This window comes from Ursus arctos, unplaced genomic scaffold (genome assembly GCF_023065955.2).
Source record: "Ursus arctos isolate Adak ecotype North America unplaced genomic scaffold, UrsArc2.0 scaffold_1, whole genome shotgun sequence".
Taxonomy (NCBI): Eukaryota; Metazoa; Chordata; class Mammalia; order Carnivora; family Ursidae; genus Ursus; species Ursus arctos.
Window position 1 is genome coordinate 91,732,692 of NW_026622763.1, and position 59,205 is coordinate 91,791,896.

Here is a 59,205-nt window from a genome sequence, read left to right on the forward strand (position 1 = left end):
AACTGGGGCCCCACCCCTGCCTGTGATAACAACCCACGTGCCTGCTTCCCCTGCACAAGCCAGCAGCCACGCCAGGGCTCCCCTGCCCTATCTTGCCGGCCACCCCCTGCTTCTGCTTCTGGGATAGTACTCCCTCCCGTTCAAGCCTGCACATTCTTCCTCCCTCCCAAATCCCCATTTGGGCTCTTCCTCTCCCTTCATTCCACACCCTCTCCCCCAGCCAACACACCTTGCCTCTGCTCCCTGGCCTGTTCACCGCACACCCTCCCCCCACCCCTAGCCCAGCTTGGCAAGGGATTTGGGAAACGTTTGGATTAGCCAAGTGGCCGTAGATGTGCAAGTCAGTCAGGGCGTCCTCTGTCCCAGACCCACGAGTGACTGAGTTTGGGGGGAGGGGAGGGGGCAGCCAGCATCCCAGGGCAGGCAGGGGTATGGTGGGTGTTGAACTTGGGAGCAAAGCTCCAGGGAAGCCAAGAATCTTGGTGGAGTCACCACTGTTCCCTTGTCTGTCTTGCCTGCCCTCCTCTGCCCTCCCTCCCTCATTCAAACAAGTGGCTCTCCCAAGGAGTTTCTGGAAGCAGCTGTGAGTGGGGGAGTGGGGGCAGGTGGTGGCTGGGTGCTGGCGGCAGGAGTCAGGGAGTAGGGGGATGGAGTTGGCTGACCCTTCCTGGGCGTGGTACCGAAAAGTGGCAGAATGAACTGAGGACTCAGGGTGCAGATCCCTTCCCTGGGTGGCCTGGGAGTGGAGCCGTCTGGGGACCCCACGAGTGCCTAGGCTGTAGCCAGAGTTTGGGGGGCAGCGGACGAGGTCTAGGGCAGGGGCCGGGGATCCCTGTCCTGGGCAGGGGGACTGCCCCCGCCCCTGGCCTGGCTCTTGCCGCCAGTGGCGCCGGTGAAACGCTGTTGACATGTCCTGAATTATTAAGCGCGGGGTGGGCTCCGGAGCACATGCTGTGCGGAGCGGCTGGGGCTGCGCGGCGTGGCGGAGCAGCGCTCACTCCCTCGCTCACTCGCTCGCTCGCAGGGACACACGCAGGGGCTGACAGCTGTGCTGGTGCTGATAAGGGAAGCCACAAGGAGACGATCGAGGAGAGAGACAAGCAGCAGCAGCGGCAGCAGCAGAGGCAGCTCCAGGGCTGCGGAGCTGCTGGGAGTGGGAGTGACTCCCCCACCTCGGGCCCCCACCCTGTCCCTGTCCTCCTCCCGCTTGCCCTGAGTTTAGAAGAGCAGCCGCTGCCACCGCCACCACTCCGGAGGGCACCGGGGGCTGCTGACCAGGGAGGGACAGGGGCAGGGAGGCTCCGGCCAGTCCCAGCAGCCGGGGACAGATGCCGATCGAGATTGTGTGCAAAATTAAATTTGCAGAAGAGGATGCGAAACCCAAGGAGAAGGAGGCAGGGGATGAGCAGAGCCTCTTGGGGGCTGCACAGGGGACAGCAGCCCCCCGGGACCTGGCCACCTTTGCCAGCACCAGCACTCTGCACGGGCTGGGCCGGGCCTGTGGCCCAGGCCCCCACGGACTGCGCAGAACCCTGTGGGCACTGGCCCTACTCACCTCGCTGGCCGCCTTCCTGTACCAGGCTGCTGGCCTGGCCCGGGGCTACCTGACCCGGCCTCACCTGGTGGCCATGGACCCTGCTGCCCCAGCCCCAGTGGCGGGCTTCCCAGCTGTCACCCTCTGCAACATCAACCGCTTCCGGCACTCAGCCCTCAGCGACGCTGACATCTTCCACCTGGCCAATCTGACAGGGCTGCCCCCCAAAGACCGGGACGGGCACCGTGCCGCCGGCCTGCGCTACCCAGAGCCCGACATGGTAGACATCCTCAATCGCACTGGCCACCAGCTTGCCGACATGCTCAAGAGCTGCAACTTCAGTGGGCATCACTGCTCCGCCAGCAACTTCTCCGTGGTGAGTCCTGCCCGGCTGGCCCACCTGGTCGGGGCGGCCAGAGGCTGGCGGGGGTGGGGGTGGGGGGCCAGAGGCGGGGGAGGTGGTGCACAGAGGCATCCTCAACCGGGCTTCCCTTCCTTCCGCCACCAGAGGCTGGCCTCGTGTCTCCCCCAAGCCTGGTGTTTCCCTCTGGCTTCCCCGGGCACGGAGCCGGGCCGCTCCTAGGGGCTTACCCTGGTGCTGCTGCCGCTCCTCTTCTTGGCTCTGCTGCTGCAGGGCCCAGGGCCGGGGCCGGGGCCCTGGAGGGGGCCCAGGGGCTGGAAGCCGGGCAGCTTGCGGGAAAGGGATGCACCGTGCCAAGGCCGGACCAACTGACCCCCACTTATCTGTTGTTCCCTTTTCCTTTTGGGGCTACTCGATTCTTCTCACCACTGGATGAGGGTGATGGGAAGAGGGTGTCTGGGGGGCTCCAGCGAGAGAGGGACTCAGGGCTGCCTCCTGGGGAGCTGGCCCGACCGGCAGGCTGGAAGAAACGATCTTGATCTTCGCGTACACTGGGTGCCAGTGTCTCTTCTCTGTCTCTGTGTCTCTCATACACACCCCCTTTCACAGACTCTCTCACACATCCCTCTTTCATGCTGCCCCTCCAGCTTCTCCCGCTTTCCCTCCCTCCGTTTCCTGGGTCTCGCTGTTCCCTTGCCCGATTCTGGCTCTTACAGAGAATCACTCATTCACTCTTCTGTGCATGGCTCACCCTCGCTGCGACCCAGCATACACACACACACACACACACACACACACACACCCCTGCTGCTGGGGACAGTTTCCTGCACTCCCTCTCTCATACTCAATGTCCCTGTCACTACACTCACGTGCACACCTGCACACCCACACACCAAGAGCTCCTCACCTCCATGCCCACATGCCAGCTCTCGCTTAGCTGCCGAGGACAGGGCCACACTGTGGATGCCATCCCCTCTCCTGATGCTCCCCCCCATCCACCTCAATCCCTCTCCCCATGTGGGGACTGCTGGTGCCACGTCTCACACATGTGTGGACAGACACACACACACACACGCACACTCTCATTGGGATTGGAGTGTCCCTCCCCTGCACACCTCCCACAGTCAGGTGTGAGCATGGGGGGCGTGTCTCGTGTACTGTCTGTCTGTCTGTCAGGGCTCCATTCACCCCCTGGTATCTCTTATCCCTGGAACTCGAGCTGCCTGTCCTCAGTCCCCAGTTGACTCCCGGCATTGTGTACATGTGTGTTTGTACCCTTGTCACCACTGCCCAGCGCATATGCAAATATGTGACATCGACATGATGCCCATCCAGCAGCCTCCAGTGGCCTGCCCCAGAGATGGGAGCGGGAGTGGGGGCTTTCCTTCCGCCCACCTAGCTGCCTCCTGCCCAGGTTCCCCTTCACTCACTGCCTCTACTAGGCCTCCTGAGGCTCCTCTCACCATCACCCGTGCCTGCAGCCTCTGGGTCCTCCTGACACTGGATGTGGGGAGAGTTGCGCAGAAACGGAGGAAGGGACAGGAAGGAAGGATGGTGCTGGGTTGGGGGGCGCGGGGCTTTTGTGTGGCTACACACCCCTCCTCTAGGAAAAAATCACTGCTCCCAAATCCAGGACTGCAGGAATCCCCAAGGAGGAGGTGAGGTGTTGAGAGTGCACATGTGGCCTTTTGGGTCCCTGGGGCCCCTCGGATGTCCTCACCCCTCAGAAGTGGGGGGGGGGCCAGGCAGAGCCCAGTCTCAGCAGGTGCTGTGGGGGCAGAAATCAATGGCAGCTCTGTGTCCCTGAGCATAGCTCACATCTCAGGCCTCAGTTGGGGGTAGAAAGGAAAGGGAAGTGTGTTGAAACCTCAGTGGGAAGGAGAGGAGGAGGGAGGAGGGAGAGATGGGGAAGGGGGAAGTAAGGTGAGGGAAGCAGGGGTATCCTGCCTGGCTCTAGGAAAGGAGGAGGTGCCTGGAGGTTATGGGAACAGGGAGTCTCTTGGAATCCTGAGGATGAAGAGGAGGGATGTCCCGCAGGCCTTTTCATACTCTAGGGCTGCAAAGAGGGTGAGGAGGGTAGGTGAAGTTTGTGGGTCTCAGCTTTGGGGTTGCAGCATGCCCTAGAAGAGCGGAGGGGCAAAGCAAGCACTGGGGGACAGGAAATCCCCTTTGGATCCTGCTTTCTGTGTCTCCCACCCAGTCTAGATGCCCTAGCCTTCTGCCCACGCCCCACCCCCTATTTGCTGAGTGTAACTCTCCCTTGGACCTGGCCTTCTGGGGTTGAGTCTGCTGCAAATACAACGGGGTCTGGGATTATTGACTGGGATGGCAGCCCATGATCCATGGCAGTGGGCAAGACGGGGGTATATTGTGGGGGCAAGATTGGAGAAGGGGTATGAGATGAAGACATAGGGTCTCTACTGAGGACATGAGGTCCACACAGACCCCGTAGTAACACGGAGTTCATGCTGGGGATCAGTGGTAGGGAGACGGGTACAGGGACCAGGTGGCGGGGAACCTGCCAGGGCGCGGGTGGTGAGATGGTCAGTGACAGTGACAGGCTTTGGGTAAGGGGCTGTGTTTTCTGTTGCTCTCCCTGTTTCCTCCTTCCCACTCCCCACTCTGCTGTGACCTTTCCTCTGGAATCCAAGTTAATAAATGTCACATTTTCCAGCCTATTTTTACTCCGGGTAATGCGCCCTCCCCCAGTCCCCTAAGCTGCTGCTCCTGCTTCTGTTGCCACTGAAAGCAATTGCTTTCACCCCCCACGCTCCCTGATACCCCCTCACTGACTCCCAGTCACTCACCCAGTCAACATGGAGCTTTGCATGCCTACTCCGTGCCTGCTAGGTGGCGTGGGGGAGAACAAAGAAGGGAAGCCCCAGTCCCCAGTCCCTGTCCTCAAGCAGCCTACACTCTGGCGGTGGAACAGAGACAGGGACACTCAGGAGCTTAACCGACCATGCAAGAGTTAACCAGCCATGCGAGCGCATCACGAGGTGCCAGGATTAATTGCCAAAAGAGGTACCTGAAGAGGCTGGGCTGAAGAGGGCTGCAAAGGTTCAAGGCATGAATCAGGTCTGGGAGGTCTGGAGAGAAGGGGAGAGAGCGGGGAGATGCTCCGGGCTCCACCCAGTGCTCCCCTCCACCTAGCTCACCCGGTCCCTTCTCCTCCTCTGCTCCCCCTCCTCACTGTCTCATCCCCACCCACCCCCTCCCACCTCGCCTCCTGCTCTCACCACCTATATGTTCTCTCCCTTCCTCCCGATTCCCACCACCATCTGCTCCCCCCCACCCTGGTGTTCCAAGCCCCATCCATACTTTCCCCATTGCGGCTTGCTCTCAGCCTGCCCACTTACTAGAAGGCAGAAATCACTCTTTCTCCCTAGGATTCATTTCCTTAGCTGTAAATGCAAGGGCGGCTCTAAAATTCAGCATCTCCTCTCAGCCCGGGAGCGTATGGTGGGGCGGTCAAGGGTGTGGTCCCCCCCACCCCAGCCAGACCGGCTGGATTTGAACCTCGGCTCTCCCCTTTAAGCCGGGTGGCCTTGGAGAAGTCAAAAAGCTTCCACGAGCCGCAGTTTCTCTATTCAGTAAATACAGTAGTAGAACCTAAAAAATCTGGGCTTAGCGCGCTGCCTGGTAGCATGTGTGTCCTCTGCAAGTGTCTACTGTTCCAGGGGCTACTGCCCCAACTCCCCGCTCTCTCGCCCCACTGTCGCCAGCACCACCTGCTGTTTCTGACCCCTGCACTGGCGCCTTTGCTACTGGCCATCACCTGGCCTTCCCCTGGTCTTGACACTCAGGCCCACACCCTCCCCTCCGCTATTACAGCCTTGCCAGCATTACCCTGCGACCCACCCCTCCCAAATATTCATGCACGCGTGCATGTGTGCAAGAGCGTGCACACACACTCTCCAGATCCGTGCTCTCCCGCCAGACACCTCTGGGATGGTGGAAAGGGTCTGCATCTGCCCTGTCCAGCGGGGCAGTCACTGGCCACAATGGCTATCGAGCATCTGACAGGGGATCAGTGTGACAGGGAAAATGAATGTTCAGTTCAAACAGTCGCATGTGACTAGTGGCAACCATACTGGACAGCATAGTTCTTGGCGTCCGAGGAACGAGGCTCAGACTGCCAGAATGGGCAGGGCTCGGAATTCTAACTGGGGTCCAAGGATGTGAGGTGGTGGCTGTGGGCTCTGGTAGGAAGTCTCACCATCGCCAGTCTGGGCTGAGGTCCCAGGTTGAGCTGAGGTTAGGGTCTGTGTCTGGGGACATCGAGGTGTCTGGAAACACCACGTGAGCACATAGACCTTTCTTCCCAGGTGCAGGACATGACCTTGGTCTTTTCTCTTCCATTCTATTATCTGGAAAATTGAGGCATGGGGGAGGTGGAGAATCCTTGAGGAGGTAGGGGGAGGACCTCTCTGTGGGGTCATCCAGGCAGTCCCCAGGGAGGCAGGTGATCAGGGACCCGTGGGCCCTTCACAGCCTCAATCCCCTCTTGGCTCTCAGACTTCCCTCCCCCTTCCAGCCCTCCTTCCCCACTCGCTGGTGACTGCCGTGACTATTAATCACTCGCCCTGTTCTCTTCCTCTCTACTAATCAGGCACAATTAGACAAGGCCTCTTCCAGCTGGGCAGTCCCCCTCTCTGCCCTCCTCCCTCCTCTCCCAGCCCCACCCCAGCTGCCAGCCAGGACAGCTCCGAGGCAGGGGGAGCAGCAAGCCGGGAGGCCCTCTAGCACTCCCTGTCTCCCCCATGCCAGATCCTCGGCAGTCCCCCGCCTTCCACCCCAGCTGCCTCCTGAGCCTGTCCCCCTCCCTGGTGTGGTCAGGCCAGTACCGAGCATCTCTGCCCTGCCTCCTTGGTTGTGGGAGGGCTACCCCCAGAACATGCCAACTCTCCGCCTGTGCTGAGGGCCGTCCCTCATCCCCTTGACTCAAGAAGGGGTGGGCTTCCCATTGAGGCTGGTCCAGGCAGACAAGCTTACCTTTTATCCTCACCCTCTGCCCAGCCCTCTACCCCCTCTGGTCTCATCCTCTCCTGAGGCATGAATCTGGAGAACATTCAGTTCAACAGCTAGTTCAGGGGTGGTCGGCCTTCAGGAGCCCGCAGGTCAGGTCACGGAGGGCACACAGCAGGGAAGGGTGGGGTCTGAGCAAAACTAAAGATAGCTTACCCTGAGCTGCCACTCCTCAGCCCCAGCTAACTAGGACCCTATGGTCAGGGATGCCCAGTGGGGTGTGTGTGTGTTTGGGGGGGGGGGGTCCAGGGAAGCCCAAGTCTTGATTATTTTAGTAAAAATGTTCCTCATTTACAAAATACTCCGAGGGCTACCTACAACTCCCCGATTGCAGAGCCCAGTGTTTGCTCTCCCCACCTCCTGCCCCAGTGCTGGCTGTCGACCCTGTGGCCCTCCTGGAGGGGGTGCTCTCAGTTTGGCTGCTTCCCATTGGCCAGTGGAGTTGGGGTTCGGGGGCTCCGGGTGGTGCGGCCAAGCATCCAAGGGCAGGGGCTGTTATCGTTTCAGAGGACTGGTCTGCAGGGGCAGCGGGGAGGGCCATGAGGGACCTGCCCCACCCGGCCCCACTCAGCAGCCCTGTGGCCTCTTCATTAATCAGGAATCAGCCCCGAGCTGGGCTCATTATCAGCTCAGTTTCTTGTGGCACTGCCGGAAGACGCTGATTAGCATTTGAAGAAATGGCCCCTGTAATCCCCCTCCTGTCCTCCCTCTTTCTCCCCTACCCGCTCTCCTTCCTGGACCCCCACCCCTACTCTTCTGCTTCGCGGGAGGAATCTGCTCCCTCTTGTGGCTGGCAGCAGGGCTGCCTCTGCGGGGCAGGCTTGTGGGGGCAGAAAGGATCAGGGCTGGGAGGCAGGGAGGCAGGAGCATCCCAGGGAGCTCGAGGAGAGCAGAGCTTCAGGGCTGCTCAGGCTGAGGCCCCTGAGTCAGTGGATGCCACTGGGCAGGAGTAAATGCAGGGTGGAGACCGGTGGTCCGGGAGAGATGGACAGGACCCTGGAGGAGGGGATCAGGCAGCCCCAGGCTGGTGAGTTAGTGTTTCCCGGCCCTTCCAGGCTCTCTCGGCAATGCCACCTCCTTATTGTAGCTGGCAGAGGGGGTGGGGACAGCCAGAACCATGGACAGGAGACCTGAGGGTTAGGGTCTTGGAGCCATCCAGAGGAATGGGGGTGGGAAGGTGGGAGGAGGACAGAGACCCTGAGGGTGGAGACAAGAAGGTTCAGAGTGCTGTGTTTCCAGAAAGAGGGTGGGGGGCAGAGAGGGAGTGTCTGCACTTCTCCTGGCTCCCAAGCGGGGGGGCCCGCCGTGCTGGAAACCAACCTACCCCCCAAATGTTCACCATGCCCTTGGGACACCGGTTTGGGATTGGAGGGGGAGCAGTTCCAGAGACAGGCATCGGCTGCAGCAGGCCAGGCAGCGAGAGTTCAGAGAGGAGCCACGGGATGATTAAGGGGAAATGGAGGATTGATTTAGGAGGAAAGATTAAAGGAGCTAAATCCGTGGCGCTTGGCTCAGCGGTGACTAAGCGTGGACAGGATAATAGCTTACAAATGTGTGAAAGGTGTAAATACCAAACGGGGGGAGGGGAAGCGGCTCGGCGGGCCAGGGGAGCGGGGACGCGGGCTGGTCAGGCCCGCAGGGGGGCCTGGGGACCCCTGGGCGACTGCCGTGAGGGCTGGCCCCTCTCCATCCAGTGGCGGTGCGGGGGGCGAGGGAACGGGGTGTTGGGGAGCCCCAGGTTCCAAACAGGGGTTCCGTTTCTGGGGTGCAGCTCCGCGAGCCTGGTGCTGACCTCCACGTCCCACTCCCGCCCCGCAGAGGATCTGAGGTCGCGGGTTCAAATCCCATCGGAGTCAGTCTGCGCCCCTGGGCCCCAAGGCCTTTCCCGCTGCTCCCGAGCCCGCCGGCTGCCCCCGCGGAACCGCCTCCTCGGGCCCCCGCCCCGCCGTCCGGGCTCGCGCCCCTTCGGCCCTCCCCGGGCGCGGCGGGCGGCGGGAGGCGGTGTCTCCCTCCGCGGTGGAAGCCTCTGGCGCTGCTGTGTGCGGAGGTCACTTTGCCGAGGAGCCGGGAGCCGGGGGAATGCAAATGAGGCAAACCCAGGGAGGAGAGCCGAGGCGCCCGGAGGAGACGGGAGGGAGGGCTCTCGGGCGCGGTGATGGATGCCTGCCCCGCGGGAGGGAGGAGGGGGCGGCGGGGAGCGCGCGGCGGTGGGTGCGGCCCCCTGGGTGCGGGTGTGCCGGGCCTGGACGCCGGGGTGCGTGTGCGGGGGTGGGGTGGGGGGCGCACACCCACCCACCGCAGCCACCGCCACCGCCACCGCCACCCTCTCGGTCTTGGTCCCGAACTCCCACCCGGCAGTGGGTGTGTGCTCCACTGTGTCAACACAACTCTACCGAATAACTTTGCATCGAGGGGCGGCAATGTCAGGGAAGGGCTTCGTTACAAATTAAAAATATTCCCGCCTGGAAAAATGACTTTCTAGGGTCTAAGGCCTACGTGGTTGCTACCTGGGAACAGGTTTGCCTGTTTACCTGCGTGCTGGAGGCCCCGAGCTCTCCTCTCCCGTGGAAACGCGGCGCACGCCTGGAATCATCGCATTCTGCTACGGGCCCCAAGCTCTCCGGGCTCCCAGCTCGACCTGAGCCTGGAGTCGCGCGGCCTCGACAGTCCCCTACTTCTCTTCCCTCACAGCTCACACATTTACATTTGAACAAACACCGCTCCGATTTCCTCCTGGGCTGGGAGCCCGAGCGCTTCAACCTTGGGGCGGAAGTCGCTCAGAAAAGCCCCTGGGTGGCTGTGGGGGTGTGGTAGGGGAGGAGGCCAGGCCCGCTTGGGGGATGGGGGGTGCGCGTTCTGCTCAGTCTCCGCTGTGTGGCAAGATCTGAAGCCCTTCCTGTGTGGGTGAGAAGATTTCCTCTCCGACCCAAATCCAACTCTTGTCCCACTGCCCGGGCACTTGGGCGGCTCCCCCCGTCCCAGCAATAATCACAACTAGTAATGATCTGCCTATACCTGTGGTTGTCGGGTGTTGGGTTCCCCACTGCCGTTCACCCGCTTTTAAGTGTAGGCGGCTCAATAAACACGTTTTGAATGAACGAATCCCTCTGCAGTCAGACAGCAAAGGCCCTCAGGGCAGAGACCGTCTGTTTAGTTCTCTGAACCGTCCCCAGCACCAAACACGGTGCCCGACGCATGGCACAGGCTCAGAGAGTAGTGTTGGGCATGTGAGTGTCGTGTGAACACCCGCCGCTCTTGAGGACCTACTATGTTGTTGGTGCTGTGCCGCTGTGTATCCTCATCGCACGGTGGATACGAGCACAGACTTGGGCTCCAGACTGCGGGGCATGTGCTGCGCTGTGTGCTGTGACGCAGGCAGGGCCCTTACCCTCTTGGGGCCTCTATTATCCTGCCTATAAAATGGGCATAAGTGACCTCTGCACATGGAGGATGAAGTATAGGATTAAGGAGTTAATTTATATGAAGCGCTGAGGACCATGCTTGGCATACGGTAAGCACTAAATAAATGTTAGGTGTTGCTGTTCTTTATGTATATTATCTCTTTCCTCATGACACCTCTGAAGGGTGCCTGTTATTATTCCCATTTGACAGGTGAAAAATGGAGGATCAGAGAGGTTAAATGGCCAAACCCAAATCCCACAGACAGTAAAGGCAGGGCCCAGATGTGAAGCAGGGTGGGCTTCAGGCCTGTTGGCCTGGGTGCTGCTTCCCAGCCAGTAGAAGATCCGTATCTCAGAGCTGGGGGGGTTCCGCTCTGACAGATTGCTGAGAGAGCCTTCACCCCTCTACCGAGGTGCATGGGGCCCAGAGAATGGGACACTGGGACTCCAAGATCAAAACGCGGCTCCAATGTCAAGTATACTCTTCAATATGAGAAAGAAAGAGGGAAACAGAAAGAAAAAAGCTAGCATTTGGCAAGAAGCTCCATTCACAAATGTACACCCCATACCACCGCCCGCTGCCTTCCCTGAGCGCCCTTCCCCGCATCACTTTCGGAACGTCTCTCTCACCCTCACGGCTAACTTTAGGAGGAGAAATTACCACTTCCCTTTAACAGATGTGCCATTCTAGGCTCAGAGAGATTAAATCGCGCGCCCGCACCCAAGCTGGTTTGTCCGAGGTTGGTGGCAGAGCCGGGATTTGAACCCTGTTCTGTAGGACTCCAAAATATGTGCCCTTTTCCCCAAGTTAAGAAGCTATGTTCTGTGTATCCATTGCCGGCACCCCCTCCAATGGTCGCTGTCTGCCCCGGATTCTTCTCAGTCTCTACAGCACTCTTCTTGCTAACGTTCAGGCCTCAGGCATGTGATCTCACTTTGCAGATGCCTTTTACCTACGCTCCGTGCAATCACCCCGTGAAATAAGTCAGGCAAGAATTTCTATTCCCACTTGACAGATGAGGAAACAGGTGCAGAGAAGTCAAAAAGTCACTTTATTAGCCAAGGTTACACAGGCTGTCCGTGCTGGAGCTGAGGGGGCATCAGGGTCTGCTGACTCCCCGGGGGGGTTAGAGGAGAGTGTTGGGGCCAGTGGGGGAGAGGGACTGGACTCTAGTTCTGAATTTGCCCTGTCTTCCTCTGTGCCCTTGGATATGTACCTTGCCACCCCCAGGTTTCTGTTTTGGCCTTTATAAGACCAGCATAGGCACTTGAGTTGGTGCTTTGAGTTGGTGCTTGAGTTGGTGCTTTCTTCCTGCCCCAGTGAGGATAGAGAAGGCTTTGAACTTGGACGCCGTGGCCACCCCCGGGTGTTGTTCAAGAGTTGTTCAACCTGCTGTGCTAGTCGGGGTCCAGGACCAGAGAAGACGCACCCCCCTTCCAGAGGCCCCCTGTGGACTCCAGGGCACTGTAAGGTTAAGGGGAATTCATTCCAGGGGCCTGCCAAAGGCCTGGGGTTGGAAGCATCAGGGGAGGGCTAATGGAATGTGGGGGGATGAAGCTACTGTGGAAAAGGGGGGGGGGAGGTGCCAGGGCCTTAGCAGAGGCAGGGTGCCCAGAAGGTGGTTGAGATAAAAGCCCAGGCCGCAGATTAGCTCTGGGATTAGCCCAGCCTCGGCTGCTCTGGGCTGCTTCTTATCTCCTGGAGGCCCAGGGCCCTCTCCCCCACAGCTCTGAGCCCTGGCCCTGCTAATTGCCTGTTAACCCCGTGGGCTCCAGTGGGCTCTGAGACTGCAGGGAGGATGAGGGGTGGGGAGGGCTGGGGGCGCATGCAAACCAGCCAGCCAAGGAGAGCTTTCCAGGGAAATGGGAGCTGTGGATAGATGGAACCCAAGGGACTGTGAGGAGCCACCGCTCAGAGTAGAGAGCTCTGGACAGATTGCTCCCAAGCTCTGACGTTGTCTGGGGCAGACCTGGAGGAGGGGTCAGGGAGAAGGACAGCACACTGGGGAGGGGTTCCTGGCTTGACAGGGGCAGTTTCGGGCCCAGGGAAAAGTCTAGTAGGAAGACAAGAGACAGAGACCAGACACCTAGGCTAAGGATAAACAGGGTGCAGATGCAGAAGTCAAAGGAATAGAGAGGACAGGGGGCAGCCAGGCCAACGGGAGAGGAAGACAGAGGCTAGGGTGACAGGCTGACAGAAGGCAATGGACGGAGAAACAGAGGCTAGATGGATAATTTCTCAGATGTTGAGGACAGCCAGGCCAGGAGAATTAGGGAAGGGCCTTGAGACACAGACCGAGATCAGGGGACAGAGACTAGGGAGGCAAACCCAGGTAGGGTTCAGGCCAAGAAAGGGTAAAGTGCTCTGAGAGGGACAGGCAGAGGGCTGGCCAGAAAAAGGTAAGGGAGGCCTCCAAGGGTCCACACACAGCACGGACAGATTACCATCTAGAAGCTGTTCAGCCTGGGTCCAGAAAGATTCTGGGAGGTCATGAGCTTAGCCTTGGATCAGGAAGGTGGACCTGGGAGTTAAGGCAGAGAGTGGGGGCAGGGGGGCAGACCAAAGGAAGAGGTGGAGGTCTGACATGGGGACAGGGCCCAAAGGCTGATGGTGGGTCATTTGGAGACAGAGCCGCAGCCCATGAAGGCACATCCTGGCCCCGCACCTGCCCCTCTCTGTTGCTGGGCTCCGGACTCTCCTGTACACACACCCTCCTTCTGGGCCAGTCCATGGGGAAGAGAGCAGTGGCCAGCCTGGGGGACCTGGAGGCGGAGCTGCCGTGCCGTCTCCATAGAAGAGGCTGCGGGCTGTGCCGCCACCAGAGTTCTGCCACTTAGGAGCTAGTGGTCCACCTGCCGCTGCCTGCCTGGCCCGGGGACCGTCTCCGGGGCAACGCTCTGCTCTGCCCAGCAGTCGGGCCTGACCTGGGCCGTGCAGGTGGCCCTGCCAATCTGGCCTGTCCGTTCCCTGCAGAGTATATCCATCAGACCCAGAGCTCTTCCCCCTCGCTCGCTCCCGCTCTCGCTGCACCACCAGCTCAAGGGCAGGGGGGCCAGGAACCGCCCCCCCCCCCGCAAAGTCATTGTAGTCAAAACCTTCCCAGTTACCTCTGCCCTGCACAGGGCTGGCCTCCGGGTCACGCAGCGTGTGTCTATACGAACACGTTGGAGGATCAGGAGCCTACCAGGAACACCCAGGATCAGGAGCCTACCAGGGTCATGTGTTCACTGAATCCCTGTCCTCATTTCCTTGCTGTGTGCCCTTAGCCAAGTCACTTTCCCTTTTTGAGCTGCCTCACCATTAAATGGGGGCAACAATACTTTCCTCGTGTGGTTTTCTGGAAGGCTCAAAGGAGAAAACAAGTCAGAAGCACCATAGCTCCGGACCTTTAGAAGGGCTCACCTGACCCTCCTTCCCTCCACCTCAAGCCTCCTTCTACAAGTTGTGCTGGGCTCTTTGCAAGCCAAGATGGTAAACTGGGGCTCTCAGCCACGGGGAGGCCACAGTCCCATGCGCTGGGCTGAGCTGTGGAGAGGCCATGATGATTTCTGGTGGTCAGGGAGAGCCAAGGTACTGCAGCATGGGCGGGGGGGGTGGGCAGCTCACTAACCCAGTCCCCCATGGAGCCCATGCCTTGTTAGCCTCTCAACCAGAGCATACCTTACCACTGGCTGCATCTTTTTGGCCCTAAGTAGGAAGAGGGTGGTGCCTTGAGATTTGAGGCAAATATTTATCTATTCCTCCCATCTGTCTTTCCTACACTCCGGGGGATCCAGGAATCTTGCCCCTAGCCTTTTCCGGGTTCCCCTCCCTCCAGTGACAGGTCAGAGCGCAGGTCAAAGTGGAGCTGTCTTCTTACTGGACTCTCACCCGCTCCTTTCGGGCCTTTCTACTTGAAGTGCTGTGCATGGACCAGCAGGTTGTTAGAAACGCGGCATCTCCCACGTTACTTTTAGCAAGGTCCCCAGGTGCTTTGTGCACACATTAAAGTTTGAGAAGCACTGATCTCAAGACCTTGGTAAATCAGCCCACCTCTTGGAGCCTCCATTTCTTCATCTGTGGGATCTAGGGTGGTTGTGAGAATCCCATTGGAAAGAGAAGGTGAAGCATTTAAGCTTTAGGGCCTGGGCGTGGCAAATGCTCTGGGACTGTCAGCGTGCCTCCTCCTGCCCCAGCATGGAGTGGGCAGGGGTGATCCGGGCAGGGCCAAGGACCAGAGCCCAAAAGCTGGTGAGGGGGCAGAGCAGGAGGGGCGGGACAGGAGAGGAACTGAGAGGCAGCGGATCTGCAGAACAGAGTGAGGAAGGTGTATGGGAGTGGAGCGCAAGGGAAGGAGGAAGAGGGGAAAGGGGGACAGCTGGGCATGGAGTTACACTCCTGCCTCATTTCCGCTGGGCAGGGCCTAGAGGGAGCCGGCGTGGCTTGGTGGGTGGGCAGCTGCCAGAAATGGGTTGTGGGAACAGCTCAAGTCTTGCATTCGGATGAATTCCACTTCTCCCACTGACTAGTTGACTGGATGTGTGACCTTGAGCAAGTCACATCACCTCTCTGAGCGGTCGTTTCCTGGTCTATAAAAACTAGGTTAATTACACCTACCCATACCAGAGTTGCTGAGTGCGTGAAATGGGACAGGGATGGATGTAGCCATAGTTTGTAAATTGGACGATTCTTGTTATGCACCCATTTTTGTTTGAGGACCAAGAGGCAGGGTGTGTGAGAGGAGAGCATCACCAGGGCGACTGATTACCCTAGGGGGCATGGGAGACTTAACTCTGTTCCCCAATAAGGGTGCCCCAGGTCCCCAGTTCTTAGAGATTCTCCCTCCCGCTGCCCCCAACCCAGCCCCTCTCGCCCCTCTCTCTTCTACACCGTCTCTCTGAAGCTAGGCATTTAGGATATCTTTTCCCCAACCTCGCCGGCCGGTGCCTTCTCTCCCAGCTTTTACCAGTGTGAAATGTTCCCAAGGAGAGGGGAGGGAGAGGGGGAGAGTGATTGAGTGCACTGACCCCTTGCCCCCCGGGAAGGTGCTGCCTGTGATGGGTTTGACCCGGGGGCTCGTCTCAGTGGGGTGAGCCTGGCAACGGGGAACTTGCCTCCGCCGCTTCTTTGACCCCGCCTCCGCCCCAGCTGCTCCCCAACGCCCCTTCGCAGCTACGGCCGGCACGACCTCGGCTTCCATCTCCGGGGCGCCAGCGCCATCTGGTGTCGATACTGGGTAACTCTCCGTACGGGAAAAGGGAGCTTCGTCGAGTGCGGTAGTAATGGCTTGTAAGCATCCCTTGTGCTAGGCACTGGGCCAGGGCTGGAGACAGCAGACAAGTTCATTGCTCCTGTGTGTCATAAACCTCAGTGGGCGAGAGGTGGACACCGGACAAGGAGACAAACAGATAAACAAGATCATCTCAGGTCTTGATAAGTACTTAGCAAACCGAGGAACACCTTGATGGATGGAGGGTGACGTTGAATGTGTGTGTGGTATATGTGCAGAGGTGACAGCTAACCTGGCCAAGGGAGGGATGGGGGAAAGCATTCCAGGTGGGGGAACTGAATGAAAAAGGGCCAGAGGAAGGAAGGGGCTCCGTAAGTTTGAATTTGTCGCCGAGATCCGGGGCTGGAGTGCCAGGAGAGGTCACACCGCATGGAGATTTTCAGGCCACGGAAGGAGCTGGGCTTATTTCTCTGGGAAATGTTGGGTTTCAAGCCAGCAAGTGACTTGATCGGATCCATGCACTTTACAACGGGCACTCTGGCTACTGTGTGGGGGCAGGGCCTTGTGAGAGGCAAGGATGGATGAAAGCAGACCAGTTAGGAGCCCACCGCCAGGTGGGAGATGATGGTGAAGGAGATGATGAAGAAGGCATGAGATGGAAGGGAAGTGGTTGGATTCTAAATAGATTTCAGAAGTAGAATTGCCCAGCACACATGCTGGATCCAATGCAGGGGTGAGGGAGAGGGAAGTGTCAAGGATTCTGACTTGAGAAACTGGATAGAGGGTGGGACCCTTTAATTAGAGGGGGGGGGCACAGGCTTTGGGAAGATAGCAAGAGTTCTGCTATTGATATTTTACGCTGGAGATGCCTTTTAATCACCTAAGAGAGGATGTCACTAGAAAAGACACTGCTTGGCGAAGAGGCTGGGCTGCAGACTGCTTACTGTTGGACACTGCTGTGCGGGCAGGTGCAGTGGCCCTCTCACAGGATAAGGAACCTGGAGCTTAAGGAATTGTCCTAGCCCCTCTGTTCATCTCCTCTCCTCCTCTCTCTCACCCCACAGGTCTATACTCGCTATGGGAAGTGTTATACCTTCAACGCAGATCCACAGAGTTCGTTGCCCAGTCGGGCGGGGGGCATGGGCAGTGGCCTGGAGATCATGTTGGATATCCAGCAGGAGGAATACCTGCCCATCTGGAGAGAGACAAGTATGCAGGGAAAGGGATGGGGGCCAATTTGGGGGCTCCAGCCTGGACCCTCTGCCCAGGATGGGTTTCCAAAAGTCCCATCTCCATTGTGCAGACGAGACCTCGTTTGAGGCTGGCATCCGAGTGCAGATCCATAGCCAAGAGGAGCCCCCCTACATCCACCAGTTGGGCTTCGGAGTGTCCCCAGGCTTCCAAACCTTTGTGTCCTGCCAGGAACAGCGGGTGAGCACCTCCAGTCGGGCCCTAGATCGGGCATTGGGCAGGGTCTTTGGGCTCAGAGGGGATGCTGACCGGACCTGCCCTCCAACGCTCACCGCCCGCCACCTCCCCCCATGGACTTTGCTGGAGCTATGGGCAGTGGAGGGCCTGGTGGGACTTTGAGGCATGACCCCATATGCCCCACCTCTGCAGCTGACCTATCTGCCCCAGCCCTGGGGCAACTGCCGGGCGGAGAGCAGGCTCCGGGAGCCTGAGCTTCAGGGCTACTCAGCCTACAGCGTGTCTGCCTGCCGGCTGCGCTGTGAAAAGGAGGCCGTGCTTCAGCGCTGCCACTGCCGGATGGTGCACATGCCAGGTGGGCACCCTCCCCTCCCGCCAGCCCTCCGGGCCGCCCTGCCAGGCTCCAGAACCTCCAGGGGCGGAACGCTGTGCCCGCGCACGAGCAAACGCGTGTGTACCACAGCATGTATGCGTGTCTATAGGCCCGTGAGTGCACGCGTATGTGTTTGGGATTTTTAAAAAAGAGTTATTCATTTATTTCTTTGAGAGAGAGAGAGAGAGAGAGGAGGAGGGGCAGAGGGAGAGAGAGAGAAGCAGACTCCCTGCTGAGCACGGAGCCACACGGGGCTCGATCTCATGACCCTGAGATCATTAACTGAGCTGAAACCAAGAGTCGGACATGTAACAGACTACCCCCCCAGGCGCCCCTGTTTGGGATTTTATGTGTTTTCACGTACGCATCTGGAAATGCACACGTGCATGCTTGTGGCACATTAATATGTACATTTGTGCTTGTACTAGGGGGTCGTGTGCACATGCTTGAACACAGGCATACACGTGTGTGTGTATATGCGTGCGTGCAAGTGTGTACATGTTTGCATGAGTATATGCATGTGGACATTTCAAGCGTGCATGCACGCGCATGTGGAAGCCCCTGCATGTATAGGGATGTGCAAACATGTGTGTGTGTGTGCATGTGTGTGCGTGCACGTGTGTGCCCACATTTGGGAATGTGGTGTGGGAGAGGGGGTGGAATTGTAGACTCCAGGAATAATCTTCTCTCCTTTCAGGCAATGAGACCATCTGCCCGCCAAATATCTACATCGAGTGTGCCGACCACACACTGGGTCCGTGCTGCCTTCTCCCTTCCCCTGCCCCTCCGTCATCCTCCTCTTCATCTCTCTGTCCACCGTTCTCCTCACTGCCTTGGCCCCCCTCCTCCTAGTCTCTCCCTGGATGGTTCCTCCTGGGGTTGAGCCTTATCCCATACTTCCAGGGGTTCTGTGGACTTGGCAGGTGTGGACACTTGGGTAAGTGGAGGCAGCAGGGTGGGGGGTGCAGAAAACCCAGGACTGGGAGTGAAGGGCTGGGCTTCTGTTGTGGCTCAGCAAATGAGCTCACCCTCTCTAGGAAAGTGAAAGGATTTCTCTCTCAGTCTGAGGGGAGATGCGCTGCTGAGTATCAGTGTGGGTAAGGCACACCCCATCTATCCATAGGTCTCACTTGGGCTGCGAGTCACTCATTCTTTCATCCATCCATCCATTCCTTCTTCTGCAGACGTTGCAGCCTGGGCTGGTGCTGGAGGTGAGAGTGGGTACAAGAGGCTGTCCTCGTGGAGCTTCCCAGCCCGAGAGGCTGTGGACGGGCACCGTGATGGCTCAGCACTAGCCCTGGCACGGGGGAAACTCAGGGATGCTACAGGGCCTCAGGGAGGGGCATGCAGCTCGAAGGCGGGAAGACCCTTGGAGGAAGTGATTGGCTGAGACTGGAAGGGTGTGGAAGCGCCAGGCTGGTGAAAAGCAGGGGCATGATCTAGGCAGTGGGAACAGTTCCGTGCTAGACATCTGTGCCCCTCCCCCCCACCAAAGGTCAGCACGGCACGGCCAGAGGGCAGAGAACACAGGAGGAGGTGGTAAGAGCGGCAGAGGCTCTGGGAAGCCCACAGCGGCTCAAGGCAAGGCAAGAACGCCCTCTGATGTTAGATCAGCTGTGGATGACTGGATGGCGGGAGTAAGAGCAGAAGCAGGGCAAGCGGTCAGGAGGGCTTTGCATTCATCCAGATGGCGGGGCCACGCGGAGGGAGAGACAGGATGGGCAGTGGAACCACACTGAGATCTTCTCTGTCCCGCATCCCAACCGCATCAGCCAAAGGCGCAACGGAAGGACGGACGGTTAATGAAGGGGCAGCTGTGCGAGCAGGGACATGGGAACCACCTGGATGGTGAAACTCCACAGAACTAGCAACACCAGGCAGCCTTGACTTGTGCAGGCCTGAGGCGGTAAAGGGAAGGAACACCGCTGGACAGAGATCTGTGGCTGTCCCAGAGGACAGGAGCTATGGCCCCAAGATGGGGAAGCAGCCTCGGCTGAGCCATGGCCTGGTGGAGAGGAAGCCCTGGCATCCGTCTCCTCCTTACCTCTGACCCTCCTGGGGTATCTCCCATGGGCCCACCCCAACCCAAATCCAGAAGACGAGGGAGTCTGGCTGATGCATCCAGCAGAGAGCCCCGCCTCCCGGGCACAGAGAAAAGTAGAGAGTGGAGGATGAATCTGAAGAGGGGAACAGAGAAAATCTAGCATATTTTTTAAAAAGATTTGTTTATTTATTTATTTGAGGGGGAGAAAGAGAGAGAGAGAAAGGGCCCATGTGTGCACACAAGTAGGGGGAGGGGCAGAGGGAAAGAATCTTCAAGCAGACTCCCTGCTGAGCACGGACCCATGAGATCAGGACCTGAGCTGAAACCAAGAGTCGGATGCTTACCTGACTAAGCCACCCAGAGGCCCCGAGAAAATCCAGCATATTAAACATAGCATTTGTCTTTCTGCCCATCTGTCCATCCACCCACCCACTCATGCACTCATCCATCTGCATATGTAAAAACAAGCATATAATCCCATTCATCCAGCATCCTCTCCGAGCCTTGTGTGTGTCTGAGGCCTCGTGTGATTGATTAGCTCTGACGGATGGGCTGTGTCCTCCGTCTGAGCCATGAGGACTTCTCGGCCCGGGGGGGCTGGGCCACAGAAGGATAAGCCTGTAGGAGGGTGCTGGGGGATTCTGTCTTCACCCGCTTTCTTAGGTAGTCTGAAGCTGGTCTAGGAAGGAACCCCCAGCGAGTCTCCCCTAGGCAGTGCCAGGGCGGCCAACAGAGGCCCTCTCTGTGGACGTGCCTGCCTCAGGACAGCCCCTCCGCCTTCTCCCAGCAGCTAGTGGGCCTCTGGGCCACCCGCCCCCTCCCCCCCACTGCAGTTGGTGCCTCTGTGTTGCAGACTCCTTAGGCGGGGGCTCCGAGGGCCCATGTGTCTGCCCTACTCCCTGCAACCTGACTCGCTATGGGAAAGAAATCTCCATGGTCAGGATCCCCAACAGGGGCTCAGCCCGGTACCTGGCAAGGAAGTACAACCGCAATGAGACCTACATCCGGTACGTGTGTGTGTGTGTGTGTGTGTGTGTGTGTGTGTGTGTGTAGTGGAGGCCACCCTCCACAGGCCCGGCGCATGGGGCAGACTGGGGAGTGGGCTGCATCTTTCATACTAACGAGGCTCCTGCCAGGGATGTCTTTCACAATCCTTTTCCTCTAATTAATCCCTACGTGTCCTCCAAGTCACATCCTGTGTCCCCACCTCCAGGGAGGCCCCCCTTTTATTTAAATAAAGATTTTCATTTATTTGAGAGAGAGAGAGAGAGAGAGAATGAACAGGGGGGGGGGCAGAGAAAGAGGGTGAAGCAGACTCTGGGCTGAGCAGAGAGCCTGACATGGGGCTTGATCCCTTGACCCTGAGATCATGACCTGAGCCGAAGGCAGCCCTTAACCAGCGGAGCTGCCCAGGAGCCTCCAGGGAGTCCCTTCTCGATCCAAACACCTTTCCTCTGAGCGCCCACAGCAGCCTGTACCCCTCTCTCTCTCATTGCACCCACCCATTGTTCTGCCCTCTGCTGTTTTTCTCCCCCAGCAACCCGGGGGCCATTAAATGCGCACTGAGGGAATGCTGTGCTGAGGGAGAGAGACAAGGTGGCCAGACGGGAGGAGAGGCCTCACTGAGCCTTGGGTCTGGTTCCCTGCAGCCAGTCTACAAATGCTGAGCCTCTTGTGGGTGCCAGGGTGCCAGGGGTGGGTCCTGTGGGGACAGAGATGATTACACCACAAAGCTCCTGCCACAGTGTGTGGACGAGGCCATATTTGATGGTGTGATCCCGACTGTCAGGCCTCCACTGAGATTACCAAGCAGGGCAGATGAAGCAGGGGAGGCATGAGCCGGGCCTCTGAGGACCCTGGGTGTGGGAGAGGAGGAGACAGGGGAGGCCTCCCAACTAGAGAACTGTGGGATTGTACAGAGACGAGCCTGAGCGGAAGCGAGGCTGTGTGGAGAGAAGCAGATAAGAAAGCAGTCTGGCTCAGAAGGCGCAGATCATGGGCAGTCTTGGAAGTCCGGAAAAAGAATTTGGGGGTGGACTGCTGGGCAATAGGGAGCCACTGAAAGTTCTAGAGAGGTATTATGTGTTGATGCAGAGTGAATGCCATCTGCTGCTTGACAGCAGAAGGCAGGAGGGACTCCTTCAGGCGCGGGAGTCTGAGTTTGCTCTCCCAGACCCTTGGCTAACCCTCAAAATATGAAACAGACACGCCTCTAGGACGGTCTCTCCTCCCAGCCTTTGGGAGTCTGAGCGTGGTGGTCCCTGGCTTCTTGGGGCAGGGGACCTCAGATCATGATGTGCTGGACCTGGGATGTCCCTGCCAGCCACCTCCTCAGGAGGGCAGCCCCACAGGGACACTGCTTCCTGCCTCCACAGGGAGAACTTCCTGGTCCTCGATGTCTTTTTTGAAGCCCTGACCTCCGAGGCCATGGAGCAGCGAGCAGCCTATGGCCTGTCAGCTCTGCTGGGTGAGATGCGGCCCTGACTCGTTTCTGCGGGGGTGGAGCAGCCTAGCCTGTACCTCTGACCTGCTCTCGTGCTCCCCAGGAGACCTCGGGGGACACATGGGCCTATTCATCGGGGCCAGCATCCTCACACTACTGGAGATCCTGGACTACATCTATGAGGCAAGGGACGGGGGCCTGGTGGGGGGGCCCCCAGACGGGGGATGGAGGCTGGGAGGAGGGGCTGTGGGAAAAGTGGCGGGGAGGTGGGGGTGCAGTACAGGCTTCCTGGTGCAGTCGGCCTGGCTGCAAGACCAAGCTTGGGGTTTGGGGCCTGGGTCTCCTGATGGGCTGGAAGGCGTGAGGGTGCTGAGGAGTTAGGAGAAGGGGATGGGTGGGGAAGATGAGGGAGGCCTCCTGGAGGTCTTCTGGGGCAGCAAGTCCTACAAGGTGAGCCCCGGTGAGGCCTGCCCTTCTCCTCTACCAAGTTTCCTGAGCCCACTACTGTCCCCCAACCCTGAACCCCAAGGTGTCCTGGGACCGCCTGAAGCGGGTGTGGCGTCGGCCCAAGACCCCCCTGCGGACCTCCGCCAGCGGCATCTCCACACTGGGGCTGCAGGAGCTGAAGGAGCAGGTGAGGTTGAGCCACCCCCCCCCCCTCCCCCGAGCGCAGCCAGTGCCCCTCCTGGGACTGAGGCCTCAGCAACTTTGAAACTCCGGCCCTTGCCTGTCAGAGATGCCCTGGAGCGCCCTCCCCAGGGCACAAGGAAGGGCTGGCTGTGTGGGGCCTGAGGGTCTGGCTTGCATTCTCCATGTCTCACTCCCTCTTCACCTTGCAGAGTCCATGCCCCAGTCGGGGCCGTGCTGAGGGCGCGGGAGCCAGCGGCCTGCTCCCCAACCACCACCACCCTCCTGGCCCCCGAGGAGGCCTCTTTGAAGACTTTGCTTGCTAGGATGGTGCTGTGTCTAAAAAGACCCAGGAGTCTGGAACCCCTGCCTGGATCTCCAATAGTCTCCTCCTGCTCCTGGGACACAAGGCCTGGGAGCAGCCCAAGGGGAGAGGGAGAGGGCGGTGCTCACTGGGAGGGTAGGGACTCAGCTCAGGCTCTCACCAGTTCTGGTGCCAGTGGCTTCGCACAAGGGTCCTTCTTGTCCAACCCCCCCCCCCCCCACGCCCAGGCTGCTGCCCAGGGAGGGCTGGAGGGGAGGGAAGGAGTGGAGTGAGGGAGGTGGAGGAAGGGGCCCACCCCAGTAGGTGTGGAACCCCCTGTATATTTGTATATATTTAGGGAGGACAGGGTGGGGGTGGGGGTACAGATGTAGAACGTGGGTGGGGCTATGGGGGTGGGTGATTCAGGGAGAGCCAGGGTCCCAGCCCTCGAATGTCAGCAGGAGAAGGAGAACCCCCAGGACTCAGGAGTGCTGGGCTGATCCTACTTCCTGTCCCTCTCCAAGCCCAGCTCCCCTTTTGGCAGGGGGACTGGGTAGCCCAGCAGGCCTGGCCCAGCTCCCAATTCCCCCTGCCCCAACCCCACCTCCAGAGTCCCCTCCACAGGGAGCAGGCTGACCCGTTAGACCTTGGCTGAGCTTGGGGGTGGGGAAGGGAGACTTCTCGATGGGTCTCTCTGCCTCCGGTCTGGTTTTATAAAGCGCTGACGAAACTGAGAATAAAGAGGCATAAAGCATTCTCTGTGTGCCTGTATGACCAAGCTGGGGCAGGGCTGGGCACAGCCATGGCTTGGTCCCAGGAAAAGGAAACCCAGGCTGCAGGCAGCCAGGACAAGGGAACCTCCATTGTCACCGCCAGCCCTCCCCATACCCCTGGCCACCTTTCGAAAACTCAAGAGTCACGAGTCCACACTCAGCCAGTTTATTAAAGGCAGGGAGCTTCATCCAGGTCCAGAAGGGAGAAGCTGGGAGATACCCCACCTTCTTCTCTCAGCTCCCCTCTTCCCCAAACACTCATCTACAGCCCAGCCCCCAGGAGGCCCTAGGAGATGGGGCTGGCGTCAGGCAGACAGCACTGCATAAATACTCAAGAGGCCACAGCCTGAATCAGCAGCGTCAAGGGGGGCAGGGAGACCAGGTGTAGGGCAGGAAGGGGTGGCTCCAGAGGTACCTCCCCCGGGGTCTGTCCTGAGCCCGAGGACCCACAAAGCTGGGGGGGGGGGGCCGCGGGCTGCCCTGGGGTCTGAGGCTGTGGCCAGCCCTATCCAGCGAGGCTGGCAGGTGGCTCTGGGTTGTTGGGGAGGAAAGGCGGGGGTGCTGCCATGCCAGGGTTCTGGGGGGCGGGGCGGGCTCAGGTGCTGTTGCCCTGCTCCTGCTCGAAGAGCAGCATGGCCAGCTGGGTGCGGGAGCCCAGGCCCTCGAGCTCGCTCTGGCGGCAGCGGTGGTACAGGTCCTCGCTGAGCCGCGCGCTGCACGTCTGGGCCCGGTAGCGCTGCAGCAGCGCGGGCTCCACGGCCCGCAGCACGTGGAGGCCGGAGAAGCGCAGGAACAGCTCGTACACATCCATGCTCTCCAGCAGCTCCTCCTCCTGCTCCGAGGCCGCCGCCAGACGCCCGCGGGCCGCCACGTAGTCGGAGTTGTAGAAGCAGGCCTCGCTGGCCGCCTGGCGATCAAAGCGGCCCGTGTCTCGGCCCAGCTCCGGGGGCCCGGGGCCCTGGGGGGGGGCCACGGCTGGGTGGAAGGCCTGGAAGTGCATGGGAAAGAAGGCCTGCCAGCCGGAGATGGCGTGCATGCGGCAGCGGTTCAGGAAGTCGGGCGTGAGTACCGTGTCCGGCCCGGCCAGCAGGAACAGCGTGTCCAGCGGGTGCTTCTTGGAGAGCAGATCCATGAGGCGCAGCGGTGAGGGCGCGGCCGTCTGCACACTGAGCCAGGGCACCCGGGCGCCGGGGAAACGCCGCTCTAGTTCGGCCACGTGGGCCTTGACAGGTGCAAAGACATCCGCGTGGGCCGCCCTCTGGGCCTGTCGGGGCTCGTACAGGAGCAGCAGGGTCAAGGCAGCTGCTGCATCGCCGGGCTCCAGCGCGGCTGTGGCAAAGGCCTCCAGGAAGCCAGGGGCCAGGTCACGCTCGGCCGCAGCCAGGGGCAGTAACACGGTGAGACGCGAGGCCTCCGTGACATAGGGCACAGGCAAGATCTCCACGCGGCTCAGGGGCCGCAGCAGCTGCACCCGGCGGGTGAGGGGCCGGCGGCCGCCCTGGGGGGTCAGCACCTCCAGCTGCAAGTCCAGTGTGTACTCCATGCCCCGGGCAGGATCAAAGCGTCGGTAGCCGTTAACTAGCTGCTGCTTCTGGAGCTGCAGTGCTGGATGGTAGCGACGATTGAGCTCTTCCAGCGCTGCCCCCAGAACGTCAGCCACATCAGCCCGGTCGGCCCCTCGCAGCGGGCACCGGGGTGAACCATCAGCACAGGAGAAAGCATGCTGCTCTGTGAAATAGTCCCAGCGCAGCACCTCAAAGCGGGAGGCCGGGCGGGATGGTGCTGGAATCCCCACGGGCCAGGCGGCTGCCCGCTCCCCATCGGCGGCCAGATGGCTGGTGTTCTGGATCTCCCACTAGGTTGGAGAAAGAGACCATGAGCGAGGCAAAGACCATGAGGGCCAGCACACAGCTGCAGGACTAAGCAGTCAGCAGGTGCTACTTGGGATGGCTCCCCAGTCCCCTGCCAACCTCAGCTATCCCCAGACCCCCACCTATCCTTTCCCCAGACTGGGGCCAGCCTAAGAGTTAAAGGGAAGTTTCTAGAGGACCTTCTTACAAAAGGCAGAAACAAACAGGGATGGGGAAGCTGGTTTGTACTTGGACTCTAGTGCTAGTTTTCTGTTTTGTTTTTTAAAAGATTTTATTTATTTATTTAACAGAGAGAGAGCATAAGCACAAGCATAATCAGAGGGAGCGGAAGGCAGAGGCAGAGTGACAGGGAGAAGCAGACTCCCCACTGAGCAAGGAGCCTGATGTGGGGCTCGATCCCAGGACCCCGGGATCATGACCCAAGCCGAAGGCAGACACCCAACTGACTGAGCCACTCAGGCGCCCCTCTAGTGCTAGTTTTTATTTCCCTGGGATCTCTTGAGATGTCTCAGGACCTGTCCCCTCTATTCCCCAGGCCCAGACCATACCTGCAGCTCCTGGATCTCCTGGTATGTGCGTTCCAGTTCAGCTCGGGCAAAAGCTTTGTGCAGCTGGTACATATGTACGGGGTCACGCACAGGGTGGGCTGTCAGGGCGCTGCGGAAACGGGGGTCTCCTTCCTGCACATGCTCCCCAGGGCTCAGCTCCAGGTAGCTATAGTGGGCTCCCTGAAGAGAGGAAGGGAAGGGGTCCATAATGGGAGGAGTAATGGGACAGCCTCCCCCCAGTATGTGCCTCATCTTCCCATCCTATGACCTGTTGTGGACTTGGGAGTCGGAATTACTGGGTTTAAGTCTACCTTGACCAGTTGTGAGCCTGTGGGACTTTGCGCAAGCCTCTATTAGCTCATCTGTGAAATGGGCATATGTATCCTATCTCAGAGCTGTCCAGGGGCTCAAATAAAAAAATAGCCAACACTGAACACCCACTACGTGCAAGGCTCCCTTATTTTCTCTAATCCTGGTAACAACCCTGAGCAATAGTTATTTTCATTGGTCCGAAGGAGGGTACCAAAGTTCAGGAGATGCAGTGATTTACCCCAGGTTACAGGGAGAGAGAGTGACAGCACTGTCATGGAAAACCCAGGGCTATTATTTCCAACTATCCCCTCGCCTCTGAGGGCCAAGGGCACAAGCTCAGACAGGGGGTGCCGGTGGGGCGGCTTATCTGCCCACCTCGTGGTCGCCGGTACAGCCCACCCCGGTGGCATCGAGGATGCAGCGCCCCAGCCACTCATCCGGGCGCGCACTGACGATGTCGTTGCGGCAGCTTTCCAGGTGGGGGCGCAGCTGCTGCAGCAGTGTGCGAGACAGCAGCACCCCAAAGCCGCCGTGGCAGTAGCGGCCTGGGGCGGGCTCTCCCCCGATGAAGTCCTGCGGCCGGCCCAGATAGAGGTGGGCGGCGGCTGCCAGGCTGAGACGGCCGGCTAGGCGAGCCAGTCCATGTGCCTCAGTGTAGGTGGCATCAGGCACTATGAAGAACCAGTCAAAGTCATCACCGTGTTGCTCCAGTAGGTGGCGCAGCGCCAGGTGCAGGTGCCCGATGGGCCGCTCCTCGCCCAGTGTCACCACTGCCATGCCCGGTGGTACCCGGCGGCCCCGAGAGCCGGTCAGGAACACCACACGCTCTAATCGGTGCCCCAGTGTGCGGTTCACAGCCACACCCAGTGTGGGCAACGTGGCTTGTGAGGTCAGCACAGCCACAAGCAGCTTCTGCCTGATGCCCAGCTCTGTGCTGATGTATCGGGTCCTGGGGGAGAAGAGGGCACAAGGTTATCAAAAAGACAATAGGGCAGGCAGGGGAGAGCACACATAGGCCCTGGCAGGTCACATCCTTTCTGGGCCTGTTTCTTCCCCTATGCATAGGATAAGAATAACAACCCTCTCCCAGGGGTCATGAGGATTTACCTGAAATATTGGCCTTACCTACACAGTGCTTTGGGGAGATGGCAATATCCACGCAGATAAGAGATACATTGTGGGTCTGATTCTGTTTCACCACTTAGCAGTTGTGTCCTTGAGCAAGTAATTTACCCTACCTGAGCTTCACTCAGTAGCCCGCTCTGTAAAAAGGGGTTGATTGTATCTAATCAAAGCACTTGGCCAAGTGCTCAGCACAGCGGTATTCCACACACCGCACATATACTGATTTCTATATAAATACGCCATTATACCACAAATACATCACACAAATGATGTAAAGGAATATTTGGCATAGGAATGTATTGAGTGTGTTTGGGACAAGGGCAAACTAGCTCAGGGGTTCCAGTAACTTATCTTCCATAATGCAGAAGGTAAGTTGCAAAACTGAAATTTGAACTCAGTGTTACTTAGAAGAAAATTATTTCGACTCATGGGCAGAGGCATTAATGCGATGGGTACCTCACCCCTCCCCTACAAATCTCATCCTGAGGTGTCCCACCCAGGGACAAGAGAAACAGGTAAATCCTAGTTTTCTCTTTTCCTCTCTTTATGCACCCACCCTATACACTAGTCATTTCTCAGGGAGCTAATAGGATCTATGAGGGACCATGGCGTGGGGTCGAGCCAGTTTACGACAGAGGAGGGCAAGTTCAGCCCAGGCCTGGACGGGGCCCAGTATGGGTTTCCTATGGGTTCCACAGCTCCCGGGGAAGCAGGGCCATCGGAAGTTATCCGGGCCAAAGACTTCCTGGCCGGCCGGCCCCTTCCTTCCGGAGCCTGACCCAGCCTCCGGCGGCCTCCCGGCGCGCCCATCCCGGCCGGTGCCCAGGGGGTGGGGCTGGCGGGGCTGATCCCTACCTGACGGCCTTTTTGGCGGCCTGGCCAGGCTGTGCAGGATGGTAGGGCAAGACACGCGGCTCCCAGTTCTCCGCGGCGCCTGCGCCGGCCCCGGGCCTCTCGCGCTCGGCTCCGGGCTGCACTGAGTTGGGCCGGCGCGCCGCGTTGGTGTTACCGCGCGGTGGCAGCTCAGAATCTCCGGGTTGGGGCGGCCCTGGGCCGCACGGCTCCTCCACCCAAGTGACGCTGAGCAGGCTCAGAGTGAAGCCCAGGGAGATGCCCACGGCCACGGGCCCTGCGGGCCGCAGCACCGACAGCAGCAGCGATGCCCGCATGGCGCCGGGACCGCGGGCCTCCGGCAGCGAAGCAGCCCCACAGCAGCCAGAGGAAGCTCCGAGGGGGCGGGACCGGGGAGGGGGCGGATCCGGAGGGCCCGGGCCAAGCGGGCGGGCCCGCTCCCTCCCCACCGACTTGGCCCTAGTCGAATCCCCTGCGCCGCGCTCGGATCCTCCTCGGTGCGGCGCAGGGTCCCAGCGCTAGCGCGGGAGCCTCGGCCGCGGCAGCCGCTGTCCGACGTGTCACTGCGAGGTCCCCGCCCCGGGGGTGGGGTCTCGGGCTCCAGCTACCGGAGACGGAGCAGAAGGGGGAGGTTAAAGGGGAAGGACCCCCGGAAGTGCCCCCTCCTCAGTGCGGGTGAGGGAAACGCCGGGGGCGGAGTCCCCTGCCTCCCCGGCGTGGTTGGTGCGTCCCGGGTGACGTCAGAAGCAGCCCGCCCCTGCCTGGATGGTGCGCCCTGAGTGACGTCAGGAGCAGAGGCCGGAGCTGTCCATCAGCACCAAAGGCCGCGGGCGGGCTCAGGGCATGGGGCCGCGGCTCTGGGGCAGCCCGAGCCCCTGCTCCTGCTCCTTTCCCTTCCCCAGGCGTAGCCTGAGTCCCCAGACTTCGCGGGACTGGAGTGCCAGCCGGTGTTGGAGGCGGAGCAGCGACACCGCCGCACAGAGACCAGTCCCTCCGGCCCAGCAGCCCCCTTCCCCGCACGGCGGACTTTTCCCGGACCCCGGTCAGCTGGGGCCTCTGGCGCTCCGCCACTTCGGACCCTCCGGCCCCTGCACGGCCTCTTTCGCTCAGAAGCTCAGGTCGCCTCCAGCCCAGGTAGATCTTGGACAATCCCATATTTAGCCGCCCACAGAGGAGTCTCCTGGCTGCCTCCTTCTTACCGGCAGCACACTGCCCTCCTCTTCCCTCCACCCAGTGTCCCTTTTAACTTCTTCATCCCGGCCTCCTTTAGCCAGGCACTTTGTTTCCCTTTGTCTTTTGCTCCACTTCAGAAATGCTTCCAGAGCTGCATGATCTGGGCACCACTCCTTTGTCCACTGGTGTCCTTGCCTGGCTCTCCCATTCCCATTCTTGCCCCCATCCTGGTGGAGACCCAGGACGACTCCTTGACCCCAACTTCCTCTCTGTCAGGCTGACCTGGGAGGGTGACTCCCTTCCATTCCCAGCACTATGCCAGGCACTGTGGCGACACTGCGGTTCCAGCTGCTGCCCCCCGAGCCAGATGATGCCTTCTGGGGTGCACCCTGTGAGCAGCCCATGGAGCGCAGGTACCAGGCACTGCCGGCCCTCGTCTGCATCATGTGCTGTCTGTTTGGAGTCGTCTACTGCTTCTTCGGTGAGACCCCTATCTCATCCCTCATCTGGGCTCCCTACTGTTTCCCCAAATTATTTCTCTAGTCCCCCCAAATCTTCTCCAGAACACCACCACCACCACCACCACCACCACCACCACCATGAATAGCTATCTTTCTTTTCTCTTTCTTTCATCCCACACATGTTCATGGATCATCTAGACTCTAGATCCTAAAAAACACAGGTGTTTTAATTAGGCATGCTTGAATTTGAAACTGGCTCTGCACCTTACTAATTGTTATACCTTAGCACATGACTGTCTGAGGCTCAGTTTTCTCATCTGAACAGTGGGGACAATGATATTTGTCTCACATAGAGTTGTTGTGAAAAGAGTGGATGCTCAATAAATAGCAGCTATTGTGGTGAAGATGTGTTTGGGTCACTGTGCTAGGTAGGTACTGAAAACATTTAGCAGGGTGATTGAACATAGTCCTTTACCACGGGACATATTGTCCGATAGGGGAGAGACTTCTGGAACATTTGCCCCTGTAATACACGTTAGGGTGAGCTAGACGGTAGTCACATACATGGAGCTGGCCTACAAGGTAGGCTCTAGTAATCAGGGCTGCTGTGAACAGTTGTATCGGATGGGCACTGCACAGGGAGTTCAGCTGAATAGGTAACTGGGGGCTGATATCCGGGCAATGCTCCATTGCCAAACTCTGGGCCTTGGCACAGGCCACTTTGCCTAGAGGAAGACACGACTTTTTCTAATTTGCACAAAGGTGCCAGATGGGCTAGTGGAGGAAATGCCCAATGACTACAGCAAGAGTTACAGGATTTCAGAGAGGGGAGCAAGCTCCATGGGCTGGGGGCCTCCAGGGGGAGCATTATAGGCAACTGGAAGAAGTACAAAGGAGGCACGGAGGTCTGGATTCCAGGCTGGGCAGAGGTGCGGTGAGACTGGTGCTCTGCAGCCTTTATACCTCCCCCTACAATGGCTGTGTAGTAGGCACGGATGGGAGCCAGATGGTCCCTCCCATTCCACCCCCAAACTCTAGGCTGAACAACTGCAGAATGAGCAAGACGAAGTGCCCTTCTAAGGGTTCAGGACACATTCTGGGTCTCCAAGGAGCCTGTCACCTCACGCCCTCCACTACCCATATCCACTCCCCTTGCAGTTGCTCAGTGCAGCCTCACATTCCCTCTCCTGGGCTTCCCTGCCATCCTACCCTCCTCGGATGCCCTCATTCCCAGGCTCTTGGACTCTGAGCCCTTGTGAATGCCCTAGTCCTCTTTCTAACCCCAGAACCTCCTGGACTCTGGTGCCTCCCATCATTCCTAAAACTCAATCTCCTCTTTATAAACTTTCTCTTTGGTGCTCCCTGACCCCTTGACCTCCACCTCTGACTTCCATCTTCCCAACTGTTCAGTATCTACAAGTCCCTCACCCTTCCAGGTACTCTTAATGGGTATAACTTGCATTTTGCTGAAACTCTATGACCACTGTTTCCCTCTATAATCCTCTTTGACACCCTATGACCCTAGTGATCCCCAACCACCTCGTTATCTCATTACGTCCCATCTCTCTGTCTCCCTCTATTGCTCCTAACACTTTGATCCCTGTGATGCCATTGTCTGCCACTCCCCCACCATGATCTCCCATTTCTCTGGCCTCAATATTACCCCCTCTCAGAAACCCTTTAATACCCTCAACGATTCCATGTCTGTCAATTCCCCTACTTGCAATGACCTCATCTACTGGAACCCTTCCCCAATAACCCTGCTTCTCCATTCTCTTTGTCGTGTTCTAATAATGTCGTATCTCTGAAGCCCTGTGACCCCTCACAGACCTCATCTTTCTGAACCTGTGTGACCCTCATCTCTCAAGTTCGTTCTGACTTCTAAATCCCTCATCTCTCTGAACAATCCCTCCCAAGGCCAAGATGAGTCTAATTGCTGATCCCTTGTGACTCCAATGACCTATCTCTCTGACCCCTATGATTTCAAAGATCCTAATGACCCTATCACTGATTCACTCTTGACTCCAATGATTTATCTGACTCCTCTGACCCTCAAAGACCCAACGCTCATATCAATAACTCTATCTCTCTGTTTTCCCAGTGACTCCCAGTGACCTATCTCTCTGACCTGCCTTGACCTCAGTGGTCCCATCACTGATGCCCTCAAGACCCCAGTGACCCCCAAGTCTCTGATCTTAGTGTCCTGCTCCAGTTCCCCTGTGATTCCATGTCCATGAACGCTCCAATCTCCTGCCTGGAGCCCGGTGACCTCATTTTGGCCCCTCACAAGCCCTTGTTCCCCTCCAGGTTACCGCTGCTTCAAGGCAGTGCTCTTCCTCACTGGGTTGCTGTTTGGCTCGGTGGTCATCTTCCTGCTGTGCTACCGAGAGCGGGTGCTGGAGACGCAGCTGAGTGCCGGGGCAAGTGCGGGCATCGCACTGGGCATTGGGCTGCTCTGCGGGCTGGTGGCCATGCTGGTGCGCAGCGTGGGCCTTTTCCTGGTTGGGCTGCTGCTCGGTCTGCTGCTCGCTGCTGCCGCCCTGCTGGGCTCCGCGCCCTACTACCAGCCGGGCTCCGTGTGGGGCCCACTAGGGCTGCTGCTGGGGGGCGGCCTACTCTGTGCCCTGCTCACGCTGCGCTGGCCCCGGCCACTCACCACCCTGGCCACCGCCGTGACTGGTGCTGCGCTCATTGCCACTGCCGCCGACTACTTTGCTGAGCTGCTGCTGCTGGGGCGCTATGCGGTGGAGCGACTGCGTGCCGCCCCGGTACCCCCCCTCTGCTGGCGGAGCTGGGCCCTGCTGGCACTTTGGCCCCTGCTCAGCCTGATGGGCGTTCTGGTGCAGTGGCGGGTGACGGCCGAGGGGGACTCCCACACGGAAGGTGAGAGGGCCCAGGCCAGGGTGGGTGAGAGAGAAATGAGTGGCCAGGGATGGGTGGGGGGACGGAGAGAATGGGGTGTGGGGGAAGACGCTGTGCACACCAAAGGCCTCAATAGTGTTGGAGAGGTGACTGGCTCAGGGTCTGGGGTCTGTGGCGAGCCCATTTCAGGCACAGGGGATCCAACAAAAAAGGTCCCTGCCCTCGTGGGATTACATTCAGGTGGAGGGAGACAGACAATAGCATGCAAACACTAGATAATTCCAGCTCTGGAGTTGTATGAAAGAGATATGCAGGGCAGTGTGGACAAGTGACTTAGAGAGGCTATTACAGATAGGCTGGAAAGGGAAGGCCACTGGGAAGAGGTGACATTTAAGGAGAGTGCTGAAGGATAAGAGGCCACATGCAAGGGGCTAGAGGAGAGGGAACAGCAAGGGCAGATCCCCAGTAGGGAAGAGCTTGGCTTGCTGAGGGAGTGGGCTGGGGTGCGGTGGGTGGAGGCATGCTGTTTGTGCAGGTCCTACGGGCCAGGATGAGGACTCTGGATTTTACCAGGAAGGCAGTGTGATGCTATTGTAGGTTTAAAGCCGGGGGGATATAATCTCATTTGGGTTTAGGATGCTCCCTCGCCGCGAGTGTAGAAAACATCGGGGAGGGCAAATGTAGAGGGCAGACCAGTGAGAAGGAGGCAGTAATTGTCCGGTTGAGAGAGGATGACAGCTGGTTTAGGTGAGTCACCTGGGGCTCAGGGTGGGGAAAGGGATAACAGCTGGAGAGGGAGTACTTAGAAGTCTAGGAATCTTCCATATGACCCTCGGAAGAATAAAACAACTATGAGAAGTCCCATCTGGGAGGTGGGAGACCAGGAAAGGAAGGGGGAGTGGGAGGTCACAGAAGAAGGGAATCTGGAAGCCTGGAGCCCTCGGGTAGGGTGGATCAGGGAGGCTTGGGGGAGACAAGGCACGTGGGCCTGTGAGACGCTTCTCTGCCCGTCCCCTCACAGTGGTCATCAGCCGGCAACGGCGACGCGTGCAGCTAATGCGGATTCGGCAGCAGGAGGAGCGCAAGGAGAAGCGGAGGAAGAAGAGACCCCCTCGGGCACCCCCCAGAGGTCCCCGGGCTCCTCCAAGGCCTGGGCCCCCTGACCCGGCTTATCGGCGCAGGCCGGTGCCCATCAAACGCTTCAATGGAGATGTCCTCTCCCCGGTGAGCACCCCGAGCCTCTCCAGCCCAAATGGGGGAGAAAGGAGTGCTGCAGAATCTGTCTCAGCGGGACTGGGCCCTCCCAGGGGCTCACTATCTAGGAGACCTAGCATCTGTCTACCTATTATAACCCCTGCCCAACGAGCCTGATGGGTGCAGCTCTAGGACTGGGGGAAAGGTGGCCTGAGTATGAATATTAATGAGGTATGGTAGGGGGTAGGGTCTCAGGGCTGGACTCCGGGTGTAGCGAGGTCCTGGGCCTGAGGCAGCCTGGGGTGAGTCTCAGGCTGTGGGGTGCAGGAACAGGAGGTCAGCCTGAGGTGGTGCTCCGGGCAGGGTCTGCAGGGCCTCTCTCACACCTGTCTTTCCTCTCCCACAGAGTTACATCCAGAGCTTCCGGGACCGGCAGACAGGGAGCTCCCTGAGCTCCTTCATGGCCTCGCCCACAGATGCGGACTATGAGTATGGGTCTCGGGGGCCGCTGACAGCCTGCTCAGGGCCCCCCGTGCGGGTATAGCAGTCCTGCTGCTCCTGCCCACCTAGACTCTACGGTCACCAGCTCTGCCGGCCTGGGGAGGCCTGCTGGACTGCCACCCAGCCCGCCTGGCCTTGTGGCCTTTGGCTGTCCCTCTCCCCACCCTGAAGAGGGCTGACCTGGCTACCAGAAGGGAGAACCTGTCTCAGGCTAGCCCTGGCCTAAGGGGAAAGCCTCCTCCCAAGCTCCAGAGGGGCTCCTGAGGGATGCGGGGTGTCAGCCCCATTGGGGTGTGCTCAGGGTTGTGAGTGTGTCGCCTGTGTGTGTGTGTGTGCGTATGGAGGGTGGGCTTGGAGGGGACACTGGGACCCTTGCCTTAGATTTCTGATTGGTAGGGCTTGTCTAAGGTTGGCCCTGCCTCCTCTCCCACTGCTGGGGTCCCACAGGCCACTCTCCTGCATGTCGAAGTGGAGGAGGTCTGCCTTCCTCCCCCATCGCTCCACCTCTCAACCAGACTCATATAAGGCTTCTTGTCCTTGCCCGTGGGGCAAACCGGAAGCACCCCTCACCCTGGTCCCCTGTCCTCTGCAAAGCCACCAGCCCGGGGGCAGTGGCAGGGGAGGGGGCGGGGGGGGTGCTACTTTGGGCTGGGTTAGGGAGAGGGGCTGGGGGGAGGGGGCTTCAATGCACGGTGCATGTCTGGTGTCTGTCACGCCACCCTGGACACCTCATGCTTCTGTCTCCCCTCACCCCACCCTGTTTTACATATTTTATAAATGTGCCAAACTGTGTGATTTCTGCCAGGAGTAGTGGTGCTCTTCAGTGGCTGGCACTTTCAGGGGCCAAACCGGAAGCGCTGCAGCCTGGTGTCCTGTGTCACTTACTACACAGGGGCCCCCAGCAACTTCTGCCCTCCTACATCACACAGAGAGCCAGGAAAAAGGACTGTACCACTTTATTGTCTCCCAACACCTCTGGTTCCCCTGCCCCCCACCCCTGCCCAGGGTACGGGCACACGCCTTCCAAGCCGTCCGAGGGCACCTGCCTGGCCTGGTTCGGTCCTCCTAGCTACCTGCAGAGGAATGACTTGGCGTGGGGCTGGGGAGAGAGTGGGCACCACCATCCTCTCCCCTGGTAGAGCCTGGGCACCCACGCCAGGAAGAGCTGGGTCCTCCCCCTCTGCTCCACCCTTTCTGGGCCACTGTCAGGGATGTCTGTGGGGGCAGGAAAGCAGGGGTCAGCCCCCAGTTAGGGGTGGGGCAAGGCCCGAATCTGGAGGAAACGCAGGAGGATGGAACATGTCTATGGAAGAGGAAGGAAATGGGACTAACTCAGGAGCCCTCTGCCCAGACTGATGTGGAACTCTCTGGGATGGGCCGAAGCCAGCCGGGCAGAGAGCAGGAGGGGGATGAGAGGCTGGTGGGGGCACAGACCAAGGGGCCACTAGGTGGGAAGGAGAGGAACTAGGGTACAAATGGGGCATTCAAGAGAGCAATGTGGTCCAGAGGCAGGAGGGAGCGAGAAACCTGGACAGGAAAGGGCATAGAAAGGTGGGACCAGCTGACCTGAAGCAAATGGTTCCTGTGGAGAACACAGGGCTCCCTCCTCTCCTCAGCCCCTCCCCCACTCTCCACCTCCAATACACCCCAGAACCAACTGGCCATCCAAAGTCCTGGAAAACCCTCTGGTAAGTGTGTCTCAGCCCCCAGCTCCCAGGCAACCCCTCCTTCCTGGCCAGCCAGCCTGCCCCTCTGACCTCTGCCCAGTCAGCTTCACTCACCCTCTACCAGCAACCGTGTGTGGGCGCTGTCCTGGCCGGCCTGGCAGCTGTAGGTGCCCTGGTCCTCAGGTTGCACGTCATGGATGACCAGGCTGTGGGTGGGGCCATGGCTGCGCAGCTCATACTTGTCTCCCGGGCACAGCTCCACCCCCTCCCGCAACCAGCACACGTGGCCCCCCGAGCGGGACACAGTCACCTCCAGCACCGCCCTGCGGCCGACCAGAACCGTCTTCTCTCGAGGGGGGCGGCGGCACATCTGGAGAGGCAGTGCTGGGGGTGAGGACGAGGGCTTAAGTTAATAGGGACACGCAGGGCCCCCAGGAGGAGAGACGCATCTTCCCTCCCCCTGCAGCCTCCACTCCTAGTCTCAGACCTCTATGGCACCAGTCCCTTCCTCTGTACCCCTAACCCAAAGTCTCCTCCTCCCCAGGAAACGCACTGCCCTCTGTGACCCTCCCCAGAAGAAGAGTCCCTCGAGGAAGGGAAGTGGGGAGGCAGCGTTCCCAGGACCCGCCGCCAGCCTGCCAGTCCCGGGGGTAGATGATGCCCACTCCCAACCATCCCTCCCCAGTTGCTTACCCTCCACCTCCAGCTGAGCCACGGACTGGGCGGGTCCCGCCTGGAAGCGGACCTCACCGGCGTCCTCCGGGCGCAGCTCGCTCAGCACCAGAATATGTTTCTTCCCTGGGGAGGAGAGGGAGGCGCTAAGCGAGGCAGGAGCGGCCACTGGGGAAGGTTCGGGGATGAGGGTGGGCCGGAGTAGGTTCCCGGGTCGGTTTGGACGCGGCAAATGTGCGCTGGGCTGGGCAGAATTAGGATGCTGAAGGGAAAGAAGAGCGGTCCAGGACCGAGGGCTCAGAGCTGGGGACCCGGGAAAGACCGGTAGACTGCTCTTTGGGCTATGGGGCGGGGCCCACTCGAGCCGGAGGCGGGGCTTATCCTAGTAGGGCGGGGTCTGTCTGAGCCAAGGGCGGGGCAGCAAGAGACCAGAGTGCGAAGAAAGTCGGTCAGACCTTCCTGTCGGATGCGGACGTGGCCTCCGGGTCTCAGCGGACGGCCTCCGAGCTCCCAGATCCCCGCGGTCTCGGCCTCCGACACGATGCACTCGAACGTGGCGCCGTCACCTTCGCGGGCGCGAACGGACCGGAGTTCGGAGAGTACAGACAAGTTGCGCTCTGGGGCGGAGCGGGAGGCGTGAGGCGGGGCGGGGCGGACTCCGACCACGCCCACACTCCGCCCCTCTCTCTGGAGGCGCAGGAGTCAGTCCCCAGCTAGTCGGGTCCGCAGCCCCGGCGCCCACAGCAGTACCCTGCCCGAGCAGCGCCCGGTACCCACCGCGCACGACCAGGCGGACAGGCCCGGCGCGAGCCGTCCCCACTGCACAGCTGTAGGTCCCGGCGTCCAAGGGGCCGCAGCGCCGCAGCTGGAGGAGGCGACGCGTGCCGAGGGCCTGGAGCCTGAGCCGAGGGCTGGGGGTGAGCGGGCGCCCGTCCTAGGGGCGAGAGTTGCAGGTCAGGGTGAACTCGACTGGGTGGCGGCGGCGCCCTCTGTTGATGTCAAGCGGTTTCCAGGCGCGTTTATGCCTTTCTGGCTCTCAAGTTGGGATCCGGTTGTCCCAAGTCTTCCGGAAGCCAGGAGCCTCATTGGGAAAGCATCCCTCTTGGGGACGTTAGGGCTCTACCCCTTTTGTCTGCCCCTGGGCAATACTTCACCCCACTGAGCCTCAGGCTTCTTAGAAATAACACTGAGATAGCAAAAGGGCTGTTGTAAGGATTAGAGGGTTAAGTGTAAAGTAAAAGTAAATCTGAGCACAGTGCCAGGCACACCCGTTCAGTGAATGTTAGTTGTTTCCATTTGGGGCATTATTATTACTGTCCTTATGATGCCAAGGTGGGCTGGGCTCTGACCTTCTCCCAGGTGACATCAGCCAAGGCCTGGGAAAGCTCGCACTCCAATGTAGCTGTGTCTCCCTCGGTCACCTCTAGGTCCTGCGGCCCCCGCACAATGGTCACTGGGGCCTCTGGGAGTGGGAGAAGGGAGACACACTTGGGTACAGGGGTCAGTGGTGGACACATTTAGGAAAGGTGATCAGTGGAGGCCACTAGTGAGGGGGGGATGTGCTGGGACAAGTGGTCCAAGTGGGATGCTGGTCAGTGGAGGACATGACAGGGCCACAGGGATCAATGGGACAGGAGTGGCCAGCTAGGGGTGTCAGTGGGGGACATGCTGGGGCTAGAGGGGCTTGGGGGGCAACCAAAGCAGAGATGCCACTGGAGTCACCCATAGGCAAGCATGGTCAGTGGGGACCACACTTGGCTGGAATGGACAGGTGACACTGGTCAGGGGGGACATGATGGGTTCAGAGGAGTAAGGGGTAACTCTAGAGCAGGTGTGGTCAGAGGGGAACACGGTGGGCTGGACAAATGGCGGACACTCAAGCAGAGCTGCTAGTGGGGTCACCCTTAGGCAGTTAGTGGATCACTGGGACTCGAGTGGCCAGAAGGGCCCAGTGAGGCAGGCAGTGGGGGTCATGGCAGGCAGGTGTGGTCAGTGGGGCCACAGTCAGGCAGGCAGACAATAGGCACGCTTACGGTGGCGCGGTCAGTGGTTCGCAGGGACTGAAAGGTCAATGGAGTCACGCTGGACGATCGGATGGGTCAGAGGAGTCACACTCATGCCGGGCAGCCTCTGGGGCCACACAGGGCCAAGTGTCAGGGGTGTCACACTCTGACAGGCACGGTCAGTGGGGGCCACACGGGTAAGGGGATCAGTAGAATCACACTCGGGGCAGTCAGTAGACAGCCAGTGGGCCCAGAATCCGCACCTCTCACAGTGAGTCTGGCTGCACAGCGCAGGGAATCCACAGTGAAGGAGACGCAGCCCGAGTCGGCCGGGCCCAGGCCGCTGAGGACCAGGCAGTGAGTGCGGCTCCCAGCGTGCATGTGGCACTTGGGCCCTGGCTGCAGTCGCACTCCGCCCCGGGCCCACTCCCCAGTCACACCCTCCTGGGACAGCTCCAGCTGGAAGGTGGCACTGCCCCCCTCAATGATGGTCACATCCTCCAGAGGCCGTAGCACCCTTAGCTGCTTCGCTGATTGGGGGAGATGGGGAGAGAGGGAGAATGAGGGCTCCAGCTCTGGGCAGGGGTTTTGAGGGCTCACATACCCCCTTGCCCTGCCTGTACCTCCCCTAACACTCAAACAGAGCCCCTATGGAAAGAAGCCCAGTGCCAGGGAGAAAGGAGCACAGCGGGCCAACTTGGGGGGAGGGGCTTATTGCTGTTAGGGGAGGGCACACATGAAGGGGATGCGCTGTGGTTAGAGGGTTGAGGAATCTGGGTGAGGGGTGCTGTGACACCGGAAAGAGCACAGAAATTGAAGTCAGATGCGCTGGGATTGGACCCCAGATCTGCCACATAGTTTGTGTGCTGTGTGACCTTTGGCAAACTGCTTGACCTCTCTGGGCCTTAGTTTTAGTTTTCCCAATTGTACAAGGTGAATAGCATTGAGACATGGGTTTATTGTGATTAAATGAATGAAATGAGTTAGAAGAGAATACAGATCAGCAACAGCAATCATTTACCAAGCTCTGTGTGGGCATTTTTTGTTATCTCCATGAAGGTTCCCAAAGACCCCTGAAGTAAGGATCAGCCCCATTCTTTAGAGGACTTGGCTCAGAAGGGTTAAGTAATTTGCATGAGGTCTCACAGTTAATAGAAAGCTCCAGCTTGCAGGGTGGAGTTGCTCTTTGCCACATGGGCCCATGTATCCTGGGGCGTGTGACAGAGGGATAACACGGCAGGTCTTTCTGGAGTGTAATATTTATGTTTACAGCAAAGCCAGCTTGGACATGACATGGAATGCAAAATCTACATGGACTTCTAGGGTACATAGAAACACTAGAAAAGGAAAGCTTTGCTTTGGGCAGGCTGCTTCAGGTCACACTTCTGGAGGCTAGGCAGGGCTGACTTGCCTCAGTGGTGAGGGGCACTTTGGTGGGGGTCTGAGGGGCCCTGGGCCAGCCCGGAAAGGCTGTGCCAGGGGGCGGGCGATGCGTTAGGAGAGGACAGGACACTCACGCCTCACGCTGAGCCTGGCCAGGGTGCGATCGTGGTGGCTCTCACAGCCGTAGGTGCCCTGGTCGGCCAGCACGACGCCATGGATGAAGAGGCGGTAGACGTGGCCATCCTGGGCCATGGACACGCGAGAGTCACGGGGTAAGGGCTCCCCACCTCGCACCCAGCGCACGGCCCCTGCTGCACCCACGCGGCCCGTCTCCACTTCAAGGCACACGTCCTGGCCTTCCTCTGCCCGCACATCCTGCAGGCGTCTCAGGAACAGGAGCTCCATTTCTGGGGAGGAAGGGGGAGGGGGTCACGGAGCCTGACACCCTGCTCCCTGGCCGATGACCCGGGGGCAGACGGACAAGTCTGCTAGGGCCAGGGTTGGGCGAACAGGGACAGGAGCCAAGGCCACTTCATCCCCATCAGGACCAGACCTCGAACGTGGAGCCGGGCGCTCGAGGCTGTGCCCCCAGCTCGGGCAGTCACGGTCCCCGCGTCGTCGAGCTGGCAGCCTCGCACTGTCAGCGTGCGGCTCGAACCATTCTGGCCTAGTTCTAGCTGGGGCCCTGGAGTGACAACGGCCCCGTTGCGTAGCCAGGTGACCTCAGCGTCTGGTGGGGAGACTTCACACCGAAACGTGGCATCATCCCCCTCGTGGACGGTGAGTGGTGTCAGCTCTGAGACCAGCTTTGCCAGCGGTGGTTCTGGGGGGTGGGGTCAGGCAGTGAGGTGGGCTGTGTCTTTCCCTCTCCCTCCTTTTCATCCTCTCCTGGGGGTACATCTCCCAGTTACTGGGAAGATCTTTCCTGAGGACCATGAGGTCTTTCCAGCTCCCTGACCCTCCTAGCCACCTCCTCTCAATCTTGGCCTCCCTCCCTACCTCTCTGACTCCTTAACAGATCATTTACCATGGACCCTATTTCTCTTATTTAACTGTCACCACGGCCCTATAAGACAAGCACCGTCCCCCCACTTTAGCGCTGGGGCTCAGGGATGTGAAGCCACTTGCCAGGATCACACACCACTGGTAAGCAGAACCCGGATCGGAACCGGGGTGCATTGACTCCAGAGCCCCAGGTTTTAACCACTGGGCTATGCCTGCTCCTATAGAGAGGGTTCCTGAAAAAAGGAGGCCTGACCCCTCATCCCAGTAATAGTTGTGCATGCATTGGTTGGAGCCAGAGGTAGCAAGGAGGGGGTCGGGGGGTCAGGGGGTCCTGGGACGGTGCACAGGTGTGGTCTTTGGGGTGCCAGGGCCCACAGGGTGTGAGGGGTGCACTGTTACCTTCCACGCTGACGAGGAAGATGCGGCTGTCCTGGGGTGTGTCGCACAGGTACTCCCCAGCGTCCCTGCTCCGTGCCCCCCGCACCCGCAGCACCTGCCTTGCCCCGGCCTGCTCCAGCCGCACCCGCCCCTGGCTCGCCAGTCGCTCCCCGTCCTTGTACCAGCGCACAGGGCCCCCCGGCCCGGAGAGGTGCACCACCAGCTCTAGGTCCCCGCCTGGGGTGCTGCGAACCCTCGTCTGGGCTGCCTCGGGGGCCACCACCCGCATGGGGGGCTCTGTGGGGTCAGAGCGGGGGGGTCACTGGGAGGGAGAGGCCTGCGGGCTACGAGGGGGGCAGTGGGAAGCAAGATACCGAGAGGTGGGTGAGGGATGGAAAAGGCACGCTAGAGAAGCGGTGGGGCGGGGGAGTCTCATACGAGTTTGGGGGTGTGGCTCTGTCAGGCCTTCTGCCCAGGCCATACTTACCAGCCACTTGGACGGTGAAGCTGAGGCTGGGGGCTCCCGGGGCTGTACCGGACTGGCAGGTGTAGAGGCCTGCGTGGGCCAGCTCTGCAGCCCGGATGCAAAGGAGGCGGCGGGGGCCCTCGGCCTGGAGCTCCAGGCCCTTGCCCTCCTGCACCGGGCTCCCATTGTGACTCCAGAAGACCAGGGCGCCAGCCCGGGACACTTCGCAGCTCAGCACCACCGGCTCCCCGGGGGCCACGCAGAGGGGGGCAGGGGCTGCCTCTGGGGCGAGGAACTGGACTGGGGGCTCTGGACAGAGAGAGGAGCATGTGGGCTCAGGCTTACTACCCCGTCCCGCACCCAGGCTGGCAGGAAGCACCCACCAGCCAGGCTGACGTTGAAGGTGACGGCTTCGTCCCGCGTCTCGCACACGTACTCCCCGGCGTCCTCAGGCTGGGCGCAGGGCAGGGTCAGGGTGCGAGCAGGCCCCTCGGCTCCCAGCTGCAACGTGGCGGAGGCTTCCACCTCCAGCCCATCTTTGTACCAGCGCACCTGGGACCCGGCGGGGGCCACCTCGCAGCGCAGCTCCACACGCCCCGGAGTCCCCCGAACTGCAGGTCCAGAGAGCGGGCTGCCGGGTGCACGATCCTCTCTGGCGGGGCTGCCGGACAGACAGAGGGAGCGGTACTCAGGCTCAGCCAGCCAGCCTCTACCTGACTCGGCCCCTGGCTTCCCAGCCCTCCCTCCCCAGCGCAGCTCTTGCGACTACAAATCCATGGGCACTTGCTCTGTGCCAGGTGCTGTGCTAAGTGCACGCTGCTCTTTGCACAGTTACTCCTGACCCTCCCTAGGAGGGCACCGATGTTGGCTTCACTTTCCGGATGAGGACTTGAGGCCTCTTTAGAGGGAAGTGATTTGTGCAAGTTTCCATGGACAGACAGAGGTAAAGCCAGACCTCGCTGGCCCCAATGCACACCCCTCCCTAAGTCGCCCCCATTCCTTTTTCCTGCTTTGCCCCTGATGTACTTATCATCATCTACTGGTTGTCTGTCCATCCTCACTAGAAATCAAGCTCCACGAATTCTAGCGGAAAATTGGAGGTTTGCTCTGACGGGCTTGCTACTCTGCCAGCATCAGAAGAGTGCTGAGCACATAGTAGTTGCTCAATAAATATTTGATGACTGAATGAATGCTCCTAACTGCTGGGCTCTCTCCACCAGGCCTCTAGTCACTGTCATGGCTTGATCTGGGCAAGCCAGTGCTCTCTGCTGGCTGAGAATGAGGAAGCTGGGGGAGGGGCAGGCTTCCTGGGGGCAGGTTGGGGGGGGGGCCCTAAGATTCAGGAAGTGAGAAGGTTGGGTGTCTGTCTCTTAGACTCCTGCCTCTCTAGCTCCCCAGGGTGCCCAGAGACTGCCCACCTGTGACGGTGACAGTGAAGAAGGCTGAGTCATCTCCGGCGTCACACACGAACTCGCCCCCCTGCTCGGGCTGGGCGGCAGGCAGCACCAGGCGGCGGTGCAGCCCGTCACTCTCCAGCACCAGGGCCTCGCTCTCCTCCACCTCCAGCCCATCCTTGTACCAGCGCACAGGGGCGTCCTCCCGAGACAGCTCACACGTCAGCACCACGCACTCCAAGCTCACGGCGATCAGGGTCACCTCATCCCGGGGGTATATGATGCGTACTGGGGGCTCTGCAGAGTGGGCGATCACAGGCTGTCACAGACTCACCGTCGGCCTTCCTGGCAGCAAAAAGTTCCTGTCGCTCATGATAATAAGAGTGATAAGGATAGTCATCACAAGGAGTCACAGGTCCACGGTCTGCTCTCAGAAGTCCCTAGGGCCAGGGGTGTGACAGACTCCAGAACGCTTCCGATCCCAGAAATGGTGCATTTATTATCGATCACATACCTGCTCCTCCCAGCACCCCCCCGGGGCTCCCCCCACAACCTCACTAACATTTCTGCAGTGTAACCTATAGATATACTCACTCTAAGCAGGATCATTAAAGAGTAGAAATCATTTCACAGCAGTTAAGCTCAGGTTTTACTGAAACGACTTTGAATGCCAAACTTACAAAAAGACTTTTGATTTTAAGAGGTTTTTTTTAGATCAGAATTGTGAATAAGAGATCCTGGATCTGGAATAGCAAATACTCGCTATTCCCTAACATTCCAGAACAACCCTAAGCACTTTATATATCGAACCCTCAGAGCGATCCAAAGAGGTAGGTATCGTTTTATCCCTGTTTTCCAGACGAAGAAACTGAGGCATAGAGAGATTACCCGACCTCTTGAAGGTCACAGCTGGCTACACCGGCTCTAGGGTGGGAGGAAGGACTGCCATCTGTGAAAGGGAGGCTCAGACTCTGCAGGTGGTGGTAGGGATTGTAAGCCAAGGCTGGCAGAACTCAGTAATGATTTTTGCATCTGTGCATAAGAGTTGCCAACACCTGTCGGAGAGCTCCCCAGGGATGCTAAACACTGATTCTGGGAGTTCATTTCCAAGTGCTCCAAACTGGTTGTTCCTCCACAGAGAAGGAGCTATGTCAACACTGCAAGTGACTGGTGCACTGAGCCCGAGCCTGGCCGTGCTCCCATGCACCCTCGACGTCTCCCAGAATCTTCTAGCTTCCAGGACACTTTTAGCGCTCCTTTAACTTTCGGCCCCCTGGTGGCCAGGCTCAGGAACTGCTAGCTTCCCGGTCCCACGGTTCGCCGAGGCGCGCATGGGCAGACGTGCTCACCAGCACACATTTAAGCCCTCCGCCTCCACCACCCACCTCCCCAACGGCTTGTTCCAAGAGTCTAGAGGATGCAGGCTGGTTCTCTCGGGCCCAGCAAGGCTGGCAAATTGCAGAGGAGTGGATGCCTGAGGTGGGGGGGGGGGAGGTGATGGGGGCAATCGGGTGAAGACAGGGTGCAGGGATGCACAGCTGTGGGACCTCAGCTTGGCGTCAGACTTGATTCTCCCTGGCCCAAAGCCCAGGCGGTGCTTGTGTCAACTGCCCTGTGAAGAATCTGGTGTTTTGTGGGGAGACCAAGTGTGGGCTGAAATGTGTGTGGCTGCCATTATGTCTGGCCAGAGCTTGAAGGGCCTCAGTACAGGACAGAACGTGTGCAGAAAGGCCTCTTTGGTTTTGTGGCCTGTGTGAGCCGGGCTGCACTATCTGGAACGCAGAGTGTGTGTGCTGGGGGGTGGGAAGTGCAGGTTAAGTGGCTCACCCTGGACCGAGGCATCACTCCTGGGACAGGGCAGGGGACAGGGCAAGCAGACGGCGCCAGGTGAGGATGGGCACTCCAGTGAAGCCAGCGGGGTTCTTCTGTGCCCCCCAGAGCTGCCTAGGCCCTGCAACACCCCTCCCCCACCAAGCCCCCCTGCCCCAAACACCGTGGGATTGGCACCGTGGGCTGCAGCCCCAAAATTTCCAGCACTGAGCGAACCACCATCACTTCCATAGTCGTCCTATGCTTCTCCAGCTTTGAACACTCTCCCCTCTACCTTCAGTCCACAGCTGACCCCGCTTAGCTAACTCAGCCCCCGCCGCAAGTATCTGGTTTGAAGTCACTTCCTGTCCACGCACAAGGTTAGCAGCCCCCTGGCCTTGAGCTCCCGCTGCACCCTATCACAACACTGGACAATCCACATCTGAGACCCTCTAACGTGTCTGGCTTTCCTGCCGGAGAGACGTAAGCATGTCCGTCTGCTTGCCGCCGGCTGTCCAGACCCAGCCCAGGGCCGGCTCCCATGGGTGGCACGGTGACCTGACTCTCCTGTTCTCCTCTCTTGAGCCCTCTGCTCTCATCCTTCACAGTACTTGTCACGAGGTGTCAACTGTACATTTATTTGTGCATTTATTGGTTTAACACAGGGGTCGCAAACTCAAACGCCCACAGGGGCCAGGTAGGGAAGGTCAGCGGCTGAAGCAGTCTGGGGAGAGGCAAAGAGGAATAGCAGGGAGGCAAGGACCGAGGAATGTGGGCCCCGGATTACGGGGGCAGCTGCTACTCAGCACCTGCTGTTCGTCGCCATGGGGGGAAGCGGGACCAGAGCCGCCGGGTCTTCGGCTTTTTCAAGAGGACGCATAACTCCGGATTGTTATTTGAACTGTCCTGACTTTGGTAAGACTCTGCAGGCCAAACAAAACACATCTGTGGGCTGCATGGGGCCCTACGGACTGCCCATTTGCGACCCCTGGTTAACAGCTGCTTCCCCAGCTAGACTGGCAGCTCTCGGAGAACAGAGACCATGTGTGTCCACAGCCCCTGGCCCAGTGGCCGGCACACAGGAAGTGCTCAGCAAACAGGCCGCCGGAGCACAGCTCTTCCTGGTGCCGGTGCTGGGGGGCGGGGGAGACTGCTCACTCGAACAGGGGGCCCCGGGGTCTTCCAGGCAGGGAGGCTTGGTACATGCACCGCAGCCCTACCTCCCACCTCCCCAGTGTGCTAACTTGGGAGTCCATGGCCAGCTCCCCCAAGGGCTCAGGACTGTCCTCCAGTGACCCTGGGCAGCTGGGGTGAACCCACACCTGTGACAGTGACGGTGAAGGAGGCCGACTCGTCATCGATTTCACACAAGTACTCGCCGGAGTCCTCAAGCTGGACAGCGGGCAGCACCAGGCGGCGGATGGTGTCCTCCTTCTGCAGGAGCAGCGCAGGGCTCTCCACCACTTCCTCGCCATCCTTGGTCCAGCGCACCTCGGCCCAGGGCCGGCACAGCTCACAGGTCAGCACCACGCGCTCCAGGCGCACGGCTGCCACATACACCTTGCCGCTGGGGTACACGATCCACGAGGAGACGTCTGGAGGACGGGGACAGTCATGGCTGGGGCCCACGGACCCTGCTGCCCTCCCTGATCCGTGCCTGTTCCCTCCTCCTGGCAAGTGGGCCATGTGTCGGAGGAGAGAGCTTTCCCTCGGATTAGGTCTCATAGCTGCTCGGACAGCCACGCCCAGCCGGAGACACCACTACAGTCACCAAAGCACATCGCAGGCACGGTGGCTCACTGGGGACCACGGTGGCAGCCTCTGCTACAGAAATGTGCTATGTTCTGAGGGTTGGGACAGGGACGGTATGAAGGGTGGGACCAGGGAGAGGAGGGTTGGGTGCCCAGATGGAGCCAGGGTCTCCCATAGGCTCTTGAGATCTTCTGAGCCCTCTAGTGCACCTGCCCTAGACCCCGCCCTGCTGCCATTTCTAAAGCTCCCCTTTGCAGGGGAACCGAGAGGGCAGAGCTTCCCTGTGAATTGTGTTGCCCTGGCCAGTGTTAATGACAACACATTTTCTGTGGGGGACTGAACCTCAGGGTGCAGACCAAGGAGGGACATGGGATCAGCCGGGGGGAGGGAAGCAGGGCCTGGGGACAGTGGCCCAGGGGTGAGAGCGTGACAGCTGCCCGGGCGCTGTCCCACGGGCCTGCCTGGCCCCCCACCTGTGATGGTGACCGTGAAATAGGCGCGCTCGTCTCCAGCGACGCACTGAAATTCGCCCCCGTCTGGGGGCTGGGCAGTGGGCAGCACCAGGCGGTGGTGGGACCCTTCCTTCTCCAGGACCACAAAGTCACTCTCCTCCACCTCCTGCCCGTCCTTGTACCAGTGCACCGGTGCGTCCTCTCGGTCCACCTCACAGGTCAGCATGACACACTCTGAGGTTATGGCGTGCACAAACACGTGCTCCTGGGGGTCCAGGATATGCACCGGGGGGTCTGGTGGGGAGCAGAGATGGGGTCACACAGATACCCCCCCTCCCCTGCACACACAGGAGACAGCTTCCTCCCTGGGGGACTCTGGGAGCATTGAGGCCATGCTGTGCAGGAGATCTGGAGCAAGGATGTGGGGTACTGAGTGCGTGGCAGGTGAGGCAATGCAGACCGTGTGGCACCTGAGTGCTCCCTGAGTCCCCAGAGGGTCAGAGGTGGCTCGGTGGAGACATGGGGAGGGGGAGGCACAGACAGCCTTTGTCTCCGCTGAGAGGAGGTCACTATCCTGGGCCCCATCGGGGCCATGCTTGCTGCTGCTTTTACAAGGGAGCCCCTGGAGCACGGGCAGGAGGTGGAAACGACTTAGCAGTGCTACCGTGTGACAGCTGCTCTCTACAGGTAGTAAGTTCCCCATCACTGGGGACATGTAGGCAGCAGCTGGACGACCGCCTGGCAATGGGGTTGAAACAGGATTTCCACTCAAAGCGAGAAGATGAGCTGAATCAGTGGTCCCCAAGCTGCCCTCCCAGAGTGGATCCTGAGGCTCTACGCTGGCTGGTCTGGCACCTGGGGTCTGGGGGGCCTGGGCATATGCATTTATAACAAGTTTCCAGGGTGGTTCTGAAGCAGCCAGAACATGGACTGGCTTGAGAAACCCTGGACCACTGCACTTAAAGTTCCCCCTTTGACCCAGGCCACCTAGGGCAGGAGGGTAAGCACCGACCTGGGTGTGAACCCAGCTAGGGCGTTTGCTGGGTGTGTGATAATGGGTAACCTCTCTGAGCCTCAGTCTCTTCCTCTGTGAACTGGAGATCTATTCCTTCTCACCCAGTTGTGAAGACTACATGAAGGGCATATATGAGAAGCATTTAGTATAACGTTTGGCTCATGGTAGGTACCCAATAAATGTTAGCCCCCGTCTCTCCTTCCCTTAATTGAGTTTTGTTTCCCCACCCCCTCCCCAGAGGAGGGTACGCAGAGGGTGAGTATGCTGGAGGGTGCTGGTGCATGGGAGGACTGAGAAGAACAGAATAATTTGAAAACACATTCCCTGGCCGACTAGACTCTCCCCGGAAGGGACCCCCAAGCAGGCCAACCAAGGGGCGGGGCCTACGTGGCCCCTAGAGTCAGCCTCATCTGCAGGAGCCCAGACCACCACAGTTGCTGACCTCGGACGGTGACACTGAAGAAGGCTGAGACCCCTTCCGTCCTGCACTCAAACTCGCCGCTGTCCCGGACCTCGGCGGCTGGCAGGATCAGGCGGTGTTTGCGCCCGTCCATCTTCACCACCAGCGACTCACTCTCCTCTACCTCCTGCCCATCCTTGTACCAGTGCGCCGGGAAGTCCACCCGGGAGAGCTCACAGGTCAGCACCACCCGCTCTGAGGTCGTGAAGGTCAACGACACCTTGTCCTCGGGGCTCAGGATGTGCACCGGGCTCTCTGTGTGGGGAGAGGCGTGGGCACAGGCAGCACCCTTGTCACGCTCTGCCTGGGATCAGCACCCCTCTCTGGTGCGGGGGGGGGGCGGTGCCTACATCAGGCCATACCACGGCTGTCACTGTCAATGCATTTGTTGCAATTTAAGAAAAAGATCATTTAGGGCTTATACACCAACTCTCAAGTGCAGTGATTTTAGTATAGGATTCCTAGGGAGTCTGCTGAAAATGCAGGTTCTCAGGCCCCACACATGCATGCAAGGGCCGGGGAATCTGCCTTATCAACCAGCCCTCCAGGCGACTCTGATGTCAGGGATCTCAGTTTGCATTCTAGAAACGCTACTCTGGTTGCTGGTTCTTACTCTGCCCTCCCCCCAGGATGCCGGCATCTGACCACCTCCGGGCCCTGTGCTTGGGCACCGAGGAATTCCTCGATTGGCCTTACAAACTCCAGCAACGGTGGGACGGCAAATGCCCCATGTCCCCTGCACTTTCAGATGCCTACCGAGAGCTGTCCTTTTCAAGGGGGCCTCATTCCCTTCCTTTCCTGTGTCCACAGGTGGCACAGGGTGATTCTGGAGTCAGACTGCCTGGCTTCATAACTCAGCACTACCACTCATTAGCTTGGTGATTCTGAGTAAGTCACTTAACCTCTCTGTAACTCAGTTGCTTCATCTGTAAAATGGGATAACAAAAGAGCCTATCTTACAGGGCTGGTGAGAGAACTGTGTTAACGAATACAATGTATGTGAAATGATTAGGGCTGTGCCTAGCACATAGGAAGTTGCTTTGATAATGTTATTGATTACAGGAAGCAGTCAGGGACTAGGGACCAGGGTCCGTGTCTTGGAGATAACCAATGTGACAGAATTCCATAAACCACAAAGCACTCCAGAGAGTGCTAGGAGGCTGATGAAGATACTAAGGAGTCCCCTCTACATTGCACGTTGGCTGAAATGGGACTTCTGGATGGCTGAGCCCTCTGTCTGGGCCCACTAAGGACTTCTGTGTCCTGACCCTATCTGTCCACCCTGGTCCCCAGCAGCACTGACCTTGGATGGTGAGGGCGGCCGAGTCCTGCACGCCCGGGCAGCTGAAGCCAACCAGGGCCCCGCTGTGCTGGTGCTTGACGGCTCGTAGGAGGAGCCTGTGCTGTAGGCCTTTCTGCTCAATCCGGTAGCGCAGGGCCCCGGGCTCCACCTGGCCCTCCGGCTCGTGACTCTTGAGTTCTTCCCCATTAAGAAACCAGGTGCCCTGGATGATGGTGGAAAGATCCAGGGAGAAGATGGCATCTTCCCCGTCGTATACCTGGACATCCTCCAGACCGGCCACCAGGCGAGCTGTGGGCACTGAGATGGGGACGGAGTGTGGCCATCAGGACCAGAGGGGTGGCAGTGGGCAAGGAGGCGCAGGTGGAAGGCACAGAACACGACGGGGACCAAAGGCCGGGAAAGGGAGGAGATGATGGGGAGGGCCTGGGGCCGACAGGACTGACTCACCGAGGTGAGCGGACCCATGGAACACAACATGGGGGCTGCGGCCGTGCTCGCTGACCGTGCAGACGCGGAAGCGGTAGTCGCCCTCGGAGGGCACACAGTCTCCCGGGACCTCCACGGCTCCGGCTTTCTCGATGCTGAAGCACTGGATCCAGTCGTCGGAGCCCACTTCCTGCCGCTCCAGCCGGTAGATGAAGGGGGTCTCAGGAGCTGGCTCGGGGGGCTTCCAGGTCAGCAGGACTGTGTTCTTATGGCCCTTGAACATCTCTGCCAACACGGGGGGTCCCGGGGGGCTGTGCTTGACACCTGGGACAAAAGCAGGGTGTGCGTGCCAGCCCTGCTCCAGCCTCACCACAGCCCTCCCACCTTGAGCCCGCCTCGCCAGCCCAGCCTCTGGCATCTGGTCGCCCTCCTGCCCTGGCCCTCCTGCCCACGGGCTCTCCTGCCCTCACATTTGACTCTGAGCAGAGTGGTGGTCCGGGAGTTGCCCAGGCTAAAGGTGACCTCGCCAGCATCTTCTCGGGTGACCCCTGGAAGGACCAGGGCGTGCATGTGGCCAGAGCTGCTCTGGCAGGTGGCCGGCAGGTCCTCCCCGTCGCGGCTCCAGCGCCCCTCGACCCCAGCTTCTTGGGTCTCCACCAGCAGCACCGCATTCTCTCCCTCCAGGACGTCCAGCTTCCGGGGCAGCCGCTTCAGGATGGGCCCTGAGAGACGCATGTGCGGCCCTCAGCCTGGGGTCTGGGCATGCGCCCGCCTCCGGCTCGGCACCCTCCCGCTGGCCAGCCCACCTTTGACTGTCACGTTGGCCACGGTGCGCACCCGGCCCCGCATCTCGCACAGGTAGACGCCGTCGTCGTCTGCCTTCAGCCTGTGGATGATGAGGCGCCGGACAGTGCCCTCCTCGATCTGCTCGTACTTGCGGCAGGGCAGCAGCCGCTGGTCCTCGCGGAACCAGGCCGTGGGAATGCGAGAGTTGGGCACTTTACACTCCAGCACGGCGATCCCGTGCTCCCGGCCTTCCACGTCCTGCAGGGGCCTGGTGAAGCGGAGGCGGGGCTCTGTGCAAAGGGGAGAGGCAGGAGAAGGCTCTGGAGTGGGCCAGGCCAGGGGAAGGACTCCTTGCATCACCAACTGCCTAAAACCACATTAGCTCCTGCCATTTTTCTCCCAGGGCCTGCAGGTACTCTGGAATCACAGAAAAACCCCCGGAAGGGAAGTCCGATGGCCTCAATTCTCATCTGCCCCTGACACTCATCAGCCACATCACCTTGGGCAAGGCCATTTCAGTTAGTGATACTGGGCCTAGGTTCCCTGACTTTGCTATTTTTAAAAAATACTTATTTATTGATTTTAGAGAGAGAGAGAATCCTGAAGCAGAACTCCCTGCTGAGCACAGAGCCTGACGCGGGATGTGGGGCTCGATCCCCGGACCCTGAGATCACAACCAGAGCCAACATCTAGAGTCAGCTAGTCAACCGACTGAGCCACCCAGGCGCCCCAGTTTCCTGACTTTAAAGTGGGGAAAGGGATGGAAGGGCTTGGACCACATCAGTGATTTTCAAGCTGTTCCCTGGGGCCCCTCAGGGGCCCTGCACACATTCTGCATGGGTTTGAGTCGAATTTCATTTTTAAAGTACGTTAGCCGTTTTCACATGGATGGAGCCAGAGAATAGAATGCTGAGCGAAATAAGTCAGTCAGAGAAAGACAAATACCATGTGATTTCACTCGTAGGTGTAATTTAAGAAACAAAATAAACGAGCGAAGGCGAAAAAAAGAGGGGGGAGGCAAACCAAGAAACAGACTCTTAACTATAGAGAACAAACGGCTGGAAACCAGAGGGGAGGGGTACAATTATCCCAGTGAAAATAAATAAATAAAATGATTTTTTAAAAGTACGATTAAAATATATATACAAAAATACTTTAGTCCTTTTCAGAACTGTGTTTTACAAAAAGAAAGCATGATGACAGAATGACCGGCGGATTATGAGGCCACTGGAGCAACGTGTTTGTCCTGCAGCTGGGGGAAGCTCTGCCTTCCCACTGGGCTTCCCTTTCCTGATGGTTAGTTAGTGGGGCCCTTTGGGTTTGGGTACATCAGACAGCACGGCAGCGCAGGGACCACACGCTTGACTGCGCACCAGGCAGGGCTCGGGAGATCTGCAACTTTTCTTCCTCTGAGGGAACAGGGTGGGTACTAACTAGTGACAGTATAATCCCTTGAGTTGTGATGAACTCCGATTACCGAAAGCTTTACCATCCAGTGGGAGTTTGCGGTGTTTTATCCCGCCCCCCCCGCCCGGGGTTTCTGTTTATGAGCACTATAAGCATTTATGAGATATTGTTGATGACTCAACTTTGAAATAGAAATTTCCTCTCCTTGCCCTTCTTCTTCTTTCAAACCTGGAGAGCAGTTTCGTAAAAGGGCATGTTTCCTCCCTCAAGTCTACCTTCGGTGTGAATCAGGAGTTTCTCAATGTGTTGCCTGCAGCCCCAGACTTCCCCACAGGACTCACAGAGGAGACCCGGTTATGAATGCAGCCTTGTCTTAAAACGTGTATATTCTATAAAATAGCACCCTTGTTCTCACTGATAGGCTTTATAAGTACATGGTATGAATCTGGACCTAGAAATGTATGCCCGTAAAATGTTCCTTGTATCAGTCTTATACCTTGGGCCCCACATGGGATTTCCATTGAGAGAGGGGGAGTAAAACAAAGGCTGAAATCCACTGAACTAGAAGCGCTCCCTCTTGGCTGGTCCAGCAATCACTCCTGAAAGCCGTTTATCAAAGGGTCATCTTCCACCCTCTCGGCCTCAGAATCACTTAGGGGGTTTGCTGAGAAGTTCCTGGGTACCCTGGAGACCTACTAAATCCGAAACCCTGGGGGGTGGGAGGCGGGCAGGAAAAGGTATGTGATCAGTCCGCCCCCCCCCCCCCCCCCCCCCCGTCTCTGGGACAGCGCTGGAGGCCCCTCTCCAAGGGCCCGGGGAGCCCCGGGGGCGCCGCAGTACCTTTGACGTGCAGCTGCACGGCACTGAGCGTCTGGCCCGCGGAGTTGCGCGCTGCGCACACGTAGAGCCCGCGGTCCTTGGCCTGGCAGTAGAGCACTTTGAGCACGAAGCCACCGTCGCGGTCGCGGTACATGAGGCGGCGGCGGTCGGAAAGCAGCGGGCGGCCCTCCCAGTGCCATTCGATCTCAGGCTCGGGCTTGCCCATCACGTAGCAGCGGAACTTGGCGTGCTTGCCCTCGTTCACCCAGAAGGTCTTGGGTGCGCACTTGAGCGGCTCCACCACGGGCTTGGGGGCCTCGTCGGGGTCCTCGGGCGGGTCCTCGGGGGGCTGGTGCACCTGCAGCAGCGCGCCGGCCTGCGCGTGGCCGTGCGCGTTGCGGGCGTGGCACACGTAGACGCCCGAGTCGGGCAGCCGCGCCGCCAGGATGCGCAGGACTAGGTTCACGCCCTGGCCGCCCTCGCCGCGGCTGGGCTCGAGCATGAAGTGGCCGCTGTCCCACACTTCGTCCAGAGCCATCCCGTCCTTCTCCCAGTAGAGCGCGGGAGCGGGGAGGCCCCCCACCTGGCACGTCAGCACCACCTGCGCCCCCCGCAGCACCCACTGGGACCGGGGCCCCGCCAGGAACACCGGGGCGCCCTCCCCGGCCCCGGGAGGCGGCATCGGGCGCTCGGCGGGCTGGGGCTCGGGCTCGGGGGCCGGCGGCTCCAGCACGGTGACGGCGGCCGCCGCGTAGGCCTCCCCGGCCGCGTTGCGGGCGCGGCACACGTAGACCCCCGCGTCGGTGGGCAGCGCGCCGCTCAGCAGCAGGCCGTGCTCGGCGCCGTCCGCCGGGAAGCTCAGGCGCTCCGAGGCCGCCAGCTGCTGGCCGCCCTTCTCCCACACGACAATGGGCGGCGGCTCCCCCAGGACCACGCACTTGAGCTCGGCCTCGGCGCCACTTACCACCCGCACGGGCCGCGGAAAGCGCAGGAAGCACGGGGGGCTCCCCTGATCCCCGGAGCCCGCCTTCATCGTGGCGGTCGCGGCCGGCCCTCAGCGGCGCGGGGGAAGGGCTGGCGGCGGGCGCGCGGAGGCCGGGGGCGGCGGCGGGAGCCCGCGAGGCGGGGTGCAGCGGGGGCCGGGGCGCGGGGACCCGCGGAACTCTCCCCCGGCCGCCCGCTCCCGGCTCGTCTCCTTACCCTCGGCCCGGAGCTGCGGCTCTGCGGCGGCGGCGATTCCCGGGCCCCGAGCCGAGCGCTCAGGGGGCAGTCCTTCCTGTTTGCCTTTGCTGCGAGGGGCCCCGCAGCCTCCTCTGCCCGCGGCCTGGCTTCCTGCTCGGGAGAGCCTCTCTTCCCAGCCCCCTCCCACAACCTGGGCCTCTTTCCCCTCCTCCCTCCCACCTCCAGCCGCCAGGTCCCCAACCGCCCGCCAGGCTTGGGCCTGAGTGGCGGTGGCGCCTGCAGCTGCCAATCCCAAAAATATTCTCTGATGACACAGCTGGAGGGACAAGAGCCCAGACTGGCTCCTCCGGGCTAAGTTTAGAGCAGGCGGGACCACCTGCCCCCCACCCCAGCTCCGGTTCTAGCCCCAGCCTCAGCCCTTCCCCCCATGACTGGCCCAGCAGCTGCTTGGTTGAAAGGGGCCCCAGGAGGTCTGAGGGGCTGGCGCTTTCTGTCTCCCCAACGAATAACACTCTTAGGAGCTGGCAGACCCCAGCTCCCAGGCTCCTGTCCCACCTGATGTCACCTCTGTGCTGGGTGCTAGCATGTGGCTCTGTGTGTGTGTGTGTGTGTGTGTGTGTGTGAGAGAGAGAGAGAGAGAGAGAGAGAGAGAGAGAGTGTGTGTGTAGGGGAAGGGGTGGTATGTGTGGGTCAGGTCACTCGGGGTGAAAACCCTCACCAGCCCCCTCCCCCACATGCTTGGCAGGAGTGGGAGATAAGGCTCAGGGCCACAGACATCTGCGTCAGAGATAGGAGGTCTCAATGCCATGGGCAGGGGCCACTCTGGATTGCAGGGCGTGGGAAGGACTGGGGAGAGCAGCATGAGAAGGGTAGAAGAGGACCGGTGGTGGGATGGGGAGGGCAGAGTGGGTGGGGTGGGCAGGGGGCAGACTCTGAGAGAAGGGGCACGGGGCAGGGTGCGGGTTCACCACTGGCAGGGCTAGGTGAGCTATGCTGCCCCAGCTGCCATTCCTGCTCCTCTTGTTGCTGTCCCCAAAGAGTGGGCATGGCTGCCACGGGCCAGAGCTGGACCGGGCCCTTGTCCTGGCCAAGGTGAGGGCCCTGTTCTTGGATGCTTTGGGGCCCCCGGCACTGGCCGGGGAAGGTGGGGATCCTGGAGTCAGGCGTCTGCCCCGAAGACATGCCCAGGGGGGCTTCCCGCGCAGGGGCTCTGAGCCCAGGGAGGAGGAGGATGTCTCCCAGGCCATCCTTTTCCCGACTACAGGTAATGAGGGTGGGGGACTGGCAGGGTGACTTTGAGAAGCAACGTACACAGCATGGGCTCAGGAGCCAGGCAGGTCTGGGTTTGAATCTCTGTCTCCTCACCTGAAATGGGCCTTAATGTCTACCTCTCGGGATTAAGCGAAACGGTTCAAGGCTCAGAGGAGGCCTTTGGGAGACGTTCATTTGGGAGACCACGAGTCTCTAGAGACAGAGATATGTGGGCTTGGGCCCCTTTCTGCTACCTCTCCTCTTCTAGCTGAGACTTGAGAGGATACCAGAAATGCAGGGGTAAGATTAGTTGGGAAACTTTTCCAGGAAATAAGTCTACTTTCTCTTGAATTCCCTTTTCATCTGCTTATGTGTGTTCCTGTGTTCCACTGACTGAACCCGTAAAGCCCTCTTCCAGGTGAACTTTCTTGTAGCCTGGCACACCTTTCCCTCCGAGAGGAGCCCCTGCCTCCCTGTGCCTCAGTCTCCCTGCAGCACAGTGACTTAGTGTGGCTTTAAGATCAGGCAGAATCTCAGCCTGGCCACTTAGCAGTTAAATGTCACTTCCCCTTTGTAACCCTGTTTCCTTATCTGCAAAATAGATCCATTGTGAGATTTATAATGAGAGAATCCACAGGACAGTATGGTCCCAATCTCCAGTCCTTCACCTGGTCATGATTGTTTAGTACAGTCTGCGTACCTGTCGTGGAAGGATGCCAACTGCCTTTCTTAGAAAGCACTGTCCTCTATTCTGGGTTATATGCTCGCCCCTCCTCCCCCTCCTTTTTTTTTTTTTTTCTGATATTAACTTACTTTTTTAAGTGGAATTTTTTTTAAAGATTTTATTTATTTATTTGACAGAGAGAGAGAGACAGCCAGCGAGAGAGGGAACACAAGAAGGGGGAGTGGGAGAGGAAGAAGCAGGCTCCCAGCAGAGGAGCCTGATGTGGGGCTTGATCCCAGGACTCTGGGATCACGCCCTGAGCCGAAGGCAGACGCTTAATGACTGAGCCACCCAGGCACCCCTTAAGTGGAATTTTTTAAAAAAGATTTATTTATTTGTTTTAGAGAGAGAGAGCGCACAAGCTGGAGGGGCAGAGGGTGAGGCAGAGAATCTCAAGCAGACTCCACACTGAGTGTGGAGCCCAGTTCGGGGCTCGATCCCACAACCCTGAGATCATGACTGAAACCAAGAGTTAGATGCTCAACCGACTGTGCCAGCCAGGTGCCCCTAAAAGTGGAATTGTTTTAAAGAATGTATCATGCGATATTTCCGACAATATAAAAAGGTACATGGGGTGGGGCGCCTGGCTGGCTCAGTCGCAAGAGCGAGTGACGTTTGATCTCGGCGTTGTGAGTTCGAGCCCCGTGTTGGGTGTAGAGATTACTTAAAATAAAATCTTAAAAGAAAAATTTTTAAAAAGCTATATGGGGGAATAAAACAAATGCCTGTGTTTTCACATGCCTGTGTCCCATCACTCAAGATCCCATTTTACGTGACTGGGGAACAAAAATTTAGGTGGAACGATGCCAAGCGTTGGTGAAGGTAGAGGGTGAGCAGGGCCTCTCATACATCGCTCATGGGAATATTAATTGGTAAAACCGTTTCAGAGAGAAGCTGGCAACATCTTGCATTTTTTAAGTCCTTTAAGGATGAAATCACGAATGGAGAGCCTCTCTCTGTCCATTCTCTCAGGAGCGGGGAGAGAGGCCCCGAGTCTGACAGAGCGCTCGGAGTGTGGCTGGCTGATGAATGGCCGTCGCATCCCTGCCGCTGAGGAGAGGTCCCAGGCTCTGCCAGTCAGGACTGCCCTCTCCCTTTCCTCTGTCTCCTGCAGGTGCCAGCTGTGTGGGTGAGCCAGATGCTAGAGAGCTGACCCGGGAGGCCGAGGACGGCCTCTTCACATATGTGTTCCGGCCATCCCAGCACACGCGCAGCCGCCTAGTGACTTCAGCCCACCTGTGGTTCCACACGGGACTGGACAGGCAGAGCAAAGCGGCCTCCAACAGCTCTGGGCCCCTGCTAAGCCTGCTGGCACTGTCATCAGGGGTCCCCATGGCCGTGCCCATGTCGTTGGGCCAGGCACCCCCTCGCTGGGCGGTGCTGCACCTGGCCCCCTCTGCCCTCCCTCTGCTGACCAACCCTGTTCTGGTCCTACAGCTGCGATGCCCTCTCTGTTCCTGCTCAGCCCGGCCTGAGGCCACACCCTTCCTGGTGGCCCACACCCGGGCCAGGCCGCCCAGCACAGGGGAGAGAACCCGACGCTCGACTCCCCCGCTGCCCTGGCCTTGGTCTCCTGCCGCGCTGCGTCTGCTCCAGAGGCCTCCGGAGGAACCCGCTGCCCATGCCGACTGCCACAGAGCGGCCCTCAATATCTCCTTCCAGGAGCTGGGCTGGGACCGGTGGATTGTGCACCCTCCCAGCTTCATCTTCCACTATTGTCACGGGGGCTGTGGGCTGCCTGCCCCGCCAGACCTGCCCCTGCCGGAGCTTGGGGCTCCTCCCACCCCAGTCCAACCCCTTTCTTTGGTGCCAGGGGCCCAGCCCTGCTGTGCGGCCCTCCCTGGGACCATGAGGCCCCTACGAGTTCGCACCACCTCAGATGGCGGTTACTCTTTCAAGTATGAGACCGTGCCCAACCTTCTCACACAACACTGTGCTTGTATCTGAGAGGGTCCTGCTGGGGGCCAAGCCCGCACCCGTCAACAGCTGGAAGGAGGAGCAGAGTTCAGAAAATGGGTGGTTCCCACTTCCCCCTCCTCCCATTTCTCTCTGCCTGAGGGCTCCCTTCCCCACCCCGCCCCGTCCCATGGGTAACATGTGACAATAAACAACACAGTGCATATGACTTGGCATGCATTCTCTGGCTTCTCTGATACGGTGGGAGGCAGGTCTGGGCCCCAGGAGCATGAGATTGTAGGATCTCAGGTCACACAGCCTCACTTGACCTCAAGGTCGTGGGGTTCCAGAGCCGTGATTGGCTATGCCCCGGTGGGAAGCTGCAACACTTGCGGAAGACACAGTGTTCCAAGCTCTTGACGGCCACTGTGGAGACTGCTGGAACCTCGTGCTGCTCCCCTGCTATTCTCTGCCTGAGCTGATGGACCCCTAGCTCAAGGTCAGGTGATTTGTAGACCGGCCAGAGATGA

General features: G+C 59.4%; 5 protein-coding genes across 5 annotated transcripts; 3 read left to right on the forward strand and 2 right to left on the reverse strand.

The window, feature by feature from the left end:
* Positions 1 to 631: 631 nt before the first annotated feature.
* On the forward strand, positions 632 to 22,896 carry ASIC4 (acid sensing ion channel subunit family member 4). The gene is made up of 10 exons (XM_026491855.3): positions 632 to 1,910; positions 16,599 to 16,743; positions 16,838 to 16,965; positions 17,155 to 17,317; positions 18,033 to 18,089; positions 20,233 to 20,386; positions 21,755 to 21,846; positions 21,926 to 22,005; positions 22,352 to 22,456; positions 22,662 to 22,896. The coding sequence occupies exons 1-10, from the start codon at positions 1,329 to 1,331 to the stop codon at positions 22,773 to 22,775; spliced, it is 1,620 nt and encodes a 539-aa protein (XP_026347640.2). The 5' UTR covers positions 632 to 1,328; the 3' UTR covers positions 22,776 to 22,896.
* Positions 22,897 to 23,676: 780 nt separating this feature from the next.
* CHPF (chondroitin polymerizing factor) lies at positions 23,677 to 28,903 on the reverse strand. The gene is made up of 4 exons (XM_026491853.4): positions 28,238 to 28,903; positions 26,633 to 27,206; positions 25,946 to 26,125; positions 23,677 to 25,381 (listed from the first exon to the last, which is right to left on the reverse strand). Exons 1-4 carry the CDS (start codon positions 28,549 to 28,551, stop codon positions 24,122 to 24,124), a joined length of 2,328 nt encoding a protein of 775 aa, XP_026347638.1. The 5' UTR covers positions 28,552 to 28,903; the 3' UTR covers positions 23,677 to 24,121.
* Positions 28,674 to 35,025, forward strand: TMEM198 (transmembrane protein 198). The gene is made up of 5 exons (XM_026491854.3): positions 28,674 to 29,368; positions 29,684 to 29,888; positions 32,176 to 32,751; positions 33,752 to 33,954; positions 34,331 to 35,025. The coding sequence occupies exons 2-5, from the start codon at positions 29,723 to 29,725 to the stop codon at positions 34,466 to 34,468; spliced, it is 1,083 nt and encodes a 360-aa protein (XP_026347639.1). The 5' UTR covers positions 28,674 to 29,368; positions 29,684 to 29,722; the 3' UTR covers positions 34,469 to 35,025.
* A 340-nt stretch (positions 35,026 to 35,365) lies between these two features.
* OBSL1 (obscurin like cytoskeletal adaptor 1) lies at positions 35,366 to 55,027 on the reverse strand. Its single transcript, XM_044381105.3, is given in 22 exon segments — positions 35,366 to 35,640; positions 36,207 to 36,476; positions 36,786 to 36,890; positions 37,220 to 37,381; positions 37,542 to 37,698; positions 38,114 to 38,226; positions 39,031 to 39,297; positions 40,285 to 40,557; positions 40,704 to 40,973; positions 41,555 to 41,830; positions 42,021 to 42,308; positions 42,383 to 42,605; positions 42,608 to 42,660; positions 43,418 to 43,690; positions 46,525 to 46,797; positions 47,428 to 47,700; positions 48,864 to 49,136; positions 50,185 to 50,481; positions 50,632 to 50,934; positions 51,081 to 51,332; positions 51,417 to 51,686; positions 53,644 to 55,027. Coding segments are annotated over 22 exon segments (5,829 nt in total). The 5' UTR covers positions 54,656 to 55,027; the 3' UTR covers positions 35,366 to 35,494.
* A 630-nt stretch (positions 55,028 to 55,657) lies between these two features.
* On the forward strand, positions 55,658 to 58,904 carry INHA (inhibin subunit alpha). The gene is made up of 2 exons (XM_026491848.3): positions 55,658 to 56,068; positions 57,894 to 58,904. The coding sequence occupies exons 1-2, from the start codon at positions 55,795 to 55,797 to the stop codon at positions 58,724 to 58,726; spliced, it is 1,107 nt and encodes a 368-aa protein (XP_026347633.1). The 5' UTR covers positions 55,658 to 55,794; the 3' UTR covers positions 58,727 to 58,904.
* Positions 58,905 to 59,205: the final 301 nt, after the last annotated feature.

Excerpts from the sequence above, each read along its gene's own strand:
- CHPF (XM_026491853.4), bottom strand. The coding sequence starts at position 28,551 with ATGCGGGCATCGCTGCTGCTGTCGGTGCTGCGGCCCGCAGGGCCCGTG. Across the intron at positions 26,126-26,632 it reads GCTGTACCGGCGACCACGAG|GGAGCCCACTATAGCTACCT; the intron begins GTGGGCAGATAA and ends TCCTCTCTTCAG. Across the intron at positions 25,382-25,945 it reads AGGAGATCCAGGAGCTGCAG|TGGGAGATCCAGAACACCAG; the intron begins GTATGGTCTGGG and ends TCTCCAACCTAG.
- TMEM198 (XM_026491854.3), top strand. The coding sequence starts at position 29,723 with ATGCCAGGCACTGTGGCGACACTGCGGTTCCAGCTGCTGCCCCCCGAG. Across the intron at positions 29,889-32,175 it reads AGTCGTCTACTGCTTCTTCG|GTTACCGCTGCTTCAAGGCA; the intron begins GTGAGACCCCTA and ends GTTCCCCTCCAG. Across the intron at positions 33,955-34,330 it reads ATGGAGATGTCCTCTCCCCG|AGTTACATCCAGAGCTTCCG; the intron begins GTGAGCACCCCG and ends CCTCTCCCACAG.
- ASIC4 (XM_026491855.3), top strand. The coding sequence starts at position 1,329 with ATGCCGATCGAGATTGTGTGCAAAATTAAATTTGCAGAAGAGGATGCG. Across the intron at positions 17,318-18,032 it reads CCGGATGGTGCACATGCCAG|GCAATGAGACCATCTGCCCG; the intron begins GTGGGCACCCTC and ends CTCTCCTTTCAG. Across the intron at positions 22,006-22,351 it reads TCCTGGACTACATCTATGAG|GTGTCCTGGGACCGCCTGAA; the intron begins GCAAGGGACGGG and ends CTGAACCCCAAG.
- INHA (XM_026491848.3), top strand. The coding sequence starts at position 55,795 with ATGCTGCCCCAGCTGCCATTCCTGCTCCTCTTGTTGCTGTCCCCAAAG. Across the intron at positions 56,069-57,893 it reads CATCCTTTTCCCGACTACAG|GTGCCAGCTGTGTGGGTGAG; the intron begins GTAATGAGGGTG and ends TGTCTCCTGCAG.